This window comes from Papaver somniferum, chromosome 5, assembly GCF_003573695.1.
Source record: "Papaver somniferum cultivar HN1 chromosome 5, ASM357369v1, whole genome shotgun sequence".
Taxonomy (NCBI): domain Eukaryota; kingdom Viridiplantae; phylum Streptophyta; class Magnoliopsida; order Ranunculales; family Papaveraceae; genus Papaver; species Papaver somniferum.
Window position 1 is genome coordinate 192,848,616 of NC_039362.1, and position 72,089 is coordinate 192,920,704.

General features: G+C 36.2%; 2 protein-coding genes, 7 non-coding genes and 2 pseudogenes across 9 annotated transcripts; 9 read left to right on the top strand and 2 right to left on the bottom strand.

Moving 5' to 3' along the window:
- Window positions 1-10,634: 10,634 nt before the first annotated feature.
- On the top strand, window positions 10,635-10,832 carry LOC113284667. Its single transcript, XR_003328307.1, has one exon. It is a non-coding gene; the product is annotated as a U2 spliceosomal RNA (small nuclear RNA).
- A 1,331-nt stretch (window positions 10,833-12,163) lies between these two features.
- On the top strand, window positions 12,164-12,325 carry LOC113284901. The gene has a single exon (XR_003328427.1). It is a non-coding gene; the product is annotated as a U1 spliceosomal RNA (small nuclear RNA).
- A 9,567-nt stretch (window positions 12,326-21,892) lies between these two features.
- Window positions 21,893-22,090, top strand: LOC113284668. The gene has a single exon (XR_003328308.1). It is a non-coding gene; the product is annotated as a U2 spliceosomal RNA (small nuclear RNA).
- Window positions 22,091-23,419: 1,329 nt separating this feature from the next.
- On the top strand, window positions 23,420-23,580 carry LOC113284912. The gene has a single exon (XR_003328438.1). It is a non-coding gene; the product is annotated as a U1 spliceosomal RNA (small nuclear RNA).
- Window positions 23,581-24,027: 447 nt separating this feature from the next.
- Window positions 24,028-24,941, top strand: LOC113280435 (annotated as a pseudogene).
- Window positions 24,942-25,230: 289 nt separating this feature from the next.
- On the bottom strand, window positions 25,231-26,159 carry LOC113280436 (annotated as a pseudogene).
- Window positions 26,160-37,290: 11,131 nt separating this feature from the next.
- Window positions 37,291-37,488, top strand: LOC113284676. The gene has a single exon (XR_003328315.1). It is a non-coding gene; the product is annotated as a U2 spliceosomal RNA (small nuclear RNA).
- Window positions 37,489-38,914: 1,426 nt separating this feature from the next.
- LOC113284783 lies at window positions 38,915-39,076 on the top strand. Its single transcript, XR_003328396.1, has one exon. It is a non-coding gene; the product is annotated as a U1 spliceosomal RNA (small nuclear RNA).
- LOC113284134 (protease Do-like 5, chloroplastic) lies at window positions 38,935-40,278 on the top strand. Its single transcript, XM_026533550.1, has one exon. The coding sequence runs from the start codon at window positions 39,296-39,298 to the stop codon at window positions 40,262-40,264; it is 969 nt and encodes a 322-aa protein (XP_026389335.1). The 5' UTR covers window positions 38,935-39,295; the 3' UTR covers window positions 40,265-40,278.
- Window positions 40,279-41,896: 1,618 nt separating this feature from the next.
- Window positions 41,897-42,004, bottom strand: LOC113284954. Its single transcript, XR_003328477.1, has one exon. It is a non-coding gene; the product is annotated as a small nucleolar RNA Z279/snoR105/snoR108 (small nucleolar RNA).
- A 542-nt stretch (window positions 42,005-42,546) lies between these two features.
- Window positions 42,547-43,464, top strand: LOC113280437 (F-box protein At3g07870-like). Its single transcript, XM_026529057.1, has one exon. It carries the CDS (start codon window positions 42,547-42,549, stop codon window positions 43,462-43,464), a length of 918 nt encoding a protein of 305 aa, XP_026384842.1.
- The last annotated feature ends 28,625 nt before the right edge of the window (window positions 43,465-72,089 follow it).

Consider the following 72,089-nt stretch of genomic DNA (forward strand, 5'->3'; position numbering starts at 1 on the left):
TTTTATTAGATTAAATTAAGATACTATTAAGAATATTAAGAATTCTATATGGATGTTATATTTTATGAATATTCATATAATAAAACCGAAAGGTATTTGTTTATTTTTTTCATTAAGATCCAATCCAGTTAGAGGATTGTTGTTTCTATTGATTAGATACGGAAACTGAATGCATCGCCCTATTCTATTTTTTTCCTTGTTCTAGACTTAATGGATTTTATTCAATGCCTTGAATTGAGAGAAACCCTTACATATACAATCCTAGGGTTTATCCCCAATTTACCATTTTTTAGTCTGTACTACCTCGACCTGCAACTTGTCTCCCCAAAAAAGATTCGGGTTATGAAATTAAAGCTCGAAGTCTTAAAAGAAGAATCTAGAATATCGGTCTTAGTACTTGACTTGAAATGGGTCCGAAAAGGCGAGAATACTTATTAATGTAATAAAAATTAGTTTTAAAGTAAGACCAACCACTGGGTTAGCCTTTATGCAAAAAGATTTATTTGAACGAGAACCCTACACAACAAGTATATCACAACGGAAATCAAGTAAGCCGAATCCTAAATAATTTACAGAATAAATTCTTCTAATCGAATCGCGCTTTATCAAATCTAATGATATTTATTGTAGAAATTCTCGGGATCGAGCCATCTGCTCCTTTATCCGAGAAAAGATATTCTTTTTTGCATGGTCCAATCATTGATCCCGAGAATTTCTACAATAAATTAGGTAGGTTACTAGTATAGTTCCCTATCCACGATTCTGCTATTGTAATGGAATAATTTTACTGGAATGGAATACAGGAAGAGTCTCTGGGATGGGTATAAATATAAAAGGTGAGTAAGATTTTGAATGCTTTGTTTGTACATACACAACAAAGTAAAAAAATTATGATTTGATTAATATCGGTGAATCAGTCTTTAGTCATTCATTGAATGATAAATCACTACAAGTGACGGAGATACGCGATTTAAATAACGGAAAATCCAATATTTTAAAAGTGTATCTAGAATGACTGGGAAAGTGGAAACAAGACCAGATATAATTTGATCATTATGATAAAATCCAAAATCCTTGGAGATAGAGCCAATCATTAGTTCCCAACCATGAGGCGAATGGAATCCGATACATAAATCAGTTAATAAAAGAATAGAAAAAGCTTTTATTGTGTCACTTAAGTTATAGAGGAATTCTTTCACCCAAGAATTAAGAACGAGAAGTTCTTCATTACCTAGAATAGAATAACCACTTAGAATAGCGAAACAGATTATATTTGTCGAGAAGTGCAAAATGCTATGAATATGACCTTCATTGTGCATCTTGACCAATTGTATCGTTTCTTTGTGGATTTCTATACGGAGCTTTTGTATATGTGTCTCCGGGTACTCCTTTATAATTTCGTCCAAAAAGAAAAGTTTTAATTCTATGAATTTTTCTAGAAGATTCTTTTCTTTAATATCATTCAAAAACATTTCGGGTTGCCTAGTATTCCACCAATTTGTAACCCAGGATTCCAGATTTTTATTAAATGAGAGAGAAACCCACCAGGGTAAAAATAAAATAGATGCAAGATATGTGAGGGTAGTGAATGTTTTCTTTTGTGGCATTTTAAATATGTAAATTACTAAGGAAACCACCTCTTTCGTCGACTCTATCCGATCGAAAATTTCTATGAAGCATGAGTTCTATAAAATGAAGATTCCTTAGTTCTGTTCCTTCCCCCCATGCTAACAAAACATTAATTCTTCGCAGTTCATTTCAAAATACTTCAATTGGTACGCGCAAGAAATAGGCCAATTCCGCCGCTTTTTGTTCAATTTCTCGTGGAGTCAGATTCTCATCAGTACGAGTCAAGGGAATGGCTCCCTGACCTCTGATTTCCATATAAAGGACACGACGAGGAAAAAGACCCTCTTTAATTTCGATTCTAATCGACTGGACATCTCTCATAAGGAATCGAAGGAAGATACGACGATTTATTCCAGGAAATCCCCAACGAAAAATACACACTATTCCTTCTTTTCGATCAAATCGGTCATAACCACTACCTACATTCCACGAAATTGTGCACCATAAATAGGAGCTAATGAACAGACCCGCGATCCCATAGAAAGACATAACGATGCCTTGTGGAAAAAAGAGGATTTCCTGAGACGGGAATAAGGATATCAGATTCCTACCAAGATAACTAGAAGTTCCAACCAATAAGAACCCTAGTGAACCTAAAAGAAGGATACAGGCCCAGCAGAAATTACTTGTTTTTCGAGACCCCGTTATAAGTTCTATCCATATACGTTCTGAGCGCCAGTTCATACTAGATCCAGTTGCATTTTATTGGAATTGAGAGAATAACCCAAATGAATTTTACTTTACTTTTTTGTTCCCGAAGTAACTCTCATCAACTAGCACTATTATGATGTGAACCATTAGAAATAATTCATCAAATTGGTTAAATATAAAAGCGTCTGCTTCATAGGAATCTAGACAATCTTATTTTTTTGAACATGAAGAAATAAAGAAGCCATTGCAATTGCCGGGAAAACTAGGCCCACTAAAGGCACAAAAATAGAGGGTAAATCAAAAGTTGTCATAGAATGGATACCTCGATTTAAAATTTGTACCTGTTATAAAGATATCTTATGATAAATATATCTATTTATTATAAGTATAGAATAATAAGTGCAAGGAATGTAGAACTAAATATGAGTTCTCACGGGAAATATTGAAATATGCACGATTTCTATTCTATTATTTTATAGATTTGAATTTTTCTATATCTATAATACGTAAGAGGATAAGATGAAATTCTTTTTCTTCATAAAATTTTGCTAAAACAAAAGAAGAATGTATTCTTTTTATCCTGTTGATCGAAACTTCCTGATTACTAATCAGTAATATAGCACCAATTATAGGTATAAAATACATATCTGGAGGAAAAAAGAAAAAGTAAGTATCCGAAACTTCTGATTCTTTTTACAATATAAATAGATCTTATGCCCGTAATGAAAACGAACTCTTCTTTTTTTCTTTACCAATAACTAAAAAACTTCTTTGCCGCAAATAAAATAACTGAATTGAATGCTCTACTTGATTGAATTTTGATTTAAGGGAAAGAAACCGTGAAGCTGAAATAACTCACCCAGAACACTTTTTAAAGGATTACGTGGTACGATTGAGTCCAATAAGCCCTTGTGGAATAAATACTCCGCCTGGGAACCATCAGGTACTGTCTTATTCAATGTTTGTTCAATTACTCTTTTACCCGCAAATGCAATGTAGGCATTAGGCTCGGCAATAATGATATCTCCCAACATACCAAAACTTGCAGTCACCCCACCGGTTGTAGGAGATGTAAGGATTGATACATAGAATAACTTTTTATTTGATTGATAATTATATGAAGCGGAAGATATTTTAGCCATTTGCATCAAGCTCAAACTTCCTTCTTGCATGCGCGCTCCTCCCGAAGCACAAACTATAATAAGAGGTAGAGCTTTACGAGTCGCATGCTCGATCAAACGGGTAATTTTCTCGCCTACTACGGATCCCATACTGCCCCCCATGAACTGAAAATCCATAACCCCAATAGCTATGGGAATACCATTTAGTTGACCTATGCCTGTTTGAATAGCCTCGGTTAACCCTGTTTTTCTTTGATAAGAATCGATACGATCTTTATAAGGTTCCTCTTCTGAATGAAATTCAATGGGGTCCATAGAAACCATGTCTTCATTCATAGGATCCCAAGTGCCCGGATCAACCGAAAGCTCGATTCTATCTGAACTGCTCATTTTCAAATGATATCCGCATTGTTCACAAACATTGAGTTTTGACTTAAAAAATTTCTTATAATTTAACCCATAACAACTCTCGCATTGAACCCACAAATGTCTGTATTTTTTTATTTATCGAGATCATTATATCTTCTTCTCATATTGAAATCACTTCTATTTGTGCTAATTCGTATACTGGAACTCTCGTTGTCACTACTATTTACACTTTCATTACAAATGTAACTATACATGTAACTGTCGCTGTAATTGTAACTATCGCCTGAAATGTAATTATCAATACTGATTTCAGAACGAAGATAACTATCAATGCAATTAAAAATGTGATTATTCCAACTATATTGAGTATCATACATATAACGATCGTAGTAGTGATTGTCGCTTTGAGAACCATTATTCAGATAACTATAAAAGGAACTTTCTAGTTCATTCATAAAAGAGCGATCGTTGTCAATCTCGAAAATAAAATTTTCAATATTAAAATATATCGAATAACTGTTACCATTACGATCCCTAACTAAAAAGATGTCATCAGAGATCAAACTCCGAATGTCCCTGACATCGAAAAAAGTATCCATATTATTAGCACTGGAATTATCACTATCGTCCCCACTATCAATATTTTTATCCCTATCATATATAACGGGATCTTCACTTCCACTGGTATTTTCAATAGGACCAAGACTATCCATTGATTTACTTAGCCCAGACCTATGTTTTAATTCCTCGTTAAACAACATCGAATGGAACCACCTTTTTTCCATAGAGCTTGTCTGCCCCCCTATTTGAATGTAAATACAATAGATGAATAGTCATTCGATGAATAATAATTTGAATATATCCTCTCGGAATAAGCATATAGATCCAATAGAATAATTAACTAATCACGGATGAGTCTTGAAAAAAAGGATTCTTTTTTTGTGGGAATCTGGATATCACTTCACTATCAATCTATATGATGGAACCCTTTCTTCAATTAGAATAGAAAGCGAGGGTTATCCCGTGCCGTGTACAAATTCTAATCGAAAAGATTTGTTCTCTCCTAGGAAGAATTCTTTTTTGGAGAATAATAAGTTTTATTGCAATGCGGAAGGAAAAGGGCAATATACGGGACGGGGATAAAGCGTTGTGACCATTGGCTCGATTCGACCATAGTCCGGATTAAGGGGTATAGAAAATATTCTACTAATCCCATCTCAAGGATCCATAGGATTAATTATGGATCCAACAACAGAAGTTTGAATTGTTGAGTCTTAGATCTTGTATTTAATATTTTGTATACCGAAATCCAGTATGTATATATGCCTGGAAAATGAAATAGGAACCTTATTCGTTATTCGGCTCAATCCTTTTTTAGTAAAAGATTGGGCCGAGTTTAATTGCAATTCAATTAAAGGAACGAATGGTAATTACTGGATTACAAAGTATCCATTGCTTCAAATTCGAATTTGATTTCCTTCCATACTTCACAAGCAGCTGCTAGCTCAGGGCTCCATTTGCAAGCTTCACGGATAATGTCATTACCTTGACGAGCAAGATCACGTCCCTCATTACGCGCTTGTACACACGCTTCTAGGGCTACTCGATTTGCTACAGCACCCGGTGCATTACCCCAAGGGTGTCCTAAAGTTCCCACCGAACTGTGTACAGATCATCTCCAAAGATCTCAGTCAGAGCAGGCATATGCCAAACGTGAATACCACCTGAAGCCACAGGCAGAACACCCGGTAGAGATACCCAATCTTGGGTGAAATAAATACCACGACTTCGGTATTTTTCAATATAATCATCACGTAGTAAATCAACAAAGCCCAAGGTTATTTCTCTTTCCCCTTCCAGTTTATCTACTATGGTACCAAAGTGAATATGATCTCCATCAGACATAGGAACTCCCAATTCTCTGGCAAATACAGCCCTTTTTATCATTTCTTCGCATGTACCTGCAGTAGCATTCAAGTAATGTCCTTTGATTTCACCTGTTTCGGCCTGTGATTTATAAATTGCTTCGGCACAAAATAAGAAACGGTCTCTCCAACGCATAAAGGGTTGTGAGTTCACGTTTCCATCATCCTTGGTAAAATCAAGTCCACCACGTAGACATTCATAAACCTCCCTACCGTAGTTCTTAGCAGATAACCCCAATTTTGGTTTAATAGTACATCCCAATAGGGGACGACCATACTTATTCAATTTATCTCTTTCAACTTGGATACCGTGAGGTGGTCCTTGGAAAGTTTTAACATAAGCAACAGGAATTCGCAGATCCTCCATACGTAGAGCACGAAGCGCTTTGAACCCAAATACATTACCCACGATGGAAGTAAACATGTTAGTAACAGAACCTTCTTCAAAAAGGTCTAAAGGATAAGCTACAGAACAAATATATTGATTGTCTTCTCCAGCAACGGGCTCGATGTCGTAATATCTTCCTTTGTAACGATCAAGGCTGGTAAGTCCATCGGTCCACAAAGTTGTCCATGTACCAGTAGAAGATTCAGAAGTTACCGCGGCCCCTGCTTCCTCAGGTGGAACTCCAGGTTGAGGAGTAACTCGGAATGCTGCCAAGATATCAGTATCCTTGGTTTCATAGTCAGGAGTATAATAAGTCAATTTGTAATCTTTAACACCAGCTTTGAATCCAACACCTTCTTTAGTCTCTGTTTGTGGTGATATAAGTCCCTCCCTACAACACATGAATTAAGAATTCTCACAACGACAAGGTCTACTCGACATGAATTAGCTGTTAATGAAACCTTTAACAGGAACCTTTGGCAGGAAACAGATCAGAAGCTATCATGTTGGATCATAGAAGATTCATCTTGACAAGAAATTATTTCCATGATAAACTATCTATCACAAGGGTTATAGCTCAGTTGGTAAAGCAACTCGTTTACACGCGCGCCAATGTTTTTCAGAGGAGTCCATCATGCAATCAACAAAATTGATCTTAATCAACAAAATTGATCTTATTGATAAATCGGTGTCTTACTCTATATATTCGAGGGAACAATAGCCTGACAAATATTTGGTTCGGTCCGCTTTGGGTGCCAATTTAGGCTCCAAAAAGAACCCATCATTGATTCGATAATTGATAAGGTGAATACACAACCCATTCAATGCTAGGCATAATGAGTATAAGGACCTCAAAAAAATATCTTTTCGTAATATGAACTTTAAGGTGTATGAAGTTTCATATTTGACTCTATGAGCAGTGCGATAGAGACTCCATTTAACTTAGGTTAATCTAGGACAGAGGCAGACCTACGTCAAGGTAACTCTTCTTTGAAACACTTTGGTATTGCTCCTGGATCATAATCTAAATAATGAATCAGAGCACGTGGAGCCATCTCGTTATCTTTCTGTTAAGAAAAAGTATGGCGGACTGTCTGATATTTATATCAGTTGATGAAAGAGCCCAATGCAAAAAAAAAATGCATGTTGGGTCTTTGGAACAGTTCGAATCATTTCGATAATAAAAAGTTGGATCTGTTTTACCGAGAAGGTCTACGGTTCGAGTCTGTATATCCCTAAAAATTTGTATAGTTTTCATTTCCTCAATCTTGTTTGTTGGTTGTAGTCGGACGGTCGTTTGGCCCATCGAAATAGAATAATTATCACATGCTCCGAGCAGCCCCCGTGGGTGAGCATGAAGCGGAAAAAATTAATTTCAGTGGGCCCAATCGGTAAATTTTTGATCTCGGATAAAAAAACCCGTCCTTTCTTCTTTGTGGATGAATTACACACAAATTTTTCCTGTTTTCCTATCCAGGATCAAAAGGTTTGTGATATTCCTTTTCTTTTTGTACAAAATATCTCTTTATAGATCTCAATATACCCCAACCCAATTTCTCACCATTCCAATTCTACCGATGCTGACTTTATGCAAGAAGGTTGAGGTCTCCTTTTTGCACTTGGACGAGTTAAGAAGCCCCCAACTCCTCGTTTTTTCGGGAGCATAACTCAATTCGTTGTTTCAGAGATAATGAATGTTTCCTAACTCTATTAGTGTTTGCATCCCAGTCTATTTCCATGAGTTGTTTGGGGGATTTGATCTGTCGAAACAAACACACCAAGAAAAAAAAGATGAATTAACTGAAGGATTTAGAATGAAAAAGATAATCGTCCTCTGATGAGAAAAAAATCATAATAAAGATGAGAGAAAATCATCCTAAAAATGAGAGAGAATATTTTTAGTAGTAGGAGATTATTTGTGTTTAGACAAATTTTAATTTTGTTCTCGATTATTCTAATTTTTTTAAAAAAACCCCACCCCCTCTATCAGTCACTATCTTTCTCGATTATTCTAATTTTGTTCTTTAGACAAATTTTATTTGTGTTTATACTATAAAGATGTCCAAGTACTAAAATGACTTAAATATCCCTTTTAATTTCACGCCCCGGGTTTGCGAAAACAATTCAGGATCATCTCGATAACGCTTCATTCCCCGTTTTTCTCTTTACGCCCCAGGGATTTGCCGATTCTAGATCGTGAGATGACTCGGTAGTGCTTTATTCCACGTTTTCCCGACAAGAAGCCGATGTACGGTTATGGGTAGATTCAACATTGTGTCGAAAGTCGTTAACGTTCTATTTCCACTTTGTTATACTTCCCACAAAAAAAAACGTCTGGACAAAAACTGATTTCAGTCATGAGAGTCTCATTTATGAGTTTATAACGCTTCCCTCATGGTCTTCTATTCTCTTTCCATCTTTATGCATCCAAAGTCGATAAATTCTTTTGAGAATTTCTCATCCCGCATTATATGGAGGTTGAGTCGATCCCACAATAAATATTTTTACTGGTTACATATAGAAGGTTTATAGTCTTAACATTCCTCAAGAGTTATTCGGGTGGCCTATACGAAACTTTAGGCGTCAGAAAAAAGTGTACATCCTAATTAGTAGGTGGGATATATGTTTGGCAAGTGAGAAACTTTTGCGCATCTAGTAGTCGGGGCATCACAATATGCTACCTCACACGTATTTCTAGTTGTTAATTTCTTTTTAGGCCAAATGATATCTCCATGATCCAGCAAGGTACTCTCCAGTAGGACTCATTATTAAAATTACGGCCTCACCTTTCCCACAATCATCTTTGCTCCTAACTTCCTAACTGAGACACCATGTTTTAAAAGACATGTCAAGCTTGAGTCATGAACGACTTAGCTAGGGTCACAGATAGATTTTGGTCACGAAAAACAATTTTGGATAGCCAAATACGTCTTAGGTCATAAAAAATATTGAATCACGGGACAAACCGTATGCATACTCCTCGTGATATGCGAGAAAAGTTATACTCTTGGTTATGTTAAGACACACTACCTGCAAGTAGTGATCTTAATTAGGTTTTGCATATCTGTATGATTTAAAATATATATATATATATATATCAGTGATATGTACTACGCGATTTTCATCTATATGTGGATTACTAAAAGCTCTCATATAAAGCATATATATTGAATATTTGAATAATTTTTAGATAAAAACATATTTTACAAAATTTGTTTCATATTGGAAATAAAATATAAATTTAATCTTCATTAAATTTTAATTCTAAAATCGATTATTCGATAGGTTAGCCAAAGACCTATTGGATTGAAGAACAAGGTATGTGAAAGCTATTAAATTTTTTGAGATTAGAAGCTCGGCTTATGTTTTACAGTTAGTTACTCATCCCAATTAAAGTTAATTTGGTTTCAGCCTTCAATTTTATTGAATGTGAGTATTCTATAAAGGAAGAATTCATTGATAATGGTTCCACAATAGAAGTTGAATATTTATGACTGTGAGACTTAGAAGGTTAAGGATTGTCTCTCCATTGCTTTAGTTTATTGTCTTAGTTTCCCAGCGAATACCAAGGAAAGGAATGTATGCAAAGGGAAAAGAAATCATGAATTTTGAGTATCCACAAAGGGATAATAAATCCAGAAATTGAACACCTAATTGATGATGAATTGTTTAAAGAAATTGTCTTTTTTAAACACATTACTGGACCGTTATAATACTCCTATTAACATGATAAAGGTATTATGTAAACCATTAAGTTATAGGTAGAATTGGTTACTCGGTATACTTTTTCCTAGCCAACACCACTACAACACGCTGTTGCATATCTATCGCCTTGAATGATTCAACCAATCAACATCATCCATTGTTGAAATACCAGCATTACCTTACCTCGGTATAAAGTCCAAAACTTCGCTTTAAAAATTGTATCACCTCCTTGCCATTGCAGACAAACCGAAGTATAATGCATCGACAAACACAGCCTTCGAATCATCAAACGGAAAGTCTAGTTCCATCACTGCATTCTGCATACTTCTTTTCCACAAAAGCAAACAACTGGATGATGAAAAATTATTGGACAACTTCATGTTAACGAACATTAGCTTCGTCAACAACTGTACCTTTTTGAAAATCCCAACAAAATCTGCTAAACCAACAGCTTGAGCTAGGTAGTGAACGATCATCTTGAATATCGTGGTTAACCGGTTATCTTCACCCTTATCATTGCCAAGTCCCTTAGAAGTGGCGGAAATGTTGCGTTCGTCTTCACTACTATAGTACCGTCGTCAACCCCATAGTCGGGAAGGTAGGAAATTGATTCCATCTGAAAATGTCTTGCCTTTTCAGATATAAGTGACTCCAGATTGGGTGTTAGTTACTACTACATCAGAGTTTGGCACATTGTTATCGAAGTCTTTTCAGACACTCGTATCCTGCCCATGACTCGTATACCTAAGCCGGAGTAAGCTAATACTTTAGTCCCACCTAGACTAGTTAAAGCAGAAGAACGGAAACGAGACTGTATAAAGCAAGAAGCTAAAGAATTGAACAAGCATACCTTTCTCGGCCTTTTGGCTAAGATCAAGTGTAGTATCTGTTCTTATCAGTTTAATATCTGATATGTGAGCCATCGGCTCACACGATATTAAATTAATTTTTTTCAAGGGGGAGTTCCCATCACAGCAGCTTGCTGCTAGGGTTCTCACGCGTCGCCTTTGTGTTGCACTACTGCATAGGCCTGGCACACCCCAACCAAAACTAAGATAAAAATTATGTTCCCTAACCTGGACCCTTTGACCAGTTTCGCAAATCTCAGAGCAGTTAGCTCTTGAATTTGGTGTTCTTGCCACGGGTTTGGCCTTCAATGTGCACCTGTATCACTTTGGGAAATCCAATGTCCAAATTCACCATTGCTTCTAGAAACGGTGGTTCCAAATTCACCAACATATTAAAAAAAAACTATCCATTTTCCGTAAGGATCTTTAATGTTACTTTGTTCATCAAAGGGACTAAAAACTACACTCTAAACAAGTGGTAAAAGATGGCGGACTAATGTTTGCCACTCGACTGAAAAACTACAACTAAAACAAGTGGTAGAAGATGAAGGACTCATGTTTGCGGCTCGGTAGGCATATCACTGTTAAGAGTCCATGAGTGTCCATCACTAAATAAAAGCAATAACAAGATTATTAGTGCATCTTTGAAGCTCAGATTACTTGCTTTTGGTAGAGAAGTTATGTTACAAAGATCAGCAGCTATGGGATCAACACAGAGGCAGCCATTAGGAGAAGAAGAGCAAGCTGCAGTTTTATTGATGGCTCTATCATGTGAATCTGTCTATGCATAAACCCCCTCTAATAATCAAACCCATCCTAACTATAAAAAATACTTATCTTTTGTGTAAACCCCTTTTAAGTTTTAACCTCTTTTAGGGTTTTAGTTTTTTTTTTAGATTAGGACTAAATAGCAGAAAGTTCGAAGGATTTTAGCTTTAGTTTAGCGTTGTTTTTCCCTAATTAGAAAAATCTTAGGGTTTTTCAATTTTGTTGGGGTTGGTTAAAAATTAACTTATCAATCAAGTTATAATAGTACCTCCCTTCTGATGATGTATAATGTTTGTTGCCTCTAACGGGAATTCATGGTGTCTTATCCACTGGAACTCAAGAGGCTCTAGTAAATCACTTCGTTGAATAAATGTTGTGCTGTGCAAGATGAAATCTATCGGGAAGGTTTTATAGTACATGGTTGCAGAGCTTGTGTAAATGAAGGGTGATTTTGATTGCAATTGATTGATGACGGTTGGAGGAGCTATGCTCCATGATCTCTGAGGTTTTAACCTTTCTTGTACCCGCTCCAAATTTATTAGCAAACAATGTAAACCATGTCATTCCAGGCTCAGTATCAAGCACCAAAGGCGCAGTGTTTTGCAAGAAGATTATAGGTCTACAATCTACATAGCCCAACCTCTCCCAACGCTTAGAGTTATTGCAGAATGAAGATAATAATAATCCCACATTGATTAGAACATAGAAAAGATGAGGAAAAGAAGCCAATAAGACAAGCTTGTAATGCTACTAGGAATCATACTTACCTGGACGGGGTCTATGACTGATCATGAAGGGTCATGGCCTAGGTTAGTGACTTCCATTGCACTTTGGAAGGGCGCTCGCCTAAGATCTCCCCATTGAGGGAGAGTCTATGTCATAATTTGTTCCTGAGGGGGAACGCGTCCGCGCGGCCCCTGCCAATCTTCCAAGTCAAAGTTTTATCTACGGTTGTATTATTTAGCGTTTGCTCTTACCATAGTGCAGTTTGCTTGATCTGCAACACTTGATGATCTCGTCAGAATGTGTTGGACAATAAGTTTCTCTCGAAGATATGGAATTGCATTATCTTAATCATCAATTTTCTTCGCAAGAAAAAAAAAAAAAAAAATCTTCCAACTGTAGTTCCCCAATTTTATTTTATTTTTGATAATTTTCCGTTATGGCCTTTAAACAAGCCCTTCTGTTAAAACATGGCTGCCCAAAATCAAATTGAAGGCTACTATTCTAATAAGGTGAATTCGTTTGGATAGCAGGTGATCATCAGCCCTTGTGTTGTTAAAGGCACTTAAGATAGGAGGGGCACTCAATTGCACTTTAAATATGGCCACACAAATTGACTCATGCATGTGGCTTGAAGATAAGATATGAAAAGGCCACATCCAAGAAATTTTACAGTCAATAAGACTAGTGGAGGTGGTGTTTACTCTAAACAGACCGATGGTGGTGGTGTTGGGTTCCATTCATCATCACTTGATCTCTAAATCCGCAATAATAATCTCAGCAAACATTTCTTCCTCTTCTTCTGTGAACAAGTCACAGAGATTGTTCCTCACAAGGCGGAATTCTTCAATATTAGCTACTTCCTCAATTGTATCTTCTTTCTATATTTGGCGTCTTTTAAGTTGGAAAATGCTCGAGTAGAAGAAGAAGCACCTCAGCGCCAAGAAGAACGGGCCGTTCAGGTATTCGAAGAGGCTTCTCCTTCGGTGGTTTTTATTAAGGACCTTGAATTAGCTAAGACCTCGTCAGGCAGAAGCACAAATACTGAAGAAGTTCTTACGAAAAAGAAGATGAAACTGCGAAAGTCGAAGGGACTGGTTCTGGTTTCATATGGGATAAAAGTGGACACATAGTGACCAATTATCATGTCATAGCTAAGTTGGCAACTGATACGACTGGACTTCAGCGTTGCAAGGTATTTCTTGAAGATGCACACGGGGAAAAGTTCTCCAAGGAAGGCAAACTTGTTGGTTTTGATCCCACGTATGCTTGGCGGTTTTAAATCTCGATGGGTCCGAAAAGGCGGGAATACTTATTAAGTATAAAAATTAGTTTTTAAAGTAAGACCCACTGGGTTAGCCTTCATGCAAAAAAAGATTTATTTTGAACGAGAACCTACACAACGAAGTATATCACAACGGGAAAGTAGCTGAATCCTAAATATTTACAGAATAACTTCTTCTAATCGAATCGCGCTTTATCAAATCTAATGATATTTATGTATAAATTCTCGGGATCGAGCCATCTGCTCCTTTATCCGAGAAAAGAAATTCTTTTTTGCATGGTCCAATCATTGATCCCGAGAATTTCTACAATAACTTGGTAGGTTACTAGTATAGTTCCCTATCCAATTCTGCTATGTAATGGAAAATTTTACTGGAGTGGAATACAGCACCCGGTGCATTACCCCAAGGGTATCCTAAAGTTCCTCCACCGAACTTTACTACAGGGTCATCTCCAAAGATCTCGGTCAGAGCAGGCATATGCCAAACGTGAATACCACCTGAAGCCACAGGCAAACACCCGGTAAAGATACCCAATCTTGGGTGAAATAAATACCACGACTTCGTTCTTTTTCAATAAAATCATCACGTAGTAAATCAACAAAGCCCAAGGTTATTTCTCTTTCCCCTTCCAGTTTATCTAATGGTACCAGAGTGAATATGATCTCCATCAGACATAGGAACTCCCATTCTCTGGCAAATACAGCCCTTTTCATCATTTCTTCGCATGTACCTGCAGTAGCATTCAAGTAATGTCCTTTGATTTCACCTGTTTCGGCCTGTGATTTATAAATTGCTTCGGCACAAAATAAGAAACGGTCTCTCCAACGCATAAAGGGTTGTGAGTTCACGTTTTCATCATCCTTGGTAAAATCAAGTCCACCACGTAGACATTCATAAACCGCCCTACCGTAGTTCTTAGCAGATAACCCCAATTTTGGTTTAATAGTACATCCCAATAGGGGACGACCATACTTATTCAATTTATCTCTTTCAACTTGGATACCGTGAGGTGGTCCTTGGAAAGTTTTAACATAAGCAACAGGAATTCGCAGATCCTCCAGACGTAGAGCACGAAGCGCTTTGAACCCAAATACATTACCCACGATGGAAGTAAACATGTTAGTAACAGAACCTTCTTCAAAAAGGTCTAAAGGATAAGCTACATAACAAATATATTGATTGTCTTCTCCAGCAACGGGCTCGATGTCGTAGCATCTTCCTTTGTAACGATCAAGGCTGGTAAGTCCATCGGTCCACACAGTTGTCCATGTACCAGTAGAAGATTCGGCAGCTACCGCGGCCCCTGCTTCCTCAGGTGGAACTCCAGGTTGAGGAGTAACTCGGAATGCTGCCAAGATATCAGTATCCTTGGTTTCATAGTCAGGAGTATAATAAGTCAATTTGTAATCTTTAACACCAGCTTTGAATCCAACACCTGCTTTAGTCTCTGTTTGTGGTGACATAAGTCCCTCCCTACAACGCATGAATTAAGAATTCTCACAACGACAAGGTCTACTCGACATGAATTAGCCGTTAATGAAACCTTTAACAGGAATCTTTCACAAAACTCTCAACAAATATTATCAACTAATCAGAATGGTTGGTTGTTAGACCACGGTATTTGATTCGCCAAATACATCAACATCATTATTGTATACTCTTTCATATGTATGGCGCAACCCAATCCCTGTTTTTCAAGTTTCGAATCCCGTACTTTTTTTAATCTAAATTTATCAAAAAAAGGAAATTCACTCTTGACAGTGCTATATGTTGTATATGTAAATCCTAGATGTAAAACTATCCGGAATTCGTCCCTAAAAAGGTAGAGAAGAGGCGGAAAAATATATGCTGAAATAAGAAATAATGGCCAATGTGAAAAAAATGAATCATAAATAGAGTTCAGGTTCGAATTCCATAGAAAATATGGGTGGGATTGTCTATAATGCTAGAGAACTGAAACGCTCCCTCATGGTTTTTATCCATCTACCTCATTTTTTAGGTTGTGAAACTTGAAAATTAACTCATTGAACGAGTAAACAATCGAATTGGAGTCGCTTGAATGGTACCAACGAAATCAAGTACTAACTCCTATTTATTATTGTATTGAATTAACCGATCAACCTGCTTGCTATCGGACATTTTTTCTTCGGTTTACAAAATGCAAAGAATTTCTACATATTTCACTTTATCATTATTATGAAAACAAATCCTACCCCTTCGGGTCTCGGGGTTTCCGCACTTGAAGAAAAAAACCTGGGGCGTGTCGCTCAAATCATTGGTCCGGTGCTAGATGTATCCTTTCCCCCGGGTAAGATGCCTAATATTTACAACGCTTTGGTAGTTAAGGGCCGAAATACTGACGGCGAGCTAATTAATGTCACTTGTGAGGTACAGCAATTATTAGGAAATATCGAGTGAGAGCTGTAGCTATGAGTGCTACAGATGGTCTGAAGAGAGGAATGGAGGTTATTGACACGGGAGCTGCTCTAAGTGTTCCGGTTGGTGGGGCTACTCTCGGACGAATTTTCAACGTTCTTGGAGAGCCTGTTGATAATTTAGGTCCTGTAGATACTCGCACAACATCTCCTATTCATAGATCCGCGCCTGCCTTTATACAATTAGATACAAAATTATCTATTTTTGAAACAGGGATCAAAGTAGTTGATCTTTTAGCTCCTTATCGACGTGGGGGGAAAATAGGACTATTCGGGGGAGCTGGAGTGGGTAAAAAGTCCTTATCATGGAATTGATCAACAACATCGCCAAAGCTCATGGAGGCGTATCTGTATTTGGCGGAGTGGGTGAGCGTACTCGTGAGGGGAATGATCTTTACATGGAAATGAAAGAGTCTGGAGTAATTAATGAACAAAATCTTGCAGAATCAAAAGTAGCTCTAGTCTATGGTCAGATGAATGAACCGCCGGGAGCTCGTATGAGAGTTGGTTTGACTGCCCTAACCATGGCAGAATATTTCCGAGATGTTAATGAACAAGATGTCCTTCTATTTATCGACAATATTTTCCGATTTGTCCAAGCAGGATCCGAAGTATCTGCTTTATTAGGCAGAATGCCTTCTGCTGTGGGTTATCAACCTACCCTTAGTACAGAAATGGGTACTTTGCAAGAAAGAATTACTTCTACCAAAGAGGGGTCTATAACTTCTATTCAAGCAGTTTATGTACCTGCGGACGATTTGACCGACCCTGCCCCTGCCACAACATTTGCACATTTAGATGCTACTACCGTATTATCAAGAGGACTAGCTTCAAAAGGTATCTATCCAGCAGTAGATCCTCTTGATAGTACGTCAACTATGCTCCAACCTCGCATCGTTGGTGAAGAACATTATGAAATTGCGCAAAGAGTTAAGCAAACTTCACAACGTTACAAAGAACTTCAGGATATTATAGCTATCCTTGGGTTGGACGAATTATCTGAAGAGGATCGTTTAACCGTAGCAAGAGCACGAAAAATTGAGCGTTTCTTATCACAACCCTTCTTCGTAGCAGAAGTATTTACGGGCTCTCCAGGGAAATATGTTGGTCTAGCAGAAACCATTAGGGGGTTTCAATTGATCCTTTCCGGAGAATTAGATGGTCTTCCTGAGCAGGCCTTTTATTTGGTAGGTAACATCGACGAAGCTACCGCGAAGGCTGTGAACATAGAAGTGGAGAGCAAATTGAAGAAATGACCTTAAATCTTTGTGTACTAACCCCGAATCAAATTGTTTGGGATTCAGAAGTGAAAGAAATTGTTTTATCTACTAATAGTGGCCAAATCGGTGTATTACCAAATCACGCCCCTATTGCCACAGCTGTAGATATAGGTATTTTGAGACTACGCCTTAATGACCAATGGTTAAAAATCGCTCTGATGGGTGGTTTTGCTAGAGTAGGCAATAATGAGATTACCATCTTAGTAAATGATGCGGAGAAGGGTAGTGACATTGATCCACAAGAAGCTCAGAAAGCTCTTGAAATAGCTGAAGCTAACTTAAGTCGGGCTGAGGGCAAGAGACAAACAATTGAAGCGAATTTAGCCGTCAGACGAGCTAGGACGCGAGTAGAGGCTATGAATGAAATTTCATAAAAAATAGGTGCGCCCCAATAAAAAAGGAAATTCTGTTTATACACCATATTTTGGTTCTGCGGATTGAGTCGAATCAACTGTAATGGCATTTCTTATGCAACTAAAATAAAAGGGAGGGTGGGTAGAAAAACTTATTAGATACTAATTACTCCGGTATCTAATAAGTTCTACCTACTATTGGATTTGAACCAATGACTCCCGCCGTATGAAAGCAATACTCTAACCACTGGGTTAAGTAGGTCATTTATCATCACAAAGAGAAAGAAAGGGGCTTGTCATATCGATGAATTATAGATGCAATCTTATTTCTAAGCAATACCAATTCTTGGCAGGAAACAGATCAGAAGCTATCATGTTGGATCATAGAAGATTCATCTTGACAAGAAATTATTTCCATGATAAACTATCTATCACAAGGGCTATAGCTCAGTTGGTAGAGCAACTCGTTTACACGCGCGCCAATGTTTTTCAGGGGAGTCCATCATGCAATCAACAATCAACAAAATTGATCTTATTGATAAATCGGTGTCTTACTCTATATATTCAAGGGAACAATAGCCTGACAAATATTTGGTTCGGTCCGCTTTGGGTGCCAATTTAGGCTCCAAAAAGAACCCATCATTGATTCGATAATTGATAAGGTGAATACACAGCCCATTCAATGCTAGGCATAATGAGTATAAGGACCTCAAAAAAATATCTTTTCGTACTATGAACTTTAAGGTGTATGAAGTTTCATATTTGACTCTTTGAGCAGAGCGATAGAGACTCCATTTAACTTAGGTTAATCTAGGCCAGAGGCAGACCTACGTCAAGGTAACTCTTCTTTGAAACACTTTGGTATTGCTCCTGGATCATAATCTAAATAATGAATCAGAGCACGTGGAGCCATCTCGTTATCTTTCTGTTAAGAAAAAGTATGGCGGACTATCTGATATTTATATCAGTTGATGAAAGAGCCCAATGCAAAAAAAATGCATGTTGGGTCTTTGGAACAGTTCGAATCATTTCGATAATAAAAAGTTGGATCTGTTTTACCGAGAAGGTCTACGGTTCGAGTCCGTATAGCCCTAAAAATTTGTATAGTTTTCATTTCCTCAATCTTGTTTGTTGGTTGTAGTCGGACGGTCGTTTGGCCCATCGAAATAGAATAATTATCACATGCTCCGAGCAACCCCCGTGGGTGAGCATGAAGCGGAAAAAATTCATTTCAGTGGGCCCAATCGGTATTTTTTTGATCTCGGATAAAAAAACCCGTCCTTTCTTCTTTGTGGATGAATTACACACAAATTTTTCCTGTTTTCCTATCCAGGATCAAAAGGTTTGTGATATTCCTTTTCTTTTTGTACAAAATATCTTTTTATAGATCTCAATATACCCCAACCCAATTGCTCACCATTCCAATTCTACCGATGCTGACTTTATGCAAGAAGGTTGAGGTCTCCTTTTTGCACTTGGACGAGTTAAGAAGCCCCCAACTCATCGTTTTTTCGGGAGCAGAACTCAATTCGTTGTTTCAGAGATAATGAATGTTTCCTAACTCTATTAGTGTTTGCATCCCTGTCTATTTCCATGAGTTGTTTGGGGGATTTGGTCTGTCGAAACAAACACACCAAGAAAAAAAAGATGAATTAACTGAAGGATTTAGAATGAAAAAGATAATCGTCCTCTGATGAGAAAAAAATCATCATAAGATGAGAGAAAATCATCCTAAAATGAGAGAGAATATTTTTAGTAGTAGGAGATTATTTGTGTTTAGACAAATTTTAATTTTGTTCTCGATTATTCTAATTTTTTTAAAAAAAACCCCACCCCCCTATCTTTCTCGATTATTCTAATTTTGTTCTTTAGACAAATTTTATTTTGTGTTTATACTGTAGAGATGTCCAAGTACTAAAATGACTTAAATATCCCTTTTAATTTTACGCCTCGGGTTTGCGAAAACAATTCAGGATCATCTCGATAACGCTTCATTCCCCGTTTTTCTCTTTACGCCCCAGGGATTTGCCGATTCTAGATCGTGAGATGACTCGGTAGTGCTTTATTCCACGTTTTCCCGACAAGAAGCCGATGTACGGTTATGGGTAGATTCAACATCGTGCGAAAGTCGTTAACGTTCTATTTCCACTTCTTATACTTCCCACAAAAAAAAACGTCTGGACAAAAAACTGATTTCAGTCATGAGAGTCTCATTTATGAGTTTATAACGCTTCCCTCATGGTCTTCTATTCTCTTTCCATCTTTATGCATCCAAAGTCGATAAATTTTTGAGAATTTCTCATCCCGCATTATATGGAGGTTGAGTCAATCCCACAATAAATATTTTTACTGGTTACATATAGAAGGTTTATAGTCTTAACCTTCCTCAAGAGTTATTCGGGTGGCCTATACGAAACTTTAGGCGTCGAAAAAAGTGTATATCCTAATTAGTAGGTGGGATATCTTTGGGAAGTGAGAAACTTTTGCGCATCTAGTAGTCGGGGCATCACAATATGCTACCTCACACGTATTTCTAGTTGTTTTTCTTTTTAGGCCAAATGATATCTGGTTTGATCTTTACCAAATGATATCCCATGATCCAGCAAGGTACTCTCCAGTAGGACTCATTATTAAAATTACGGCCTCACCTTTCCCACAATCATCTTTGCTCCTAACTTCCTAACTGAGACACCATGTTTTAAAAGACACGTCAAGCTTGAGTCATGAACGACTTAGCTAGGGTCACGGATAGATTTTGGTCACGAAAAACAATTTTGGATAGCCAATACGTCTTAGGTCATAAAAAAATATTGAATCACGGGACAAACTATGCATACTCCTCGTGATCTGCGAGAAAAGTTATACTCTTGGTTATGTTAAGACACACTACCTGCAAGTAGTGATCTTAATTAGGTTTTGCATATCTGTATGATTTAATATATATAATATATATATATATATATATCAGTGATATGTACTACGCGATTTTCATCTATATGTGGATTACTAAAAGCTCTCATATAAAGCATATATATTGAATATTTGAATAATTTTGAGATAAAAACATATTTTACAAAATTTGTTTCATATTGGAAATAAAATATAAATTTAATCTTCATTAAGTTTTAATTCTAAAATCGATTTTCGATAGGTTAGCCAAAGGCCTATTGGATTGAAGAACAAGGTATGGGAAAGCTATCAAATCTTTTTAGATTAGAAGCTCGGCTTATGTTTTACAGTTAGTTACTCATCCCAATTAAAGTTAATTTGGTTTCAGCCTTCAATTTTATTGAATGTGAGTATTCTATAAAGGAAGAATTCATTGATAATGGTTCCACAATAGAAGTTGAATATTTATGATTGAGACTTAGAAGGTTAAGGATCTCTCCATTGCTTTAGTTTATTGTCTTAGTTTCCCAGCGAAGACCAAGGAAAGGAATGTATGCAAAGGGAAAAGAAATCATGAATTTTGAGTATCCACAAAGGGATAATAAATCCAGAAATTGAACACCTAATTGATGATGAATTGTTTAAAGAAATTGTCTTTCTTAAACACATTACTGGACCGTTATAATACTCCTATTAACATGATAAAGGTATTATGTAAACCATTAAGTTATAGGTAGAATTGGTTACTCGGTATACTTTTTCCTAGCCAACACCACTACAACACGCTGTTGCATATCTATCGCCTTGAATGATTCAACCAATCAACATCATCCATTGTTGAAATACCAGCATTACCTTACCTCGGTATAAAGTCCAAAACTTCGCTTTAAAAATTGTATCACCTCCTTGCCATTGCAGACAAACCGAAGTATAATGCATCGACAAACACAGCCTTCGAATCATCAAACGGAAAGTCTAGTTCCATCACTGCATTCTGCATACTTCTTTTCCACAAAAGCAAACAACTGGATGATGAAAAATTATTGGACAACTTCATGTTAACGAACATTAGCTTCGTCAACAACTGTACCTTTTTGAAAATCCCAACAAAATCTGCTAAACCAACAGCTTGAGCTAGGTAGTGAACGATCATCTTGAATATCGTGGTTAACCGGTTATCTTCACCCTTATCATTGCCAAGTCCCTTAGAAGTGGCGGAAATGTTGCGTTCGTCTTCACTACTATAGTACCGTCGTCAACCCCATAGTCGGGAAGGTAGGAAATTGTTCCATCTGAAAATGTCTTGCCTTTTCAGATATAAGTGACTCCAGATTGGGTGTTAGTTACTACTACATCAGAGTTTGGCACATTGTTATCGAAGTCTTTTCAGACACTCGTATCCTGCCCATGACTCGTATACCTAAGCCGGAGTAAGCTAATACTTTAGTCCCACCTAGACTAGTTAAAGCAGAAGAACGGAAACGAGACTGTATAAAGCAAGAAGCTAAAGAATTGAACAAGCATACCTTTCTCGGCCTTTTGGCTAAGATCAAGTGTAGTATCTGTTCTTATCAGTTTAATATCTGATATGTGAGCCATCGGCTCACACGATATTAAATTAATTTTTTTCAAGGGGGAGTTCCCATCACAGCAGCTTGCTGCTAGGGTTCTCACGCGTCGCCTTTGTGTTGCACTACTGCATAGGCCTGGCACACCCCAACCAAAACTAAGATAAAAATTATGTTCCCTAACCTGGACCCTTTGACCAGTTTCGCAAATCTCAGAGCAGTTAGCTCTTGAATTTGGTGTTCTTGCCACGGGTTTGGCCTTCAATGTGCACCTGTATCACTTTGGGAAATCCAATGTCCAAATTCACACCATTGCTTCTAGAAACGGTGGTTCCAAATTCACCAACATATTAAAAAAAAAACTATCCATTTTCCGTAAGGATCTTTAATGTTACTTTGTTCATCAAAGGGACTAAAAACTACACTCTAAACAAGTGGTAAAAGATGGCGGACTAATGTTTGCCACTCGACTGAAAAACTACAACTAAAACAAGTGGTAGAAGATGAAGGACTCATGTTTGCGGCTCGGTAGGCAATCACTGTTAAGAGTCCATGAGTGTCCATCACTAAATAAAAGCAATAACAAGATTATTAGTGCATCTTTGAAGCTCAGATTACTTGCTTTTGGTAGAGAAGTTATGTTACAAAGATCAGCAGCTATGGGATCAACACAGAGGCAGCCATTAGGAGAAGAAGAGCAAGCTGCAGTTTTATTGATGGCTCTATCATGTGAATCTGTCTATGCATAAACCCCCTCTAATAATCAAACCCATCCTAACTATAAAAAAACTTATCTTTTGTGTAAACCCCTTTAAGTTTTAACCTCTTTTAGGGTTTTAGTTTTTTTTTTTAGATTAGGACTAAATAGCAGAAAGTTCGAAGGATTTTAGCTTTAGTTTAGCGTTGTTTTTCCCTAATTAGAAAAATCTTAGGGTTTTTCAATTTTGTTGGGGTTGGTTAAAAATTACTTATCAATCAAGTTATAATAGTACCTCCTTCTGATGATGTATAATGTTTGTTGCCTCTAACGGGAATTCATGGTGTCTTATCCACTGGAACTCAAGAGGCTCTAGTAAATCACTTCGTTGAATAAATGTTGTGCTGTGCAAGATGAAATCTATCGGGAAGGTTTTATAGTACATGGTTGCAGAGCTTGTGTAAATGAAGGGTGATTTTGATTGCAATTGATTGATGACGGTTGGAGGAGCTATGCTCCATGATCTCTGAGGTTTTAACCTTTCTTGTACCCGCTCCAAATTTATTAGCAAACAATGTAAACCATGTCATTCCAGCTCAGTATCAAGCACCAAAGGCGCAGTGTTTTGCAAGAAGATTATAGGTCTACAATCTACATAGCCCAACCTCTCCCAACGCTTAGAGTTATTGCAGAATGAAGATAATAATAATCCCACATTGATTAGAACATAGAAAAGATGAGGAAAAGAAGCCAATAAGACAAGCTTGTAATGCTACTAGGAATCATACTTACCTGGACGGGGTCTATGACTGATCATGAAGGGTCATGGCCTAGGTTAGTGACTTCCATTGCACTTTGGAAGGGCGCTCGCCTAAGATCTCCCCATTGAGGGAGAGTCTATGTCATAATTTGTTCCTGAGGGGAACGCGTCCGCGCGGCCCCTGCCAATCTTCCAAGTCAAAGTTTTATCTACGGTTGTATTATTTAGCGTTTGCTCTTACCATAGTGCAGTTTGCTTGATCTGCAACACTTGATGATCTCGTCAGAATGTGTTGGACAATAAGTTTCTCTCGAAGATATGGAATTGCATTATCTTAATCATCAATTTTCTTCGCAAGAAAAAAAAAAAAATCTTCCAACTGTAGTTCCCCAATTTTATTTTATTTTTGATAATTTTCCGTATGGCCTTTAAACAAGCCCTTCTGTTAAAACATGGCTGCCCAAAATCAAATTGAAGGCTACTATTCTAATAAGGTGAATTCGTTTGGATAGCAGGTGATCATCAGCCCTTGTGTTGTTAAAGGCACTTAAGATAGGAGGGGCACTCAATTGCACTTTAAATATGGCCACACAAATTGACTCATGCATGTGGCTTGAAGATAAGATATGAAAAGGCCACATCCAAGAAATTTTACAGTCAATAAGACTAGTGGAGGTGGTGTTTACTCTAAACAGACCGATGGTGGTGGTGTTGGGTTCCATTCATCATCACTTGATCTCTAAATCCGCAATAATAATCTCAGCAAACATTTCTTCCTCTTCTTCTGTGAACAAGTCACAGAGATTGTTCCTCACAAGGCGGAATTCTTCAATATTAGCTACTTCCTCAATTGTATCTTCTTTTCTATATTTGGCGTCTTTTAAGTTGGAAAATGCTCGAGTAGAAGAAGAAGCACCTCAGCGCCAAGAAGAACGGGCCGTTCAGGTATTCGAAGAGGCTTCTCCTTCGGTGGTTTTTATTAAGGACCTTGAATTAGCTAAGACCTCGTCAGGCAGAAGCACAAATACTGAAGAAGTTCTTACGAAAAAGAAGATGAAACTGCGAAAGTCGAAGGGACTGGTTCTGGTTTCATATGGGATAAAAGTGGACACATAGTGACCAATTATCATGTCATAGCTAAGTTGGCAACTGATACGACTGGACTTCAGCGTTGCAAGGTATTTCTTGAAGATGCACACGGGAAAAGTTCTCCAAGGAAGGCAAACTTGTTGGTTTTGATACCACGTATGATTTGGCGGTTTTAAATATCGATGTCGCCGAAGGAAATTTCGATCTCAAACCTGCTCTTCTTGGTACCTCTGGTGATTTATGTCGTATCACAGAGGTACCAAAAGAGCAGGTACCAAAGTTCAGTATCCTTTTCTCATCTGTTTTAAGATTCCCAACATATCACAAGATTCCCGTTCTTGGAAATCCGCACTTTTCCAAATCAAAAAAACAGATGGAATTCTGGGATTTATCCTTGGGGCAAATACTTTTATGCATACCTCCTCTGGCTGATCCATACCATACTCTATTCTCGTAAGATGATACACACTAGCTAAGAGTCCGCCCGGTGCTACATCATAGGCACACTGAGAGCGTAGATAATTGTAACCATATACATATGAAATGACAGCAATGGAATGCCAATCCTCGGGCTTTATTTGTAAAGTTTCGACTCATTGGTAATCGAAGCCTAAAGATCTATGAACTAACCCATGCTTGACTAGCCAAGCAGACAAACGACCCTGCATTTTTTTAATCTCTCCCGGATTTTCATTTGTATAAGTAGTTCACGTTTACGACGAAATTTTTGAAAATTGAAGTGAAGGTCATTTGCTATTCTTCTGCAAAAAAAAAAGCAGTCTACCTAATTCACCTAATTCATGGGAAGATAACTGAACTTTGGTATTTAAAAATGTTTCATAAGGTACTCTGAAGTAGATCGCGATTGATAGAGTAATCCTTGATCATAATTTCCAGTATGCGTGCTACGTCCAACATAAAACTTGTGAGTGGTAGTAAAACATCGATTATTCTGTTGAGACCCAAATCTATCTTCGTAGATTTCTCGAGATACCTTCTTACGAAGTTTTGTTATAGCATCGATAACTGCCTCCGGTTTAGGAGGGCAACCTGGCAAATAAACATCCACGGGAATTAGCTTATCAACTCCTCGAACAGTACTATAAGAATCAGTACTGAACATCCCTCCTGTAATAGTGCAGGCTCCCATAGCAATTACATATTTTGGTTCAGGCATTTGCTCATATAATCTTACTAAAGAGGGAGCCATTTTCATTGTTATTGTGCCGGATGTTAAAATTAAGTCGCTTTCCTAGGACTCGATCTTGGTACCAAGCCATAACGATCAAAGTCGAAGCGCGAGCCTATTAATGAAGCAAATTCAATAAAGCAACAACTGGTACCATACAAAAGCGGCCATAAACTGGAGAGTCTTGACCAATTTGAAAGATCATTTGATGTAGTTGAAATAACTGAATTTTGGGTTGTTTGATAAGTACCGGAAACTCAATGGAATTCATAACAGTCTCAATGTCATTTTTTTCTTCTTTTTTCTTTTTATTGTCTGAATATTCAGGAGCTAAGACCATTCCAAACGCTCCTTTTCGCCATGCATAAAATAAACCAACAATTAGGATAAGCACGAAAATTAAAGCTGCTAAAAACGGATACACCCAATACATCGAAACTCATCGCCCATGGGTAAAGAAAAACCGTTTCAACATCAAAAACAACAAAAACCAAATCAAACATATAATAACGAATTCGGAATTGTAACCAAGCGTCGCCCATTGGTTCTATGCCTGATTCATAACTAGAAAGTTTCTCCGGTCCTTCGCGAGTCGGGGCTAAAACCCCGGAAATGAAAAAGCCAAAATAGGAATAAGACTTGATATTATTAGAAATGCCCAGAAAATGTCATATTCGTAAAGAAGAAACATAGATGCACTCCTATGAATGTGGAAAAAATATATACCGTATTCCTCGATTCGATCTGGAATTTGAATTAAGCTATAACTGTTTAGTCGAAATACCAATGAATTTTGATTGAACTCCCAGTTTTTTTGCTGTGGGTCATTCTTGTTTCAAGGTTCATCGAGTGGAGTCCTATTTTCACTTATTTAATTCCATTTCGATATGCTAGAGACATATTATGCTCTTATTACAAACTTATCGTTTTTATCTTGTCTCAGATTTTCTCTAAAAAAAAGAGAAAAAAGAATTACATATTTTTTTAGTTATAATTTATAGAAAATTTTTATTAAGATTAAATTAAGATACTATTAAGAATATTAAGAATTCTATATGGATGTTATATATTTTATGAATATTCATATAATAAAACCGAAAGGTATTGTTTATTTTTTTCATTAAGATCCAATCCAGTTAGAGGATTGTTGTTTCTATTGATTAGATACGGAAACTGAATGCATCGCCCTATTCTATTTTTTTCCTTGTTCTAGACTTAATGGATTTTATTCAATGCCTTGAATTGAGAGAAACCCTTACATATAACAATCCTAGGGTTCTATCCCCAATTTACCATTTTTTATCTGTACTACCTCGACCTGCAACTTGTCTCCCCAAAAAAGATTCGGGTTATGAAATTAAAGCTCGAAGTCTTAAAAGAAGAATCTAGAATATCGGTCTTTAGTACTTGACTTGAAATGGGTCCGAAAAGGCGAGAATACTTATTAATGTAATAAAAATTAGTTTTAAAGTAAGACCAACCACTGGGTTAGCCTTTATGCAAAAAAAGATTTATTTTGAACGAGAACCCTACACAACGAAGTATATCACAACGGGAAAGTAAGCCGAATCCTAAATAATTTACAGAATAACTTCTTCTAATCGAATCGCGCTTTATCAAATCTAATGATATTTATTGTAGAAATTCTCGGGATCGAGCCATCTGCTTCTTTATCCGAGAAAAGATATTCTTTTTTGCATGGTCCAATCATTGATCCCGAGAATTTCTACAATAAATTAGGTAGGTTACTAGTATAGTTCCCTATCCACGATTCTGCTATTGTAATGGAATAATTTTACTAGAATGGAATACATGAAGAGTCTCTGGGATGGGTATAAATATAAAAGGTGAGTCAGATTTTGAATGCTTTGTTTGTGTATGTACAAACAAAGTAAAAAATTATGATTTGATTAATATCGGTGAATCAGTCTTTAGTCATTCATTGAATGATAAATCACTACAAGTGACGGAGATACGCGATAAATAACGGAAAATCCAATATTTTAAAAGTGTATCTAGAATGATGGGAAAGTGGAAACAAGACCAGTATAATTTGATCATTATGATAAAATCCAAAATCCTTGGAGATAGAGCCAATCATTAGTTCCCAACCATGAGGCGAATGGAATCCGATACATAAATCAGTTAATAAAAGAATAGAAAAGCTTTTATTGTGTCACTTAAGTTATAGAGGAATTCTTTCACCCAAGAATTAAGAACGAGAAGTTTCATTACCTAGAATAGAATAACCACTTAGAATAGCGAAACAGATTATATTGTCGAGAAGTGCAAAATGCTATGAATATGACCTTCATTGTGCATCTTGACCAATTGTATCGTTTCTTTGTGGATTTCTATACGGAGCTTTTGTATATGTGTCTCCGGGTACTCCTTTATAATTCGTCCAAAAATAAAAGTTGTTCTAATCTATGAATTTTTCTAGAAGATTCTTTTCTTTAATATCATTCAAAAACATTTCAGGTTGCCTAGTATTCCACCAATTTGTAACCCAGGATTCCAGATTTTTATTAAATGAGAGAGAAACCCACCAGGGTAAAAATAAAATAGATGCAAGATATGTGAGGGTAGTGAATGTTTTCTTTTGTGGCATTTTAAATGTAAATTACTAAGGAAACCACCTCTTTCGTCGACTCTATCCGATCAAAAATTTCTATGAAGCATGAGTTCTATAAAATGAAGATTCCTTAGTTGTTCCTTCCCCCCATGCTACAAAACATTAATTCTTCGCAGTTCATTTCAAAATACTTCAATTGGTACGCGCAAGAAATAGGCCAATTCCGCCGCTTTTTGTTCAATTTCTCGTGGAGTCAGATTCTCATCAGTACGAGTCAAGGGAATGGCTCCCTGACCTCTGATTTCCATATAAAGGACACGACGAGGAAAAAGAACCCTCTTTAATTTCGATTCTAATCGATGGACATCTTTCATAAGGAATCGAAGGAAGATACGACGATTTATTCTAGGAAATCCACAACGAAAAATACACACACTATTCCTTCTTTTCGATCAAATCGGTCATAACCACTACCTACATTCCACGAAATTGTGCACCATGAATAGGAGCTAATGAACAGACCCGCGATCCCATAGAAAGACATAACGATGCCTTGTGGAAAAAAGTGGATTTCCTGAGACGGGAATAAGGATATCAGATTCCTACCAAGATAACTAGAAGTTACAACCAATAAGAACCCTAGTGAACCTAAAAAGGATACATGCCCAGCAGAAATTACTTGTTTTTCGAGACCCCGTTATAAGTTCTATCCATATACGTTCTGAGCGCCAGTTCATACTAGATCCAGTTGCATTTTATTGGAATTGAGAGAATAACCCAAATGAATTTTACTTTACTTTTTTGTTCCCGAAGTAACTCTCATCAACTAGCACTATTATGATGTGAACCATTAGAAATAATTCAAATTGGTTAAATATAAAAGCGTCTGCTTCATAGGAATCTAGACAATCTTATTTTTTTGAACATGAAGAAATAAAGAAGCCATTGAATTGCCGGGAAAACTAGGCCCACTAAAGGCACAAAAATAGAGGGTAAATCAAAAGTTGTCATAGAATGGATACCTCGATTTAAAATTTGTACCTGTTATAAAGATATCTTATGATAAATATATCTATTTATTATAAGTATAGAATAAGTGCAAGGAATGTAGAACTAAATATGAGTTCTCACGGGAAATATTTAAATATGCACGATTTCTATTCTATTATTTTATAGATTTGAATTTTTCTATATCTATAATAGTAAGAGGATAAGATGAAATTCTTTTTCTTCATAAAATTTTGCTAAAACAAAAGAAGAATGTATTCTTTTATCCTGTTGATCGAAACTTCCTGATTACTAATCAGTAATATAGCACCAATTATAGGTATAAAATACATATCTGGAGGAAAAAAGAAAAAGTAAGTATCCGAAACTTCTGATTCTTTTTACAATAAAAAGATCTTATGCCCGTAATGAAAACGAACTCTTCTTTTTTTCTTTACCAATAACTAAAAAACTTCTTTGCCGCAAATAAAATAACTGAATTGAATGCTCTACTTGATTGAATTTTGATTTAAGGGAAAGAAACCGTGAAGCTGAAATAACTCACCCAGAACACTTTTTAAAGGATTACGTGGTACGATTGAGTCCAATAAGCCCTTGTGGAATAAATACCAGCGCCTGGGAACCATCAGGTACTGTCTTATTCAATGTTTTTCAATTACTCTTTTACCCGCAAATACAATGTAGGCATTAGGCTCGGCAATAATGATATCTCCCAACATACCAAAACTTGCAATCACCCCACCGGTTGTAGGAGATGTAAGGATTGATACATAGAATAACTTTTTATTTGATTGATAATTATATGAAGCGGAAGATATTTTAGCCATTTGCATCAAGCTCAAACTTCCTTCTTGCATGCGCGCTCCTCCCGAAGCACAAAATGTAATAAGAGGTAGAGCTTTACGAGTCGCATGCTCGATCAAACGGGTAATTTTCTCGCCTACTACGGATCCCATACTTCCCCCCATGAACTGAAAATCCATAACCCCAATAGCTATGGGAATACCATTTAGTTGACCTATGCCTGTTTGAATAGCCTCGGTTAACCCTGTTTTTCTTTGATAAGAATCGATACGATCTTTATAAGGTTCCTCTTCTGAATGAAATTCAATGGGGTCCATAGAAACCATGTCTTCATTCATAGGATCCCAAGTGCCCGGATCAACCGAAAGCTCGATTCTATCTGAACTGCTCATTTTCAAATGATATCCGCATTGTTCACAAACATTGAGTTTTGACTTAAAAAATTTCTTATAATTTAACCCATAACAACTCTCGCATTGAACCCACAAATGTTGTATTTTTTATTTATATCGAGATCATTATATCTTCTTCTCATATTAAATCACTTCTATTTGTGCTAATTCGTATACTGGAACTCTCGTTGTCACTACTATTACACTTTCATTACAAATGTAACTATACATGTAACTGTCGCTGTAATTGTAACTATCGCCTGAAATGTAATTATCAATACTGATTTCAGAACGAAGATAACTATCAATGCAATTAAAAATGTGATTATTCCAACTATATTGAGTATCATACATATAACGATCGTAGTAGTGATTGTCGCTTTGAGAACCATTATTCAGATAACTATAAAAGGAACTTTCTAGTTCATTCATAAAAGAGCGATCGTTGTCAATCTCGAAAATAAAATTTTCAATATTAAAATATATCGAATAACTGTTACCATTACGATCCCTAACTAAAAAGATGTCATCAGAGATCAAACTCCGAATGTCCCTGACATCGAAAAAAGTTCCATATTATTAGCACTGGAATTATCACTATCGTCCCCACTATCAATATTTTTATCCCTATCATATATAACGGGATCTTCACTTCCACTGGTATTTTCAATAGGACAAGACTATCCATTGATTTACTTAGCCCAGACCTATGTTTTAATTCCTCGTTAAACAACATCGAATGGAACCACCTTTTTTCCATAGAGCTTGTCTGCCCCCCTATTTGAATGTAAATACAATAGATGAATAGTCATTCGATGAATAATAATTTGAATATATCCTCTCGGAATAAGCATATAGATCCAATAGAATAATTAACTAATCACGATGAGTCTTGAAAAAAAGGATTCTTTTTTTGTGGGAATCTGGATATCACTTCACTATCAATCTATATGATGGAACCCTTTCTTCAATTAGAATAGAAAGCGAGGGTTATCCCGTGCCGTGTACAAATTCTAATCGAAAAGATTTGTTCTCTCCTAGGAAGAATTCTTTTTTGGAGAATAATAAGTTTTTATTGCAATGCGGAAGGAAAAGGGCAATATACGGCGGGGATAAAGCGTTGTGACCATTGGCTCGATTCGACCATAGTCCGGATTAAGGGGTATAGAAAATATTCTACTAATCCCATCTTAAGGATCCATAGGATTAATTATGGATCCAACAACAGAAGTATTTGAATTGTTGAGTCTTAGATCTTGTATTTAATATTTTGTATACCGAAATCCAGTATGTATATATGCCTGGAAAATGAAATAGGAACCTTATTCGTTATTCGGCTCAATCCTTTTTTAGTAAAAGATTGGGCCGAGTTTAATTTCAATTCAATTAAAGGAACGAATGGTAATTACTGGATTACAAAGTATTCATTGCTTCAAATTCGAATTTGATTTCCTTCCATACTTCACAAGCAGCTGCTAGCTCAGGGCTCCATTTGCAAGCTTCACGGATAATGTTATTACCTTGACGAGCAAGATCACGTCCCTCATTACGCGCTTGTACACACGCTTCTAGTTCTAGGGCTACTCGATTTGCTTCAGCACCCGGTGCATTACCCCAAGGGTGTCCTAAAGTTCTCCACCGAACTGTGGTACAGATTCATCTCCAAAGATCTCAGTCAGAGCAGGCATATGCCAAACGTGAATACCACCTGAAGCCACAGGCAGAACACCCGGTAGAGATACCCAATCTTGGGTGAAATAAATACCACGACTTCGGTATTTTTCAATAAATCATCACGTAGTAAATCAACAAAGCCCAAGGTTATTTCTCTTTCCCCTTCCAGTTTATCTACTATGGTACCAAAGTGAATATGATCTCCATCAGACATAGGAACTCCCAATTCTCTGGCAAATACAGCCCTTTTTATCATTTCTTCGCATGTACCTGCAGTAGCATTCAAGTAATGTCCTTTGATTTCACCTGTTTCGGCCTGTGATTTATAAATTGCTTCGGCACAAAATAAGAAACGGTCTCTCCAACGCATAAAGGGTTGTGAGTTCACGTTTCCATCATCCTTGGTAAAATCAAGTCCACCACGTAGACATTCATAAACCTCCCTACCGTAGTTCTTAGCAGATAACCCCAATTTTGTTTAATAGTACATCCCAATAGGGGACGACCATACTTATTCAATTTCTCTTTCAACTTGGATACCGTGAGGTGGTCCTTGGAAAGTTTTAACATAAGCAACAGGAATTCGCAGATCCTCCATACAGAGCACGAAGCGCTTTGAACCCAAATACATTACCCACGATGGAAGTAAACATGTTAGTAACAGAACCTTCTTCAAAAAGGTCTAAAGGATAAGCTACAGAACAAATATATTGATTGTCTTCTCCAGCAACGGGCTCGATGTCGTAATCTTCCTTTGTAACGATCAAGGCTGGTAAGTCCATCGGTCCACAAAGTTGTCCATGTACCAGTAGAAGATTCAGAAGTTACCGCGGCCCCTGCTTCCTCAGGTGGAACTCCAGGTTGAGGAGTAACTCGGAATGCTGCCAAGATATCAGTATCCTTGGTTTCATAGTCAGGAGTATAATAAGTCAATTTGTAATCTTTAACACCAGCTTTGAATCCAACACCTTCTTTAGTCTCTGTTTGTGGTGATATAAGTCCCTCCCTACAACACATGAATTAAGAATTCTCACAACGACAAGGTCTACTCGACATGAATTAGCTGTTAATGAAACCTTTAACAGGAACCTTTGGCAGGAAACAGATCAGAAGCTATCATGTTGGATCATAGAAGATTCATCTTGACAAGAAATTATTTCCATGATAAACTATCTATCACAAGGGTTATAGCTCAGTTGGTAGAGCAACTCGTTTACACGCGCGCCAATGTTTTTCAGGGGAGTCCATCATGCAATCAACAAAATTGATCTAATCAACAAAATTGATCTTAATCAACAAATTGATCTTATTGATAAATCGGTGTCTTACTCTATATATTCGAGGGAACAATAGCCTGACAAATATTTGGTTCGGTCCGCTTTGGGTGCCAATTTAGGCTCCAAAAAGAACCCATCATTGATTCGATAATTGATAAGGTGAATACACAACCCATTCAATGCTAGGCATAATGAGTATAAGGACCTCAAAAAAATATCTTTTCGTAATATGAACTTTAAGGTGTATGAAGTTTCATATTTGACTCTATGAGCAGTGCGATAGAGACTCCATTTAACTTAGGTTAATCTAGGACAGAGGCAGACCTACGACAAGGTAACTCTTCTTTGAAACACTTTGGTATTGCTCCTGGATCATAATCTAAATAATGAATCAGAGCACGTGGAGCCATCTCGTTATCTTTCTGTTAAGAAAAAGTATGGCGGACTGTCTGATATTTATATCAGTTGATGAAAGAACCCAATGCAAAAAAAAATGCATGTTGGGTCTTTGGAACAGTTCGAATCATTTCGATAATAAAAAGTTGGATCTGTTTTACCGAGAAGGTCTACGTTCGAGTCGTATATCCCTAAAAATTTGTATAGTTTTCATTTCCTCATCTTGTTTGTTGGTTGTAGTCGGACGGTCGTTTGGCCCATCGAAATAGAATAATTATCACATGCTCCGAGCAACCCCCGTGGGTGAGCATGAAGCGGAAAAAATTAATTTCAGTGGGCCCAATCGGTAATTTTTGATCTCGGATAAAAAAACCCGTCCTTTCTTCTTTGTGGATGAATTACACACAAATTTTTCCTGTTTTCCTATCCAGGATCAAAAGGTTTGTGATATTCCTTTTCTTTTTGTAAAAATATCTCTTTATAGATCTCAATATACCCCAACCCAATTGCTCACCATTCCAATTCTACCGATGCTGACTTTATGCAAGAAGGTTGAGGTCTCCTTTTTGCACTTGGACGAGTTAAGAAGCCCCCAACTCCTCGTTTTTTCGGGAGCATAACTCAATTCGTTGTTTCAGAGATAATGAATGTTTCCTAACTCTATTAGTGTTTGCATCCCAGTCTATTTCCATGAGTTGTTTGGGGGATTTGATCTGTCGAAACAAACACACCAAGAAAAAAAGATGAATTAACTGAAGGATTTAGAATGAAAAAGATAATCGTCCTCTGATGAGAAAAAAATCATATAAAGATGAGAGAAAATCATCCTAAAAATGAGAGAGAATATTTTTAGTAGTAGGAGATTATTTGTGTTTAGACAAATTTTAATTTTGTTCTCGATTATTCTAATTTTTAAAAAAAACCCCACCCCCTCTATCAGTCACTATCTTTCTCGATTATTCTAATTTTGTTCTTTAGACAAATTTTATTTGTGTTTATACTATAAAGATGTCCAAGTACTAAAATGACTTAAATATCCCTTTTAATTTCACGCCCCGGGTTTGCGAAAACAATTCAGGATCATCTCGATAACGCTTCATTCCCCGTTTTTCTCTTTACGCCCCAGGGATTTGCCGATTCTAGATCGTGAGATGACTCGGTAGTGCTTTATTCCACGTTTTCCCGACAAGAAGCCGATGTACGGTTATGGGTAGATTCAACATCGTGTCGAAAGTCGTTAACATTCTATTTCCACTTTGTTATACTTCCCACAAAAAAAAACGTCTGGACAAAAACTGATTTCAGTCATGAGAGTCTCATTTATGAGTTTATAACGCTTCCCTCATGGTCTTTATTCTCTTTCCATCTTTATGCATCCAAAGTCGATAAATTCTTTTGAGAATTTCTCATCCCGCATTATATGGAGGTTGAGTCGATCCTACAATAAATATTTTTACTGGTTACATATAGAAGGTTTATAGTCTTAACCTTCCTCAAGAGTTATTCGGGTGGCCTATACGAAACTTTAGGCGTCGGAAAAAGGTGTATATCCTAATTAGTAGGTGGGATATATGTTTGGCAAGTGAGAAACTTTTGCGCATCTAGTAGTCGGGGCATCACAATATGCTACCTCACACGTATTTCTAGTTGTTAATTTCTTTTTAGGCCAAATGATATCTCCATGATCCAGCAAGGTACTCTCCAGTAGGACTCATTATTAAAATTACGGCCTCACCTTTCCCACAATCATCTTTGCTCCTAACTTCCTAACTGAGACACCATGTTTTAAAAGACATGTCAAGCTTGAGTCATGAACGACTTAGCTAGGGTCACGGATAGATTTTGGTCACGAAAAAACAATTTTGGATAGCCAAATACGTCTTAGGTCATAAAAAAATATTGAATCACGGGACAAACCGTATGCATACTCCTCGTGATATGCGAGAAAAGTTATACTCTTGGTTATGTTAAGACACACTACCTGCAAGTAGTGATCTTAATTAGGTTTTGCATATCTGTATGATTTAAAATATATATATATATATATATCAGTGATATGTACTACGCGATTTTCATCTATATGTGGATTACTAAAAGCTCTCATATAAAGCATATATATTAATATTTGAATAATTTTGAGATAAAAACATATTTTACAAAATTTGTTTCATATTGGAAATAAAATATAAATTTAATCTTCATTAAATTTTAATTCTAAAATCGATTATTCGATAGGTTAGCCAAAGGCCTATTGGATTGAAGAACAAGGTATGTGAAAGCTATTAAATTTTTTGAGATTAGAAGCTCGGCTTATGTTTTACAGTTAGTTACTCATCCCAATTAAAGTTAATTTGGTTTTCAGCCTTCAATTTTATTGAATGTGAGTATTCTATAAAGGAAGAACTCATTATAATGGTTCCACAATAGAAGTTGAATATTTATGATGTGAGACTTAGAAGGTTAAGGATTGTCTCTCCATTGCTTTAGTTTATTGTCTTAGTTTCCCAGCGAACCAAGGAAAGGAATATATGCAAAGGGAAAAGAAATCATGAATTTTGAGTATCCATAAAGGGATAATAAATCCAGAAATTGAACACCTAATTCATGATGAATTGTTTAAAGAAATTGTCTTTAAACACATTACTGGACCGTTATAATACTCCTATTAACATGATAAAGGTATTATGTAAACCATTAAGTTATAGGTAGAATTGGTTACTCGGTATACTTTTTCCTAGCCAACACCACTACAACACGCTGTTGCATATCTATCGCCTTGAATGATTCAACCAATCAACATCATCCATTGTTGAAATACCAGCATTACCTTACCTCGGTATAAAGTCCAAAACTTCGCTTTAAAAATTGTATCACCTCCTTGCCATTGCAGACAAACCGAAGTATAATGCATCGACAAACACAGCCTTCGAATCATCAAACGGAAAGTCTAGTTCCATCACTGCATTCTGCATACTTCTTTTCCACAAAAGCAAACAACTGGATGATGAAAAATTATTGGACAACTTCATGTTAACGAACATTAGCTTCGTCAACAACTGTACCTTTTTGAAAATCCCAACAAAATCTGCTAAACCAACAGCTTGAGCTAGGTAGTGAACGATCATCTTGAATATCGTGGTTAACCGGTTATCTTCACCCTTATCATTGCCAAGTCCCTTAGAAGTGGCGGAAATGTTGCGTTCGTCTTCACTACTATAGTACCGTCGTCAACCCCATAGTCGGGAAGGTAGGAAATTGTCTCCATCTGAAAATGTCTTGCCTTTTCAGATATAAGTGACTCCAGATTGGGGTGTTTACTACTACATCAGAGTTTGGCACATTGTTATCGAAGTCTTTTCAGACACTCGTATCCTGCCCATGACTCGTATACCTAAGCCGGAGTAAGCTAATACTTTAGTCCCACCTAGACTAGTTAAAGCAAAGACGGAAACGAGACTGTATAAAGCAAGAAGCTAAAGAATTGAACAAGCATACCTTTCTCGGCCTTTTGGCTAAGATCAAGTGTAGTATCTGTTCTTATCAGTTTAATATCTGATATGTGAGCCATCGGCTCACACGATATTAAATTAATTTTTTTCAAGGGGGAGTTCCCATCACAGCAGCTTGGTGCTAGGGTTCTCACGCGTTGCCTTTGTGTTGCACTACTGCATAGGCCTGGCACACCCCAACCAAAACTAAGATAAAAATTATGTTCCCTAACCTGGACCCTTTCACCAGTTTCGCAAATCTCAGAGCAGTTAGCTCTTGAATTTGGTGTTCTTGCCACGGGTTTGGCCTTCAATGTGAACCTGTATTCCAATCTGAAAATGTCCAAATTCACCATTGCTTCTAGAAACGGTGGTTCCAAATTCACCAATAAAAGCTCTTGGTAACACTCCACCAAGGTCCAAGTAAGATCTTTGTTCTTATAGCCCAACATATTAAAAAAAAAACTATCCATTTTCCGTAAGGATCTTTAATGTTACTTTGTTCATCAAAGGGACTAAAAACTACAACTAAAACAAGTGGTAGAAGATGAAGGACTCATGTTTGGGGCTCGGTAGGCATATCACTGTTAAGAGTCCATGAGTGTCCATCACCCACAAATTTTAACGTATCTTGGTTGCCTTCTAGCAGCAGACTTCGTAAAATACTTTGACCTACATCCTGTCCAATTAGCCTGCTATTTGATTACAAAGTGATAATTAATTTCCATCTGTTATTTTAATTACAATCAATAGATAGGTTTTGATATTACAAAGTTTCGAAGTTCACAATTATGCTCAGAACCCATCTGTTGAAAACACACGCACCTATAAAATTCGCTGGTTTAACACCTACTCGGAGAGTTCATAGTGCCATAATACATATTAAGAGAACCTGTCAGATGGATTATTGCCGACTAGCAATTGCAGGTTCACTTGATCAGATTTGTTTTTCAGTCCCAAAGAAGCACACCATCAATGAAGTGTTGCACCTACATAAGGGGGCAACACCTTCTGAGTGGATCTTGTGGGTTTAAGGTCCACAAAATTGGCACTGGTTATGAGATCGATAATGATCTTATGACCATGCTTTTACTTCCATTCTTCTCCTTCACAGCTCTTTTTGTTGCTGTTGCTGCGAACACCTTTATAGGTTACAAATTCAAATTGGAATCAAAGAAAATCATGGTGTCTTATCCACTGGAACTCAAGAGGCTCTAGTAAATCACTTCGTTGAATAAATGTTGTGCTGTGCAAGATGAAATCTATCGGGAAGGTTTTATAGTACATGGTTGCAGAGCTTGTGTAAATGAAGGGTGATTTTGATTGCAATTGATTGATGACGGTTGGAGGAGCTATGCTCCATGATCTCTGAGGTTTTAACCTTTCTTGTACCCGCTCCAAATTTATTAGCAAACAATGTAAACCATGTCATTCCAGGCTCAGTATCAAGCACCAAAGGCGCAGTGTTTTGCAAGAAGATTATAGGTCTACAATCTACATAGCCCAACCTCTCCCAACGCTTAGAGTTATTGCAGAATGAAGATAATAATAATCCCACATTGATTAGAACATAGAAAAGATGAGGAAAAGAAGCCAATAAGACAAGCTTGTAATGCTACTAGGAATCATACTTACCTGGACGGGGTCTATGACTGATCATGAAGGGTCATGGCCTAGGTTAGTGACTTCCATTGCACTTTGGAAGGGCGCTCGCCTAAGATCTCCCCACTGAGGGAGAGTCTACGTCATAATTTGTTCCTGAGGGGGAACGCGTCCGCGCGGCCCCTGCCAATCTTCCAAGTCAAAGTTTTATCTACGGTTGTATTATTTAGCGTTTGCTCTTACCATAGTGCAGTTTGCTTGATCTTTGAGCTTGATCTGCAACACTTGATGATCTCGTCAGAATGTGTTGGAAAATAAGTTTCTCTGGAAGATATGAAAAGGCCACATCCAAGAAATTTTACAGTCAATAAGACTAGTGGAGGTGGTGTTTACTCTAAACAGACCGATGGTGGTGGTGTTGGGTTCCATTCATCATCACTTGATCTCTAAATCCGCAATAATAATCTCAGCAAACATTTCTTCCTCTTCTTCTGTGAACAAGTCACAGAGATTGTTCCTCACAAGGCGGAATTCTTCAATATTAGCTACTTCCTCAATTTTATCTTCTTTTCTACATTTGGCGTCTTTTCAGTTGGCAAATGCTCGAGTAGAAGAAGAAGCACCTCAGCGCCAAGAAGAACGGGTCGTTCAGGTATTCGAAGAGGCTTCTCCTTCGGTGGTTTTTATTAAGGACCTTGAATTAGCTAAGACCTCGTCAGGCAGAAGCACAAATACTGAAGAAGTTCTTACGAAAGAAGAAGAGGAAACTGCGAAAGTCGAAGGGACTGGTTCTGGTTTCATATGGGATAAAAGTGGACACATAGTGACCAATTATCATGTCATAGCGAAGTTGGCAACTGATACGACTGGACTTCAGCGTTGCAAGGTATTTCTTGAAGATGCACACGGGGAAAAGTTCTCCAAGGAAGGCAAACTTGTTGGTTTTGATCCCACGTATGATTTGGCGGTTTTAAAGATCGATGTCGCCCAAGGAAATTTCGATCTCAAACCTGCTCTTCTTGGTACCTCTGGTGATTTGCGTGTTGGACAGAATTGTTTTGCCATTGGAAACCCATACGGATATGAAAATACGCTAACTACCGGGGTAGTGAGTGGATTGGCAAGGGAAATACCTTCTCCGAATGGGAGCTCAATTCGTGGAGCTATACAAACAGACGCTGCCATCAATGCAGGTAACTCAGGTGGTCCATTGATTAATTCATATGGTCATGTGATTGGAGTGAATACATCGACTTTCACTCGCAAAGGAAGTGGACAGTCATCCGGGGTTAATTTTGCAATACCAATTGACACAGTTGTTAGAACTGAACCTTACCTCATTGTTTATGGAACACCTTACAGTAATAGGTATTGATTCGATCACTCCGCTCTTTTTGTACCAATTCCATACCACAAAAGCTTATTGTAATGTTCTATACCTTTATGTACACATTAAGGATTTTCAGTGACCTTGTGAATATGTTCTGCTTGTGTGTGCAACAAAAAGCATAGGCATTCTATGGATACACCTAAACGATTGAGGATAGGCCTGTCAATGGATGCTAACGTAACGGAAATAGGCTATGCCGCTGCCGTTTCCGTTAAAATTTAGCGGATATCCGTTACCGTTCATTTCCGGCGGAAATAAGAAATTCAAAAACGTTACCGTTACGTTGGACTTACCGGATAACTGATATTTTTCCGCTGCCATCCGGTAAGTCACAGGACAACGACAAAACAGAGAAGATGATGATTTCTAAGGCAGAGAAGACGATGCTTGATTCAACATCCGTAGTTTCTCTCTTTTTCTCTCTGAGAACTTCTCTGTTGTGTCGAAATGAAGAACAGAAGAATGGCTGAATGAGATGATATAACCAAACTACATAACGTAAAAAAGGGGAACTTAGACGCAGGCCCAAAAAAAATGTGCATAACTAGTTATGCAGTACAAAGAAAATGTGCATAACCAGTTATGCAGATGCATAAGACATTATGCAGTACAGAACAATGTGCATAACTAGTTATGCAGATGCATCAAAGGTTATGCTTATCATAAATCACTGCAGATGCAAAGAAAATGTGCATAACTAGTTATGCAGTACAAAGAAAATATGCATAACCAGTTATGCAGTACGCACGTTAGCGGATAACGGAACTAAACCTAACGGAAATACACGGTTCCACTACCGTTACGTTAAGAAGGGATTATCCGTTAGCTTATCGGTATCGGATATCCGTTTACCGCTATGTCGGATGGTAGCAGTAACGGCTAACGGATTATCGGTATCGGCTAACGGAAAATCGGTATCCATTGACAGGCCTAATTGAGGACTAGAGCCCCAAAGGGATACTAGTGCCTTAACCTCATTAATAAAAGTGTTTAAATCGTACCCCTTAGCTTTGTCTGGTTCCTTTCTTTCCAAATAGCAAGTAAAAGAACTTAAATTTTTCTTCCCAAATTCTTACCTTTTGGCTCATTCCAGTCCTGAACTTGCTCTTGCAAGGAAGGAGGAAAATCCAAACCACCTGTTATTAACTGTTTATAAAGTAATCCCACACTTGCCTGGCAGTAGTGTAATGGAGTAGAAGATGATCAACTGATTCTTGGTAGTTGTTGCAGAAGCAGCACATTGTATTTGACAGGCCACACCCTCTTTTATTGAGATTATATACACAGTGGGAATAGCATTTTGTACTGCACACCAAATGAAGAATTGCACCTTGAATGGGACATGCTTTTTCCTTGAACTTGTCTGCACCCTCTTATAACAGTTTGAGGTAGTGAGTCTGTCTTCCGCATCACCCTGAGTTGGTGGTATACCCAAAGAAGAATGCAGATTTACCAGTTTAGCTAACTCCCAAGTATTTGGCTGTTTTTTCGAAGTGATGCTCCATTGATAATCAGATTTTTTTCAAAGTGATTGCAGCAACATATTGCTGACAACAACCCTTTAGAAAACCGTAAATCGAAATTTTTTGATTTAAGATTTGAAAGATGGGGTATCTAGGGATCAGATTGGTAACAAATGGGAGTGCCCATATTGTCGTAACCAGGCTTAGGCTGGACACCCAATTCTCACATAGAATTGCGAGTTTTGACCACTCATCATTTCCCGTTATCTGCCTGAAGGATCATGGTTTTAACTGAGCATTTCCATCTTTTTTTATTACCCTCATTTCGACATTCCCTCCTTTGGACTCGTCGATGTGGGACTATTACATTTGAGGTAAGAATGATGTATGCACTCGTGATGATGACTTTGAGGGCGCCGTGGTTCAAAAAAGAAGACAGACAGCACGCAATTTGAATAGTAAACTGACAACCACCATTAGTCAAGTTGAAATGTAAGACAAAACCAACTAAAAGAAACCATAAAAAGTGTTGTCATCTGTTTTAAACTATCGTTTTCCTAGTTTTTGGTTTGATTTTTTCTTTTAGCCCAAAGGAACCAAACCAGATGGTTTCCTTTTCTAGTTCAGCTTTGTTTCCTAGTTTTATTTGATTTTCTTTTCTTAGTCTTGGTGTTGCTTTAGGAATCATTGAAGGCTACTATACAATAACAAGCTGCTCTAGCATTGTAGAAAAAAGCACATCCACCAAAGATTTTTTTTAAACTAGATTTTCTTCATCACCCAAGCACTGGAGTTGGCAATTCCATGGAGTCACTTCCCTCAGACATCGTACTAGATATCGTTTTTCGGGTTCCCGCAGAATCCGTTCTAGAATGCAAATTAGTTTGTAAAACTTGGGTAACTCTCATCCGCACAAGTAGCTTTACTAATATGCACCTCAGTCGCCAGCTTAACCATCTCCATGAAAATGATGACGACAGCGGTAATGACAATCTATCTGCTAAGGGGGAGTCGTCTCTCTTTTTTGCTTGTCGCGTTGACAATCAAGACGACTATCCAACTTTACTTTTCCATGGAGGACAATTAAGTATTGATGAGAAATACATTTACAGTGAAAATCTGAAAAGGATCTATTATACTCCTAAGCATCGTCATCCTTTATCCGGTCACTTAGTTGGCTCCTGCAATGGTTTGGTTTGTACGTTTCAACTCCAGAATTTTATGATGGATCCCATCTGTATTTGTAATCCCCTTACCAGAGAATATGTTCATCTTCCTCAATTAGTTGTAAAGAAAGAAAACATCCATCTAGATTTTATTCGTATAACTAGAAAACAGGTTAACATGCATGAGCATGTGGATTTGGTATATGTTCGATCAACCAACGAATACAAGGTTGTTAGAATCCAATACCTCGGATTTAAACAAGGAAATGTTGAAGTGTACACACTTGGCAGTGGTTGTGGGTGGAGAGTGACAGGCACAGTTTCATATCGAGTGCGGGCGACGTTGTTCGGGGGTGTGGGTACCTATACAAATGATGCTATCTATTGGGTTTCATCCAAGAATGTCGTGGCGTTTGACTTGGATGATGAGGAGTTTCGATTGCTAACTGCCCCTTCTTGTATGCAAGACATTAAGCAAAAAGATAGATATGGACTTGTAGCACTGGGAAGGCGTTTGTGCCTTTACCCAAATCAAGCGTGGAAATCTGGTCCTTGATGGAAAGTAGCGACGACTCGAAGGAGACCTGGTGTATGAAGTTTGATATAGATTACGAACCCGTAGTAGGCTCTTTTCCTCGTGATAGGATGTTTCAGCCGATTTTATTTACAAAAGGTGGAGGAATCATATTTTTATATGATAAATCCATGCCTTATTGTTATGACACGAGAACAACATTTTTGCGGATGATTTCCGACGAAGCAACAACCAAATATTTCAAAAATGTCAAAGTGATTGCTCACGTAATTACCTTTGCATCATTGGAAGCTACGGGAAAAAATTCAAAGAGATACACGGTTCGTCCATGTCCGGTTCGTACTGCCTGGGATGATGTTATTGATGAGCTGGACCGAGTTGCTCTTGGTAAGGAAATTGATACGACGCAAGGAGATTGATACGACACGTTTCAGACTCAGGTGATCAGCATTATGATATGCAACAAAAGACTAGTGCAGGACTAGTAGTGTTGCAAGACAACCCAGTAGAAATTACAACATCTGGCAGATCGCGAGAGGTCTTAATTTGCGTGAGACTCCTCTCTTAGGGCAACTCCTATGGTATGGATATTAAATCATCCGGTAACTAACGGATAATTTCTATATGTATGGAGCATCAAACTCTTTCTATTATGGGAAAATCTATTTAAATTTCCACAAATTTATATGTGGGCCCGTTTTATCAATTAAAATATTTACCCCAAATGTGTCATTATCCATCCATAAAAAATCCATCAAAACAAAAGTAACACAAAAACCCCAAATAAAATAATATGAATATTTGGGGTTTTTGTCTCAATATCAACCACTACCATTACCGACCACAACCACTACCATCACTGACCACCACCACCATATCCATCATCAATACATACCAGCACTACCGTCACCAACCACCACCACACCAAACCACCACCATATCCACCATCAACTACCTCTACTAGCAACCAACACCACATATACCAACAAATATTATAAAAAGCACCACCACCAACCAACACCGCCACTAACCAGAAACTGTACCACCAAAATTTGGTTTCATCGTAAACTTACTGTTTCATCGTTATAATCTTTGGTTTCATGATAAAAAAAAATAGGCAAAAATAAGATGAAACCAAATTTGGTTTCATCATAGAATTTGATGAAACTAATTTTATTTGAGGTTTTTGTATCAATTTTTAAAATTTTCGAGTTTTTATATCAATTTTGTTTTAATATGGAGTTTTAATGGATCCCAACATTTGAATGGAGTTTTTGTACTCCAAATTTGATCACCTTGGTGTTTTACTACTAGTTCTGATATTTAAAAGAAACAAAAAACAGTCTTCATCCGGCCACCTTATAACCGGATATATTTTTCTTAATTATTAAAATAATTCATCAGGTCATTAGATGACCGGATGACACAAGAAAACAAAGAAAAAAGAACTAAAGGTTTCTTGTTCGGTCACTGGGAGACCGTATCGATCTTCCACATGAACCCCCCTCATATTTGAGAGGTAACATCTGGACCTGATTGATTGGTGGATGATATATCTTTCCATAGTAGCGTTTTTTATCCATATATTATGGACCATCACTAACTCATGGACGTTTTTTCCGTCCATACGAGTTGCCCTTAAGGAGTTCAATATTTGCGATAAAAAAACAGCTATCCGTTTAAACTATTGCTTATCATTTACTGTAGGGATGCAGAGGACTTTCCTTGTACAGTATATTTTTTAGAAACTGCTTGTTGCGGTTTTTGGATATAACCTTTCTTACCAGGCGTGAGTAAGATCTGACGAGATTAGATTTGACCGTCTTAACAAATGCAGAATCTTCTTCCGTGAAAGGTTTAGAATCTTCTTATTTATCAAAATGTATCTTCATGTTCTGAGAATCCTTTTTCTCAAAACATATGAAAGAATATGAAGAAAGATCCTTTACACAACCACAAAGTGCTTTTAGTTTAGATATTCTTTTCGCCACCTCCTCATTTTTGAAAGAGAAACAACAAAATCCTCTTTTGAGATGTCGAGTTGCATCCTCAATAGTTTTTCTTGTGAGAGACTTTATTCAAGTCTTTTCTCGAGAAGATTATTACTTTGTTCTTTCGATTGAAGTAATTCATCTTCAAGACTAATTCTGTCCAAAAGTGTAGAGTATACAAGAAATCCTTTTTCAGCACTGGAATCATCAACTGCATTCATAGGTTTGTGTTAAGTTTATTGTCTATTAAGATATCTTGGGGAGACAAGAATTCCCTTTTGTGAGGATACTGAATTCTCAAAGAGAGTAATCTTCTTGCCAGTGGTGTTCTTAATTCTAATGAGTCTCTTTTTGGAAAATTAAAAACCATACTTTGATCCATTGTTTACAGGTTTGGATCCCTACAAACAAACACTTATTATGTATTTTCAGTACTTGCCTACACTGATACCAATTGAAATGAGAGTGTACCTAGTACACCACCAACGTTTTTGTTCGTGAACCTGGATGGGAAATTACTCGTTACAATAAATAATTATAGATCAACAAAAGATCCTTGTACCTGATTGTAAAACAAACTCCTTGAACGATCTCAAAAATCAATATCCATGTACAACCTATTATGTATAGGAACTGTAAATGAACTGAATTATAAGAAGAACAAGTCTTGTTATATCTTGTTATATATATTTCAAAATAGGAATTCACAAGTACAAGTCTTGTACATAGGTTTTATACAGTTGAATTAAAAAATTTCTTGGTTGATTAACTCACTACTTGTGATATTTCTATTGTAAAGATAAGAAATATAATATGGAAAAGAAATAATATAAGACATTAGAAAATTTATTAACAAGGAAACTATAATCTTGTAGAAAAACCTCGGGACTCAGTCCAGTGAGCATCACACTATATTAAGACGCCAAAACACTAGCTACCGTCATACTTCGGACTGGAACATAGAGACCGATTCAGCCTTTCGAGAAGTTCAGCTTCGGGCGTGCTCCTTAAGTTTCTTGCATCCAACATAATTCTACGCACTTTATTCCCCTAGATGATGTCCTTTAGTGGCCTAGGAGTTGATTCAGCTGCAGTGAAAAATTTAATATTTTTCTGCCTCTAAAAGATAACTTGTTGATTTCCTTTATAAAGATACACAGGTAATGATAATTTTTTTGCTTATAAGGGATCTTCAAGGATACATAAAATATCAAACAAACCTCAACAAGTGGGATATCTTATTCTCTTCAAAAGGTTATAGAGATGCCTAATCGTTTTCACCTCACAAGGCCAATCTAATGGATATGAAGTAAGCATATCTTCCCAATATAAATTGATCATATGAGTATGTGAAAAGTTTGCATATTACAAAGAAGAATGTGCACCCGCGTATTTATCGGTAAATATTGGTGCACCAAATGGTTAGCCCAGGAAAAATGGTTAAGTTTTCATGTAAGTTACACAAAGTATCCGAAAACCTCTTAAAATCAACAATTTCGTGTGGTGACCAAATCAGTTCATGTACTTGAGAATTTAAAAGTATCTAGGAACATCTCCAAATAAACCAGTTCATGAACTGACCAAATCATTTTGTGTACATGAGTTAATAAGAGATATGATTTATCAAATGTATTATCAATAAACTCAAAGATTTTTTACTGCCCAAATAAGTTCGTGAACATGAATATAACTTGATGTCTCCTATGAACTTCTTATGCAATTACGATATACTGAACAATAAATTATTTACAACCTATTACGCTATTAATTTTTATATAAGTTCTATTGTATGAAATATAATTCGAGATTTATCAAGTACTAGCTTGAACCCGAATTTTCTCCAATCAATAGCAATTTTCCTCATAATAGAAAGTCATACGACATTTTATCAGTATATAGAATGGTAGAGTATATGAGTAAATATGATAGTCACTCTTCATATACCTTTACCAATGAAGTCCTCGTATATGTCTTTGTTGTTCTTCAGTCTTTAATCTTGAAGTTTGATTGGTGAATCTTAATTACCGTTCTTTATTCCTATTCTGAAACCGACTTCGGTATACTATAAATCAAAATATAGTCTTGATCAACTAAATTTAACATTTACATACCAAATTAAACTTGTGAGTTTGACCGAGCGATGCTCGAACGCACTATACAAGAAAAAAATAATATATAAAATAGATATCTATAAGTCCTCACATATATGCTAAAAATATACATATATATATATATATATATATATATATATATATATATATATATATATATATATATATATATATATATATATATATATATATATATATATATCAGGATAGTTGTGTGTTTAACTAACACATGAGACACCTTTTGATAAGTAAGTTAATATTAGCATATCGTAAATACATCATCGATTTTTGTCATTATATTTTATAAACTATTTATTGTAATACTTATATATTGATACATATATATGACTAGGAAATTTTTATAGGAATAAAGAAACCTTGTATCATTTAAAAAAAAAGCGTATATGTAAAAAAGATATTAATTTGCAAAATATTTTAGTAAAAATAAATGAAAATTTACATTATAAAGATTGTATATAAACACCAAAATATATTATAACATAACATTTCAAGGACAAATCTATCAATATATAAACAAGTTTGGGCATTTTCAAATTTTGAATTAAATTTTTGTTTAGGTTTTTGAAGATGTAGATAGATTTTTTGAACATGGATTGTGTGCACAACATCTAATTGATGCGTTGAGTGGAGCAGCAGAGGCAATTGCGGATGAGTTATTGTCTTCGATTACAGGAGTTGATACTTCTTTGGAACTCTCTGGTGGTTTCATAGAGAATCCAAGGAATCTTGGACTCTTAAGCTCTGTGATCCATTATTGCAATACAAGAAAATCGCTAGTTTCAGTCACCCTTCGACCATCATTAACCCCAGAAACTTGATGAATTCTTGATCCATTGTTCTCATCTGAAACTTTCTCTGAATCCAGAATAGGAACTGCTTAATTGATAGTATGACGGAAACCCTGATTATTCATCACCCTCTCGTTTGAGTTTGATTCCTTACTTATTGAGAGAAAGAGATAATTTAACCCTAGGAATAGATCTGAAATGTGTTGTTGTTGTTGTTATGGCGGTGGCTGAATATATATGAGAGTTTTTCTTATGAATTTGGGTGGGGGTAAAAAGAATTTGTGATTCGGTGGGTTTAGATTTAAGGGCCGTATAATAATCTGATCGAGGATGAAGAGGTTTGATATCTCCGTTCACCTTGTAACCCCTTATAAAAAATCACCCCATCTATCAATCACTCTCTTTCTCTAATTTTCTTTAGACAAATTTTTATTTGCAGTCCTGAAAAACCTATAGAGATTTTGCAAATGACAACCTTCGTTACAGATTTTTTTTTTAATGATATAAGGTTTCTTTTTCTCCTATAAAAATGTTAGTAATGTATGTTAATTCAAGTATTACAATAAATAGTTTATGAATCATGACAACACTCGACGATGTATTTATTATGTATTTTCCTCGTGTGTTAATTAAGCACACAATTTTCCGCAATATGAAAATTTACATATATTTATTTTTCTTGTGTGAATCAGTTAAAACCTCGTCAAGCAGAAGCACAAACGAATAAGTTTTTACGATAGAAAAGAGGAAAGTGCAAATGTTGAAGGGATTGGCTCTGGTTTATATATATGGGATAAAAGTGAACATGTTAGAGAAATGCTCGATTGAACCCACAAGTTTTGCTATCTCAAACTTATTGTCAATGTCAGATGATCGAAACTATTTTTTGATTTCTAGTCTACTAACTCAAGTCTCTGACAAGGTTATAATTTTGAGTATCAGACATCATCCTCGATCACTGAAGATCGACAAAGACATTTAAAGAACTTATGTATAGGATATCTGAAGACTGAACCATTATATGTTACTCACTATCTTACCATTCTATCTACAGGAAGTTTGGAGAACCAGTTCACAAACCGCAAGTAAAAACAAAAAATAATATATGTCAACAAACTGCAACATAGAGCTAGTTGTTTGACAAATATGCTGAAGCTCTTCTGAAAGCCAAACCCGACTAAGGTGTGTAAATCTATTTCTCCTTCTTCTCCTAAAAGTGTGATTGTATCTAATGGAAGGGATAAATCTAATGGAAAGAACAGATCAATATCTAAATGATCTATAAAAATGGAGATTGACAAACCTGTGCAGGAATCAAGAGGTGAGCTTATTGATTCTCACCCCAACACAACTAATTGGTTTGAAAAAGGTGTTTCCTTGTCTCATGCGCCCTTACAAGAGACAAGAACTGTACACCTCATACAAATTTGGGACATACTCTCTAAGCATGCGTCTTGAATTTCATTAGTTGAATTTTCATCTTTTTATCACAGGCTCGAAGTTGAAATTCTTTGATAAATCATATCATTGAAAAAGAGAATAAAAATAGTTCATGTTGAGCCTTGCTCCATTGAACCTAGTCCAGTTTAATTTTTTTGGTTGTCGACTCAGTTTCCTGACTGAAAGTTAGAAAAAAAAATACTTGCACAAAGGCTTGGATTCTTTTATTTTGGTTTAAATATTCAAAGATTTCATACTTTCAAAACTCTCGCATTCACGTTATTTTTCAAGTAATGATATTGTAAAGACTTGCCTATGTAAAAACTTTAAGAAATGGTAAAATTGTATTTCACCTTTTAGTTTGATATTTGGTTTGAATATTCAACTATTAGCCTATAAGTAATTTTCAAATGATCTAAAGATCAATAAGAAACATTCCGAGTCGACATCAAATGACTGTCTCACACAAATTATGTAAGATGTTTCAAGGCGATTTTCACATAATCATCTTTTGAGTTATTATTTATTTTCCAACAAATAAATTGTTTCCAACTAAACTCGTCAAGAATAATGATGAATGTAGTTAAAGCAAAACGCTTCCAACACATATTTCGAGAAATAGATAGGCGAGATAGACTCAGATCCATATGCATTGATGGTTTTGTCACTAAAATTGACAAAATGGGATATTGTTAGAGCACTGCTCGGTCGAACTCGCAACCATATCTATCTCAAGCTTGTTTGTCAAGTTTAGGTGATCAAAACTATAAGTCTTGATTTCTAGTTTAATTATAGCTATGTCTCAGATTAGGATAGAATGCATACTTGAGCCTTAGACTTCAGTTCATCGGTTGAAGACGAAGATCTACTGAGGAGAGCTTGGAGAAACTTCATCAACAACAGTTATGTGAATACTAAAACTTATCTATCACTCAGAAGTCTATTCTATTCTATCTCCTAATGAGACTAAGTCGTATAGCTATTCACAAAATAAATAAACTTTGTAGCTTCTCGTCCAACATGCTTGATTTCCTTGGTTCTTCAACATTCCTTGAATTCTTCGTCACTCCAAGTACTCCAGTGATTCTGAACGTGTTCAACTCATCATCATAGTTGTTGAAGATCTGTAGCCATAACAATAAGAAAACAGACGTTCTCAATTATTGTTATATAGTTTCATAGTATTATTTCACATAATCAAAGTTCAATTGTATCACAACTTTGATAATAATACTACGGTGATATGTATCACTCCCCCTTAGTCAATACTTCATCCAAAATGACAACCAATCCCCCTTACATAATGGTCCGTAAACCATATGTATGTAGTCTGAACTACAAAATAATTCTCCCCCCTTTTGTCAATATAAATTGGCAAAGGTGCGAAAACTAGCGGATTCATAATGAAATTATCAAAGATATTATTTATGACTAAAAGATAACATATCGACTTTGTTTCGATGATTTCACATAGTCGAAACTTAGTGTATTCATCAAGTAGTTTATAAAGATACAAGATAACTCATGAATCGTAGTTCATATAAGAGAATTGTGAACATTCAAGTATCCCATAGTAATGTGTACTACTGCCCATTCTTGAACTTTCTTCTTTTTGATTCACCAACAACATTGTTACAAAAACTACAAATGAGCTTAGAAGAGAAGTACTCTAAGAATCCAAGTGCCCAAGTCTAAGAGAAGTGGAGCAAGTGTGACGAAATGGACCAGAACACTCAAAATAAGAAATGGGACAAAGACCAATCTTAACTCATCCAGATCCTGGATTTCTCATCACCATTTTGAAGATAATTCGAATATGAAAAAAAAAATGCAAAATGAATAAGGTCATTCTGAGTTCGGACGAAGAAGTTGCGTCCAAAACAAGTTGTCAAAAATTTACGTCTACAGGCTAGTTTGCAAACAGTGTTCGCAAACGAATTTTCGTGAAATGGAGCTATTTGCAAATCTGTATGCGAACTGAAGTCCCTAAATTTTAATTTTAAATGATGGTATGCATACCTGGTATGTGTACCATGAAGGCCGAACATCCGAACTACTATCTTCAAACCTAAACATTTAAGAATCTTAAACATAGAATAGAATAGACTTCTGAGTGATAAATAAGTTTTAGTCTCAACATACCTTTTGTTGATTAAGTTCCTCCAAGCTCTCCTCAGTAGATCTTCCTCTTCAATCGATGAACGCAGTGAAGTCTAAGGCTCAACTACACATTCTATCCTAATCCGAGACATAGTTATAAGTAAACTAAAAATCAAGACTTATAGTTTTGATCACCTAAACTTGACAAACAAGCTTGAGATAACAATGCTTGCGAGTTCGACCGAGCAATGCTCTAACACATTTGATGATAAGCCTCGCCTACCTCGAGATCCTCAATCAACTGCCTCATCCTTTGAATCGATCGTTGTTAATATAGACTAACTGTTAATCATACAAGCACTCATCCATTCTCATGTCAACATCAAATCTTTCCATCACTCTTTACAACTATTTTTCAAGATAAGTTTCATCCTCTATTTTAGTTTCATTTCTTTCTCACTCTCAACCCTGTTTAATTCAAACAAAACTATTCTCTATTCTATGACTCATTTCACCTCTTTCCTTAAACTCAACAACACCAAGTCCTTCATGTTAAAAGAAAAATATGGTTTCATTTAAATTTAAATTTAAATTAAAAAGGTTTACTATTCGATATATAAGAACTCCTAAGGGCTGACCTTTTACAAACTAAAGGTTTACTCAAGTCTAAAGTTTGGTCAAGGTCGTAGTCAACAGGGTTCAAACGGTCAAGGCTCGTGGGTTAACTCTCGAGTCAACGCCAGTTGACTTTAATCAACTTCAACATCTAAATTTCGGATTGCGATATCTTTCGCGTTCAATGTCCGAATGACGCGCTCTTGTAGTCCATTTTGCGTAACTTTTCGGGATCTATCCAATAATACTAGTTTCATGTCCAGACTATTGATGGATTAATTGTATAAATTATTAATCATATTCAATTAATCGAGTCATTAACGACTAAAAATGTCTCTTGACCTGTGTTATGGCGATGACGTGCTTATGGGTCCTTACATTCTCCCAAACTTACTACATTTTTGTCCTCGAAATCGAAACGTCCATCCGGTCTTCAAAAACTTCCCCCCTTATAGAGAGATATTATCTCTCGACTTACAACTATTGCTCATACTTACAAACGCGTGAAAAATAACTCATTTCAAATGAGTCCGAAACAACATGAAATGAAGCACAAACTTATATGACTTACTAAAATTAAAATTTGTGGCTCTAGGTTCAAAATACTATATTCTTTTTTAATAAGTTATTGGTTCTAATTACGAGAGAAGATACTCTATCAGTTTCTAAGTAAATTTTGGGATCTATCATTTCACTAACAAAAGCAAGTTTTCTTTCTATGTCTAGCAATACAAGAATGCAGTTTCCCTGTCTAGGTTCGCGACTCCTGACAAAGCCTACCTACGTAACAAGTATTACAAGAAAATATAAGTATTGCAAGCCTCACTATTCCACTGTGGTGGATTGCTAAATGTTAATAATTGAGACTAACTAATCTCCAATTCTCTTTTAAAATTCCTAAACTATAATTTAACTGATTTTAACCTACAATTTTTACTTCATATTTTATAAAATAATATACATGCACAAAACAAGGAACAAACAAATCAACATGTTATACAATTCAATCAAATCAATACATAAATATTTTAGTTCTTAATTATTTATAATGATTAAGATTTATCTCACAAACCCAACCCAATTTTAAACCAATCTAACGATCTATCTGGCACTGGCTATTATCATTGTTTCCCATATAAGACCTAATGGGGAGCTCTGATACCAATAGCTCCTCAAAATCCAGCTACTTATAAATCTAAGAGATCCTACTACAATCTGAGGCATTAAGGATCTAAATCATCTATTTAAGAATTAATTTAAAAGTTCTAATTAAACTAAGATTAACCCAAATCTAAACCCTCTCTGAAATACATACAAGAATTCCTCTCAGATGATACATATATAATAGTGATTTAGTTTGCAAATAGAATATACAACAAAATAAACATGGCAACTAACTAACGAACTTAACTCCTCAAAACTTCTAATACTTGAATGATCATTGACACGTGCACAACTTGATCTATCTCTGAAAATGAAAGTGGGAATTGAGTAAGCACATTATCCCTAAAAGGGGTGCACAATAAAGATAACAACTAACTTTCAGGTAATCACTAACATGATTTGAAGACAATGTAGGTTTTGCTGAAAACAGATAAAAAAAATATTAAAATAATGAATTATACGAAAAATATAAAGTTCTGCCAACCAATCATCTGACACTCATTCACAACAATAATAATAGTTGAGCGACGTGATCCTTTGGAGTAGTAAAGCGTGACTCTTGTAGATTCTTCAATGATCATTAAACCACCGTGAGTTTTTCGTCCTCGTAGTCATAAAATATTTGTACCTTGCCAGTACCTCATTATACGCGCACTCTACATAGCAAGTATCCAAAGAAACTAATGGTGGTAACATTATATCCGACAAAAGAACCTAATCATGGAGAGCCCTATATGCCCACGAGTTAAATCCAAGAATCACATACAATACTCCCAACATCCTTCTCTCTAAACACCAACACAAATTATAATAATTTTTTCAAAGTAATTTAAAAGAATAGTAAACATCCATGTATGAGACTTGAGTTGCTCTATATAGATATTCATATATAGATAATATTGTATGTCCGCCAATAACCTATTACTTGCATAAATATAGGTATAAATTGGGACACACATCTCATACAATTCAAAAGGAAACCTTCTTCCTTTCATGCTAACAACAAGCAGAGTTTGTAACCACTTTCCAGTCAATGGAATGAATCACATTTTGAAGATAAGTATTTACTCCCAAAATACAGATATTAGTTGTTTCTAAAGATCCCATCTCATCCCAAAATATAAAAGAAAAGTAATTTGTATTACATACATATATACATGCTTACACATATAATATAGTAGCAAAGACATGCATGAATTTCACAATAGATGACTTTATATAACAATATGAAGACAAAAGAGTTCGTCATATATTCTCACCTCATTTGATGACAAGCCTCGCCTACCTCGAGATCCTCAGTCAACTGCCTCACCCTTTGAACCAATCGTTGTTAATCGATCGTATTTACTGTTCACAAGCACTCATCCATTCTCATTTCAACATCAAATTTTTCCATCACTCTTTACAACTTCTCTACTTTTCAAGGTAAGTTTCATCCTTTATTTTATTTTCATTTCTTTCTCACTTTCAACCCCTTTTAATTCAGACAAAACCATTCTCTATCGTATGACTCATTTGCACTCTCTCCCTAAATTCAACAACACCAACTCTTTCATGTTAAAATTAAAAGATATATGATTAAATTTAAATCAAAAATTACTATTCGGTATATAGGAAACTCCTAAGGCCGATCTTTTACTAACTTAAGGTTCACTGAAGTCTAAGGTCCGGTTAAGTATGGTCAAGGTTGGAGTCAATAGGTTTAAAACGGTCAATGCCCGAGTCAATGCTGCTTGGCTTTAGTCAAACGCCAACATCCAAATTTCGAATTGCGATATGTTTCTTGCACGATGTCCGAGTGATGCATTTTTGGAGTCCATTTCGCGTAAGTTTTCGAGATCTGTCCGATAGTACTAGTTTCATGTCTTGATTATTGATGGAATAATTTCTGTACATTATTGATCATATTTAATTAATCGGTTCATTAGCGGCTAAATCGTCTTTTGACCTGTCTTATAGCGCCAATGTGCTTACGGGTCCTTACATTCTTCAACTCTCGAATTCATTTGTTCAAGACACATATGTTGTTGGTTTCAATAATATCTCCACGATCATTGTCGCCGATAACAAAAATAGAATGATTTCTAGTACCTTTATCCAGGTCGGAGATATGCTTTGACTCGAGTTGGAGAACAAATTTCTCGCAGATTTTGTATGATGGCACTATCATATCATGTATAAAAAAAAAGAAACTGCAATCAAATCTCAAACCGATTAAGATGGTGATTTTGGAATTAATTTCTGAACCTAATCAATTTGACAACGGTTATTATAAGAAATCATGTTAATTGAGGAGAATAATAGAGTAAGTCTTGCTCACCCCAATTTAAAAAGTTCATTTGTATACTTGAGATGGGATTTAGCTAGGAAAATGAGGTTGGAAAAAATAGGTAACACCTTTAGAAAAAAGGTTCATTACCGACATCAACAAATGATGGCAAAACAAGCTATTCTACTCTGCAAAGTCGGTGTTTCATAACTGGTCCAACTGATATTGTAACACAAATGGTAAAAAATACAAATACAATGCTTTTGTGCCTATATGGAAAGCAAATCAAATAGATAAGCGGTTGTCCAATCCATTTTGAATTTTAATAATTCATAATATTTGTTAATCGCCTTTGATAACATAAAAATGTGATTTCTAACAATCATATGTGCAGTAGCACAAATCACGAAGTCCTTGTTCGATACGAACAACACAACTAGGTGGGGCTTCATTGCCGTGATGCGGAAGCATTTGTCTTGGGCCTCTTGGCAATCCTTTTCTGTTACGCAGAAAGTTACCCATGTTTCTTCACAAGTTTTTTTAGCTTGATTTTTTCTCTTTGCAACCTGCACCAATGTCATAAAAAGAGAAAACAAAATAAGAACAAAGAGTGCACCTGTAGAGAAAATCAAAAGAACCGAGGGAAAACATAAGATGTGATTGTTATTCCTGGCCATCCTCCTCTTTTTCCAAAATAAATTTTATTTCTCTTGTTGTTGTTATAATTTTAAAAAATACGACTCCAAATTATCATAGATATGATGCGTATTTTCAAAAAACTAAAATCTTAAAATTAATACGAAGATTGCACATTAAAAACAAAATCAATAATTACATTAATAAGAGTCACAAACTAACGTATTATAAGAAACCCTAGGGCACCGAGTCAGTAACATTTTTTGAAGAGCTTGTTTTCATTCATCGACTAGCAGTGCCATTAAAGCTTTACTCCAGACAGGTAACTTGCAAAGTATTTTCTTAGGATTTTACCAGTCAAGATTTTTTATTTCTTTCTATCGACTATTATTTATTTTTATTTTTTTCAAATCATCACAACTCATATTTGATTTTAGGAAAATATAGCCAAAATGTCCCAATTTCAGTGGTGTGGTTGGAAAAATACCCGAGTTTTCAAAAAAGTTAAAATTTACCAATCCGTTAATTTTTCCATCCAAGCTAGTTAAGTATTGAATTGGCACACATGTGACTTCACACATGTGAGAAAAAGACAATAATAACTCTTCAGAATTAAGGGTTTAGAGTTCAAGGTTTCAGGGATTAGGATTTAGGGTTTTAGGGTGGCTGTGGCGGCAGCAGTGGTGGCGACGGTGGTGGTGGTTCTGGTGGTGACGATGGGGGCGATGGTGGTGGTTTTAATAGTGGTGTGGCATCGGTGGTGGTGGTGGCGGCGACGGTGGTGGTGGAGGTGGTGGTGGTGGAGGAGGTAGCGATGATAGAGGCGGCAGTGGTGGAAGTGGCGGGGGTGTAGGTAATGGTTCTTTTGGTGGTGCCGGCGGTGGCGGTGATAGTGGAGGTGGTGGCGGTGGAGGTGATGGTGGCGAAAATATGACGCGTGTCGCGATATTAAGGGTTTGTTAATAAGAAGAAAATGTCAATTTAATAAAAATTGGGTTGAAAATGACTTTTCTTCACATGTGGGAGTTCACATATATGCAAAATTGACCACTTAATTAGCTTGATGGAAAAACTAACGGATTGAGGCATTTTAACCTTTTTGAAAAACTCGCGGCGTTTTAAGGGGTGACACCCTCAATTTGGGGCATTTCAACTCTTTGCCATTGATTTTATGCTAATATTTACTTACATTCGAATGACGTAGAAGGAAACAACACCATACATGACTGTATTGTGCAGGGGAAAAAATCCTTAGAAACAGTGAGAAAAGATTTTTTTTTGAGCAGAAGGCTGCTGATTTTTTGATTTTAGTTTTAAAAAGGTGGGTGGGTAGGGATCAGATTGGTAAAACAAATGGGAGTGCCCATATTGTCGTAACCAGGCTTAGGCTGGACATATAGGAATATAATATCCCGCCTACATAATATGCGAGTAAAGAATAATTAGTTGAGTGAGAAGGTTGTCGCACACAATCAGATGTGATGACGAATTGAATGATGTCAGCCTAATCATGGATAAAGTGTGAAGAACTGTGCGAAGTTTATAAGGTCTGCGAAAATAACCAATGTACGTGTGCGATAATATCGCACAAGGATTCCGAAAATAAAGGATCTCTTAGCTGTCATCCATTATGTAATATCCTATATAAAGAGTAGTTGGTCGAGAGGGAGGGTTTTTAGAGGGACTTTGGTCAAGAATTATAAGAGAGAATGATTGTAAAGTGAGAAAGAGTAAACCTGAATTTCCCATTACCTTGTAATTGTTCTTGTGATTTTAATAAATAAAAAGATGATTCACTTTGAGGCTGGTTAATTACTAATAGATTCTTATATTTGTGTGGTTGTGAGATTTCTTGCAACTACGTTTGGCGCTAGAAAATAGCTCGGAATGATAAATCCTAGTGGTGATTTTATTTAGAAATCGATATCTAAGCTGTTAGATTTAGAAAGGAAGAACAATACTAAAATATATGGGGAATTTACGAATTATGAAGATACAAGGACGAGGAAGATATTTACAGTGTAATTTCATAACTAAATAGTTAATCTCCGATGCGGATTTTCAAAGAAGAATAACGGGAAGAATCCATAAGCGAGATTATGAAGGAAAGAAGGTGCAGACGGTAGAAAAAGAATCTCCGTTAAGAGAATGGGATAAAACGGAGATAACGTTTACAACAGACGAAATTTCAGAAGAAAATATGTAGCGCATAGATCCATTGGTGATTACATTAACGGCTGAACCAAAAGAACATTTTAAAGTAGATAAAAAATCTGAAGAATGGGCGATTAATAAAACATTGATAAATACAGGCAGCGCAGTTGATATTTTATTTTATCGCACATTCAAAGAAATGGGATATAAAGATGAAGAAATGGTGCATCCGACTTACAATATACACGGATTCAATAAATCGATTACAAAACCAAAGGGAGAGATTGTACTGAGAATATTATTGGGAGAAATAGACACAGAAGTGACACTATGTGTGGTTGACATAGAGTCACCATATAATATGTTGCTGGGAAGACCATGGGTGCATGCGATAAAATCCGTAGCGTCAACATTACATCAGTGCAAAAGATTTCCAATTCCAAGTGGTATAGGAAAAATTAAAGGAGATGTTGCAGATGCGAAGCTTTGTAATGAAGTGGATGTAAAGAATTATGAAAGTCGTGCGAAGAAACGAAAAGATCGTTGGAGAAGGGAGAAACAATTAAAGAAGGAAGAAGAATTTCGCATATACATGATCGGAGCGAAATAAGGAAAAGGAATTACGAGCGAAATACCAGAAGAAGAAGGTGAACCAATTCGAGGGATAAAAGAGCCAACACCAATGGGAGATCCAAAGCCAAATTTCACCGCAGTAGAACCAACAAAAGAAATAAATGTTGGTACAAAAGAAGAACCAAAAATATTAAAAATTGGAACTAAGATGGGAAAGGAAGAAGAAGAAAGCATAATAAACATTTTATGAGAATATAATGATGTCTTCTCGTGGAAAATGGAAGAAATGCCAGGAATAGATCCGTCTGTCGCATGTCATAGATTGGATATTAAGAAGAATGCAAAACCATTCAAACAAAGAATAATTAAAATAGAAACAACATATCATCAACAAATAAAAACATAGTTGCAAAAAATGTTACAAGCAGGGATCATAAGGCCAGCAAAATACCCGGAATGGTAGCAAATATGGAGGTCGTGCCAAAAAAGAACAAAGGAATACAGATCTGTATAGATTTCACTGATCTAAATTAAGCATGCCCGAAAGATAGCTTCCCGTTACCCACAAATGGAAGAATCAACATCAGGAAATGATAGGGTTTCATTACTAGATGGATATAAAGGTTACAATCAGATTCCTTTAGCAGAAGAAGATCAAGAACATGCATCTTTCTGATAAGCATGTATATGCTACATTTTATACCCATATTTATATTATCTATGATATAATATTTTAGTTACTAATACTATTTTAGTGCTTTTGTAGAAATTACAAGTGAATTCAATCATCCATCGAATAAACAAAAAAATGTGAGACTTAATGGTGTTTGCGACGAAAATGGAAAAATGTGGTTGGCCTGGTACTTCCATATATCAACAACCACAATCATGAAATGGGGTTGGCCTGGTATTTCCATATATCAGCAACCACAATGGAAAAAAATGACAAAATGTAGCTGGCCTGGTATCTCCATATATATCAGCAGCATAAAATTGTTTCATAGGCGAGACACAAACGCAACAAAGGAATTGAAATCAAAATGGGGTTGGCACATGCAAACTGAAAATGAGAAGTATTTTATCTTTCTTACTTTATTACAAATATATTCCACCGGGAAAGATAATTTATTTTCCATGTGAAGAATTAATTGAGGAATATTTACACGTGAGATTATTTTGGAAATAAAATAATTATTTCTTCATTTGGGAAATTTTGGAAATAAGGAGAGTTTATTATTTCATTGGAAGAACGAGGTGGAAATATTATTTGGGGAAAAATACTGATGACGACATCAAATTGTGTGCAAGTATTTCATACAATAATTTATTTTGATACTTTGTTTAATGAAATAAAAGAAAGGGAACGTGTATAGGAAGGATGTCGAATATTTGAGAGGGGAGGCGCGGCTGCAGAGCCGCAGAGGAGAAACAAGGGTTTTGTGATTTTGATTTCATTTTCTCCATGGTTTGCTAAATCGTTTGTTAGGGTCAAGATGGAAACCAATTAATTGTTGAAACACTATGATGATATCTCTAATAATAATTCATTGACTAGTAATTTCTCTTCATATAGCTTGGTGATTAATTGTTTATGTGGTTGTTTTGATTATCTATGTTTTTCAATTGATATTTCTTGCTTCGGTTAAATCCATTGACGTGATATGCTTTAGAATTGATAGCTAATGCTTTAGAATCACTATCCATGAAGCGAAGGAGATTACAATGGAGAAACAATATTTTAGAATTTAACATCTTCTGAGGTATGAGATAGAGTTCAATATTTGTCTTGAGTAATACATAGAGATGAATTGAGTTTATATGATTGAATTGGTGGAAATCGAAAACCTTAATAACCCATAACCCATTTTGTTACGATTATTTATTATTTCATTTTGTTCCGGATATCTGAAAAATCCCTAAACATCATCATATTGATTAGTTAATTCTTGGTATTAGTTGGTAGAGTATTTCACACTCCTCGTGGGAACGACCTGTACTTGCCATTGTCTACTAGTTAGATGATATGCGCTTGCAGTATTTTATTGTAGGTTTCCGAGCCTATCACTTTCTTCACACCCGGAGGATTATATTGTTACACGAAAATGCCGCTTGGATTAAAAAATGCCGGTGCGACATATCAGAGAATGGTTGAAAAGGTGTTTGCGGAATGGATACATAAAACGTTGGAAGTTTATGTTGACGACATGCTGATAAAAAGTAACAAAGCAGAAGATCATGTGGATAATTTGAAGGAAATATTTGAGCAAATGCGAAAGTTTAATATTAAAGTAAACCCAGAAAAATGTGTCTTTGGAGTATCTTCAGGAAAAATTTCGGGTTACATAATATCAAAAGAAGGAATCGAAGTTGATCCAGAAAAAGTACAATCAATACGATATATGCCACCACCTGCAACGATAAAAGATGTTCAGAAATTAAATGGTTTGATAGCTTCGCTAGGAAGATTTATTTCGCGCTCTTCGGATAATGCAAGCACTTTTTTAATATTTTAAAGAAGAGAACAAAATTTGAATGGACAGAAGAATGTGATAAAGCGTTACAAAGTATAAAAAGTTACTTAATGAATCTATCAATCATGCAGAAGGCAATGCCATGGGAAGAATTTCTCTTATATTTGGCATCCACACAGTATGCTTTAAGTGTTGTTCTGATATGCGTGGATCAAGGAATTGAGAAACCAATATATTACATAAGCAAGACATACAATTCAGCAGAAAAAATTACTCCAAAATAGAGAAACTAATTCTCGCATTGGTCTATTCCTCATTCAAACTTCGCATTTATTTCCAGGCTCATAAGATTAAAGTACTAACCAAAGTACCAATAGAACCTACAATGAAAAATTCGAAAAATTCGGGAAGGATCGAAAGGTGGAACACATTATTGGGGAGTTACCATGTTAGCTATGAAGTATTTTCATCACCTAAATCACAAGTTATCGCAGAATTCCTCGCAGAGTTTCCCTTAGAATAAGATGAATATGTTGAGGACATGATGGATGTTGATGAAGAATATAGGAATCCGAAGGATCAATTGACAGATCATAATCCAAACAGGTGGGAAATACTAGTCGATGGATCATCCAATGGAGAAGGAAATGGAATTGGAATCGTATTCATTTCACCACAGGAAGTGCGAACGGCTTATTTATTTATGTTGGAATTCGCATCCACAAATAATGAGACTGAATATGAAGCAGTAGTTCATGCATTAAGATTAGCAATTGAAATGTAAATAAAAGAAGCTAGAATAACTAGTGACTCACAATTAGTAATTCGTCAAATTGAAGGTTCGTATAGTACCAATGATCCATCTTTATAAAAATACAAGAAATTAATATCAGAATTGGCAGCACAAATAGGCATATTGGTAGAAAAGACAACAGATTTGCAGACGCATTGGCCTTTATCCCTTCTATCTTAGTAGATCCAGTTGCAAGAGACTTAAAAATTCAAACATTATTCTTGCCTTCCGTAGAGAAATAAGAAGAAGAAAAAGCAGTGGCCACGATGATAGTAAAAAACATTTCGTATGAGCAACAAATTGAAGAAGAAGAAGATTGGAGAACTGAGCTCCATTTATATTTAGAAAACGGAGATGTACCGAAAGATAGGTTGGAGAGGCTTATAAATCAAGAATTCGTGCGACAAATTATGAATTAAGAGAGGGTATCTTATATAGAAGATCATTTCTTGGACCTTCACTTATATGTTTGACGCGAAAAGAAGGTATAAAAATTCTAAAATGCGCTACACTATGAAGATGCTGGCAATCATAGTGGAGGAAAATCACTAGCATACAAAGCGAGAATACAAGGGTATTATTGGCCATATATGCACGAAGATGCAAAACAAGTATCAAGACGATGTGAAGAGTTCCAACATCATGGGAAAAAAAACACACACCTGGAGCAATGTTAAATAATTCGGTAAACGCATGGCCATTTGGAAGATGGGGAATTGATATAATTGGTCCATTTCTACCAGGAACTGGGCAAAGAAGATATTTAATTGTCGCAACAGATTACTTCACAAAATGGGTAGAAGTGAAAGAAGTACAACATATTCGTGATAAAGATATATTCACGTTCATATTTGAGAATATAATCTGCAGATTTGGCATCCCAGCTCAGTTAGCTTCTGAGAATGGAAAACAATTTGAAGGAGAAAACATAGAAATCAAATGCTACTTAACACATTTAAAATCAAATGTGGAAAGTCTACTCCTTTATATCCACAGTGTAACAGACAAGTAGAAGCAATAAAAAGGACGATCGCAGATAATCTGAAAAAGAAGTTAGAAGGGCATGATAAGGGATGGTCCGAATAAGTACATAGTGTAGTATGAGCATATAGAACGACGAGAAGAGAATCTACGGGAGTATCACCTTTTTGCTTAACATATGGGGTAGAAGCAGTATTACTAACCGAAGTAATTATCCCCACAACAAAGAAAGAAGCATAGGAGAAGAATTTAAGTGCAGATCTGATTCTAACAAAACTTGATGATTTAGAGGAAACGAGAGAACTCGCTCTACAACATATGGAAAATTACCAAAGAAGATTAGCAAGAGAGTACAACAAGCGTGTTAAAATTAGGGAATTTCAACCAGGAGAATTAGTGCTGCGAGAGATACCAATCTATCAAAAAGGACCAGATGGGAAGTTAGAGAAGAAATGGGATGTCCATATACAATTAAAAAGATAGTTGGAAATGGATCTTACAAATTGGTTGATCCAGAAGGCAAAGATACGGGTCACAAATTAGATCGTCCATGGAATAGGTTGTACTTGAAAAAGTATTACCCATAAAAATTTTGTGATGATTCTCGCAGAAGAACAAAATATACGAAAGTCATAGACATGAAATGTCATTCGCTTGAGTCTGAATATACCGTTAGGTATAATAAATAAAATTGAAGATTTCTTTTCTTCTTCATATATTCTCTTATATACTGAGAGACAGAAATAAGACCTTGACAAAAGGCATCAGAGATAAAAACTCCAATTGGGGAGCCTAGCTATGCGATTGTGGCGTGCACCCTAGTTCGCATATATGCAAGAGGCAAAAAGTAAGACCTAAAGCACGTCATAATTCACAAGCTAGTTAAGCATGACTCAATGGAAAGGCATACCAACCCTGGAACTTGAGTCATGGTGATTGGGGGTGAGAGAAAACGAAAAAGCCCATCCCGGAGAGATGCCTAAGTCGAAAGATTGAGGATCTCTCCCAATGATGCAGAACTAGACCAAGGCGCCGAGGTACACGGTTGAGTCAAGAGTGTGAGGGGCGTTGGAGCCTACTTTACCACTCTTCACAAATCTTGGCTATGATGCATTCGATCCGAAGATACCCCACTTAGGGTGCAGTCTCGTAACCGTAAACCTTATCGGTGGAGGGAAAAGAGGTTGTGAAATCAGCTGGTTGTTGTATTACCGGATGGGAGGATCCAACCTTAACCCGGTAGAGGTAAGCCTCCTTGAAGAGGCAACCAGGAGAAGATAAGGACGACACCCTCCATTAGGGAGTTGAATTGTGCAAAGACGTAAATATCATGAGGCTTTTTACTCACGGGAGTATTAAGGCTTATCGCATTTATGCACGAGAAAACCTGAAGAGGTAATAATACAAGAATAAGTTAAGACGAGATCAATGGGTCGATACAGTAAAATGTAAAGACGTCCTGCGATTTCGTCGCATAGAAAAATGGAGACTAAGATAAGGCGAGATCAATGGGTCGGTACACTATGGTTTCAAGACGTCCTGCGATTTCGTCGCACAAAAAATCCCAGACAGGCAAAATAAGACCTTTACTTAGGAAGGCACAATAAGACCTAATGAGATAAAGAAAATAAATTTATCCGATTCTATATTTGTTTTGCAGAATATATAAAGTAAAGACTGGGAAATAGTTTTATGAAATTGTTTCTTACAAGATATATAATAGGAGGCAAGTATGGGAATTCAAGTGAATAAATATTATCTCTCTTGTAAAGAAACAAGTTAAAGCAGAAAATAGATTCAAAATGTTTCAAAAGTCATTACAAGAAGTTTCCTGATTACTCAGCATTGAATTTATCATCAAGATTCGCTTGGACAGACTTATCCTTCTCGGACAAACCCCTTGGGGGAAAAGCTTCATTATCTCCATTAGGATCTTTTTCATCTTCACGTACTTGTAAATTTGTAGTCTCTATATGGTTCAGGAAATTTCTCATCTTCGCCTACTTCAAGAGGAGTGATAGTTACTGGAGGAAGAGAATTATCCGAAAGAATTCCATTAACCAAAGTCTGAGCACCAATATGAGCCTTGTGATAAGCTTCTTTCTCAAGATTCCTAGCACTGATCTCTAAGAAGTTTTGAAGATACGAAAGTCTCCTACGTGCGCGACCTCGGGAAGAAGAAAGTGAAACTTCGAGGTTCGTGCGACTCTTCTGAGCTTTAGCAAAGTCAGACCTCAGTTGAGAAATGGTAGCCAGATGCGACTTTTTGGACTCTACAAAAACAACATAAAGTTAAGACTTATACAATTAATGATTGAAAGAACAAAGAAATAAATAGCATATCATAGAAAAAATGAGTGAGGCAATCAAATTCAAGTGGCTACCTTCCTTCTATGAGAGGAGAGATTGATAAAAAACAAAAGTATTCTTCTGCATATTATCCATAATTATATTAAAGTCATCACCAACGGAACTATTGAGTCGACCAAATCTTCTTTTCGTCAACAGAAAGTGAACGGTGCTTCTTCTTAAGAAGATCATGAGATTCTTTCAATTGATTATATTGTTCTTGAAGTTTATTCTTCTCTACGGTTAGGTTTATCTTGCTCTGAATAATCTTATGATTATGAGCACTTAATTATTTAAAAGATGTTTCATGCCGAGCCTTCAGTGGGCGAAAGGCTTGTTCTCGGTCATCGCAAGTTTTATGGAGAGTTAGATATTGATGCGAAAACATTGCTTCCTTCGTCAAAAAAGAACGTTTCTCCTTGGAAAGTTGGAGAGTTTCCTCTGATAAAGTTTGATTTATTGAATTAGCGCCTATACAGAAAATTATATAGATGGGAGATATGCGAATTCAATACTTCATTTTCTTGATTTACATGAGTATTTTCCTAAGTTAAATTATCAATATGGTCAAGAGAATACGAGTACTTGTTCTCTAGTTGAATCATTTGAGTCTGCAACTTTTCGTTATTCGCACGGAAATCTTCAGAAAGAAATTCAAAATGGTACCTCTCTGAAGTTCGCTTCCGATTTAAATCTTAATAAATATACGAAGAAGTTTATAAGGTGAAAATGAGAGAAGAAACATGCTAATAAGGCAGATTATGGAAAGAAAGGAGAAAGTTACCTCTAAGATTCTTGTTCTTATCATGAAGTTTCTCAGAATCAAAAGCTACAACTTGGAGTTCTCCCTTTAATCTGCCAACCTCTTTCTCTAAAGTAGCAACCTCTTTCTCTAGAGTAGCGTTCTGATAAGAACGAAAGTGCGAAGCATTTTCACCCATAAATACATTAGCTGGGACTCATTTTATCACTAATAAACTTGTTTGTAGGTGTTTTTATGAAATAAGCTCTTATGGAGAAGTTGCTCGAAAAGTGGTTTTTGTACCCCGGAGGACACATGTTATTCGGACTCTCAATTTTGGATAAGGGGTACCCAATTACTAAGGGCATCCTAATATCTATTCTCACTCCCGGATTAGATAAGGGGAGGTCGTCTTCAAACTTTTGAATTCAAAAATTGGAGGGAAAATTTTGGTTCTCAACTGCGTATTTTTGGTCACGATTTTTACGAGATGCTTGGAGTTTTCTGGCATGGGAATTGGTTGCTGATGGTCTTTAACATTAAAACAGGAGCGGTGATTGCCTTTGATTTGTAAAAGGAAGGATATATTCTCGGTTTGAAGAAAATAAAGGTGAATATATTGTGTGTGTTATTACATGTTGATTTGGAGAAGATTTGTCGTGGGAGTATATTCTGCATTGGTTGGAGGAGTTATATGGAAGGAAATGGAAAGAAGATATTCTGTTTTGATTTGTTATTATCCTGAAGATAGTTCAACAACTCATATACACGTAACAGAAAATGGAAGGAGAATAAAATCTCCATGATTTGGCAGAGAAGTCAAAAGAAGATATTTTCGGGTTTAAGTGATTTGATTCTCTGAGTTGTAATAGGAAGTTATGTAGGATATTCTTTTAATATTTGCGGCTGTCTAATGGGGGTTTTGGGGATGAATCAAACAACTTAGAATCGCGTGATAATAATGAAAAATATTCCCGTGGAGAATAATGGAGTAAAGAGAGAATATTTGCACATTGAACAAGAGATATTGGGTGCTGCTGAGACTATATAATGAGTTTATTGGAGTCATAGATGGGCATCGAGAGTTAGGGAGAAGAAAAGAGGGTTGGAGAGAAGATTTCTCTGCTGCTGCAGAGCAGAAGAATAACATTTGACGCCTACAGACTATCGCAGAGAACTGTCGTTTATTAACAGTACTCGTAACAGTCAGTTTTGCACGCTTGTTGTGAATTTGCAACAATTTCTTGTAACGGTGACGTCTGTAACGCCAATACAGTGTTGCATATTCACTATATTATTACTCTTATTCAATAAAAACACCTTTGAGCTATGAATTATATTTTTTAGCGTGTTTCCAACCTAATGAACTAAACCCCAACACTGGGACGACGGAGGAAGCCGAATTTCATACATGGGTAAATTTATTTTATTTTCTATATGACTTTTACACTAATTAATATATAATTATAATTTGAATTAATTAGTTATTATTTTATTTGATGGATCATGCTTGCTTAAATGTTTGATATCCCATGCTTACGATTTATAACTAATATTTTGAGAATCTACTTTGGCAAAATAATAGTCGATGTTATTTTTATTGAGCGACAATTGTTGAGAATGAATAATTGAGCCTTATGATATGAATTCGGTGGAATCCTAGTCCCAGTAGATCTCTTTTATTATTTTCGTTAAACCTTTAAATTTAGTCTTCACAAATCTTAGAGTTCGAATCTTATATTACTACAACAAAAATTAAAAATCTGATCAAGTTCTAGTTTAGAACAGCTGGATTCAAAACGAGATTCAGCCAAGATCAGTCGTCAATGAGATTCCTAAAAAAAAGAAGTTCTTGTTAAAACAAATATGCGAGGAATCATAGTTAATAATCTAAAATATGAAGAGCATTTACCAAGACATCCAGAGCAGTGTGAACATTTGAATCCAATTGGGAACAAATTTCTTCCCTTGAAGCTTTGTCAGAAGGAAATTCGCACAACAACTTACTCAGAGTATAAAAAATTTGGAGTTTAAAGGGGTCATTGGTATGCGAATGACCAATATTAAGAATCTCAGATAAAGCTTGAGAAGCAAGATTCACATTCTCCAAAATTTTCTTATCAAGGGAAAGGGGTTTTAGCAAAAAAGAGGAATGTGGAGAAAGAGAAGAGGTAGAAATGGAAGAAGAGGGAATTGAAGGAACAATAGAGTTCGCAGCAACATCCATGTTATCTTTCGCAGGGACCACTTTGTTTATAGTAATGTTCACATTTTCAATCAAAGGAGGAGTACTTATAAAGGTTGAAACAATCAATTCGGTATCCGTAAACTTCGCAGAGGCAGGAGAGGGAAAGTCACTTATCTTAAGATCATTAACAATATTGTCTTTAGGAGGAGAAGAATGAACATTCGCAGAAATAGATGCTAATGAAGAAGAGACAGGAAGAACTGTAATAACCTGAGTTGAAGGATTAGTTTTTGAACCAAATTTGGGAATAGAAAAATTGGAAGTAAGAGTCGCAGGCTTGCGAAGTTTCTTCAATTTAGGTTCTTTTCCACTGTCCATCTCACGATCAGAAACCTGCGAATAACAACACAGATAAGAAATAGAGGCAACAATATTGTTCAATAAAAACAAGATATTTCTTACTCCTTTGTTATGCGAAGGATTCCTTTTGTGAGATTCTTTATCTTGTGGATTTGAAGAAGATCTAGGGCTATTGACATTTATCTTCATATCACCAGCAGAAAGATTTGTTTTATAAGCAGTATGGGAATTAGGTTAATAATGAAATAAAGGATAATCAAGAGAAAAGAAGGTAGTTTCGGTGGATTATACTTACTTTGGATCGGGATTCATGAGGATGAAGATCGAACAGCAGCAGTAGCAGCAAATGACAATGATTAATTGAACAAGTAACAGATGCAGTAGCAGAGAAGAAAGTTGCGAAGAAAACTTGCAGAAAAGAAGAAAAGAGAAATAAAAAAATAAGAGGAAGAAATTAATTTTCTCGAAAAGTTGATCAATAAATAGGTAGAAGAAAATGACCGGCTGAAAACAGGATGTAACGGTAAAAGCAAAAATGACATGTGTAGAAAATAGATTGAAATCACGAGAGAATGTCGGCAAAAGGGAATTTGAAAAGATAAGCATGTGCGATAAGGCAAAGTTAAATTTCTCATTTCGCTCATTGAGTAAGAAAGAACGAAACGAGAAGAGGCAAAATGTAGGAAGAGAATATCGCACATACATAATATGCGAGTAAAGAATAATTAGTTGAGTGTAAAGGTTATCGCACACACTCAGATGTGATGACGAATTGAATGATGTCAGCAAAGTGTGAAGAACTGTGCGAAGTTTATAAGGTCTGCGAAAATAACCAATGTGCGTGTGCGATAATATCGCATAAGGATTCCGAAAATAAAGGATCTCTTAGGTGTCATCCATTATGTAATATCCTATATAAAGAGTAGTTGATCTATAGAGATGATGGGTTTTTTAGAGGGACTTTGGTCAAGAAATTAGGAGAGAGAAAGATTGTAAAGTGAGAAAGAGTAAACCTGAATTTCCCATTACCTTGTAATTGTTCTTGTAATTTTAATAAATAAAAAAATGATTCACTTTGAGGCTGTTTAATTACTAGTAGATTCTTATATCGGTGGGGTTGTGAGATTTTTTGCAACTACAGGACACCCAATTATCGCATAGTATTGGGAGCTTTGACCACTCATCATTTCCCATTATCTGCACGCTCTGAAATAAAATTTCACGTGTCATCTGGACAGCCAATTTCCCACATAAAATGTGACGACGTTTACAGATGGCTCATGGAAACTTTACTACAGAAAAGGCAGATGGTCTTGTCTTGCCAAGAGAATTCCCGTTATTTTTCGACAATGCATTTCCCATCCTTATTTATTACTCTCATTTCGACTTTCCCTCCTACGCACTCGTCAATTTCGGCAAGGCCTGCCAACAAGCACCATTAAAACTGTTTAACACTACATGTGATGTGAGTAATAATGGTAAGGCTTGATTGTAGTCTAAGTTTAAAAAAAAAATATATTTGACACAAAACATCTACTCTATTTTGAATGGATTCCAAAGCATCTTCCACACGGACCTTCAAAGATGCCTTGAAAAATTTGGAGCCAATAGACTTGTTCTTCCCCGATATTTTTCGATGGATGCCACAAGACTGTAGTCCTCTCGGCTCAACTTGAATGCCAGAATTTCTACAAGGCATATAAACTAGCACCCCTGTAACTGTTAAACACTACATTGGTATTGGTTAGAAGTCCAACTCCTTTTGGATTTATCATTTTGAAAAAGATCCCCTGAAACACTATGGACGAAATACAAAGTCAGTAAGCTACTTGTTGAATGTTGATTCAAAAACCTGTTTAAACATATCGCAATATTCAAACAAATTTTGAGCAAAAAATCTACAAGAGACTCAAAATACAACTCTCCAATAAGACTTGCATTTTTAATAATAATAATAATCTGACAACCATTACTCAAGTCGAAATTAAAAGAAATCATGGGAAATGTTGTACTTCAAACTTAATAATTTTCTGTAGGAATGAAGGTTTTCAGAGTGTTTGTACTTGAATACCATGGGCTGCTACTAGGATGCCCTTTACCACCTTGAGATGTTTTATTTGCAAATTGTAGGACGCAAGACAGTCCCCGTCAAACCAATACAATAGCACCTGATGGCAGTAACAGAAGTGGTCATAGTAACAACGAAATCTATATATCCGGTAGCAAACCTTCCCAATCCTTGATTTGAACATTGAAGTTCTTCCCCTTGATCCATTCTTTCCTGTCCTTTAATATAATCATATGAACTTGGCAACCTCAACAATAAGAACATAATACCGATAAGCAAACTATTGCTATTGCTTATCATTGTCTTTTCAAATCGGGCAATAACATAATACAACACAGCATTTTCGTTGTACATACGTTCTTCTCGATCAACAGTTATCCTCCTGCTTATAGGATAGTAACAGAGAAAGGAGGAAACCTAAAACCTAAATCTCTGAATCTGATAATAAACTTACTACTTTCTGTTTGATCTTAGTTACATTGATCTCTTCACCTATGCTGAAATTTAAATCTACGTCGAAATCGAAATCATCATCAAATCAAACCTAACGGCAGGTAATAGACTTTGGGGGCTTAAATGTCTTTTAATAGGGGTCAGCTGAGCACTAACGGCAGTTACTGTTTTTACAAAAAAAAAACAGGATGGAAAAAGTCAATATAATGGCATTTTATAAATACTGAAAAAAACGGTGACACTTTCTTAAACATAAAATCGAAAGTGTGACACTTTATTAAAATCCCCTTCTTATACGCTGAAAATCTGAAAAGGATCTATCATACTCCGATGCATCATTATTCTTTAGCGTATCACTTAGTTGGCTCCTGCAATGGTT

Coding starts and splice junctions, on each gene's coding strand:
- LOC113280437 (XM_026529057.1), top strand. CDS start 42,547: ATGGAGTCACTTCCCTCAGACATCGTACTAGATATCGTTTTTCGGGTT.
- LOC113284134 (XM_026533550.1), top strand. CDS start 39,296: ATGGTGGTGGTGTTGGGTTCCATTCATCATCACTTGATCTCTAAATCC.